Below are 60,736 nucleotides of genomic sequence, written 5' to 3'. Positions count from 1 at the left end.
CAGGATGCTGGACTTGGGGTGAAACCCTCCATGCATGGTGAGGAGCTTTCTCGTCTTGACGTCTGTGGCTTCTATCTCCTCCTTTGGCCAGCTCATGATCCCAGCGGGGTATCTGATGACTGGCAGTGCATACATGTTGATGGCTCTGACCTTGTTCTTACCATTCAGCTGACTTCTCGGGACTTGCCTTACTCTCTGGAGGTATTTGGCTGTGGATGACTTCCTTGCGGCCTCCTCATGGTTGCCATTAGACTGTGGGATTCCAAGGTATTTGTAGCTGTCCTTGATGTCTTCTATCCTGCCCCCTGGTAGGTTGACCCCTTCAGTTCTGATCATCTTGCCTCTTCTTCATACCATCCGGCCACACTTGTCTAATCCGAATGACATCCCTATGTCGTCGCTGAAGATCCTGGTGGGGTGGATCAGTGAGTCAATTTCTTGCTCATTCCTGGCATACAGCTTGATGTCATCCATGTAGAGGAGATGGCTGATTGTTGTCCCGCTTCGGAATCGGTATCCGTAGCCACAGTCAGGGCATATGGGAAAGAGAAGCATCACACAACACCGATGCCCAGTGCCTAGTGGACCTGAGGACTGACCACAGCTGCCTCCCAGAACAAGAACCAGTAACCATCACAATGGCAGACATCCAAGAAAGAGTGTCAAAAATGAAGAGTTGGTCAGCACCGGGCCCCAATATGATCCATACATACTGGCTAAAGAAGCTGACAGCACTCCATGAGCGTCTAGCAGCACAGATGAACCAGCTGCTAAGGGATGGGACGCACCCAGAATGGTTGACTGAAGGCAGGACAGTCCGGATCATGAAAGACCCACAGAAGGAATCACCTCTTTATGCTGTATCTGTTGCTAGTTTGGCATAGTTTAAGTATTTAGTTTGACTTTAGGAGAATGAACAAATGAAGGCTCAGTGGTAGAGCAGGTCATCCAATGATTCAAGGATGGGAGGTTCGATTCCTGCTCCCGTCTAGTCATTTGTCGTTGTGTCCTTGGGGAAGACACTTTACCCTCCATGCCTCCAGCGAGGCACTTGCTGGTGTGTGGATGTGTGTGAATGTTCTAGTGGTGGTCGGAGGGGCCGTAGGCGCAGATTGGCAACCACGCTTCCATCAGTTTTCCTCAGGGCAGCTGTGGCTACACATGTAGTTTACCATCAAGTGTGAATGAATAATGGATCCAATGTAAAGCGTCTTTGAGTGTCCAGAAAAGTGCTATATAAATCTAACCCATTATTATTACTAATTTTGTATAACATTGCATATTTAAGGGCTTACATATAAAAAAAAAACAATTTTATTTAAAAAATTGAGATGTTCAGAAATAAATGAACACCAGACCACCACCCTAAAGACCACAGAAGGGTAGAAACATGTTATAGTGACGTTGGTGTGATGTTAGCAAAACAGTGAAAGGAATGACATTGATAACAAGTGTGTTAGCTTTATAGTTTGTGCATAAAGCACAGCAATAACTCCAACATCATTGGCGCTGAAGGCCCCCAATGAATTATTTTGCTCTATGCCTGTTAAGATAGAGACTGGGGCCAGCTTTGTCTGAAGTCCAAAAAACATGAGGCCAAATAAATAATACTACACTATGTGTGTTGGCTGTGTGAATAAGTATCTGTTTGCTAACATGCTCACTGTATTCAATGTGCTGTGTGAGGACGTAAGGGGCTAGTGTTGTGTTGACATCTTCTTCCATTTCCCTAAAGATACTAACAAATGAATTATTCCAGTTTAATGTTTTCTTGCTCTGTCTCCTTTCTTTAAAAATCAACCTAAAGATTTAATTGTTTTATGTGAAAAAACTATCACCTTCAAACAAACACAAATTGCTAAAAAATAAATTAAATATAAAATTAAATTAAATATTCATTCATCTTCCGAACCACTTTATCTGCCATATCGAGTCACGGGGAGCTGGAGACTATCCCAGCTATCAAAGGGTGTGAGGCAGGGGCAAACTCTGGGTGCGACGCCAGTAAAATAAAATAAAATAAAAATAAATACATAATGGGGGCGGCACGGTGGCGCAGTGGTTGGCGCTGCTGCCTCACAACACGGCGGACCCGGGTTCGAGTCCCGCTCTGTGCGGAGTTCGCATGCTCTCCCCGTGTCTGCGTGGGTTCTCTCCGGGTTCTCCGGCTTCCTCCCACCTCCAAAAGCATGCGCTTCAGGTTGATTGGCCAGTCCCAAAAATTGACCATAGGAGTGAGTGTGTGTGTGAATGATTGTTTGTTTCTGTGTGGCTCCGCGGTACACTGGCGTCGTGCCCGGAGTGTCCCCCGCCTCACGCCCTGAGACTGCCAGGATAGGCACTGGCTACCCCGCGACCTGCGTTAGCGGATTAAGCGGGTTGGAAAATGAATGAATGAATGAATAAATACATAATTACATCAGTATTAGAATTCAGCTCTGATACAAAAACCAGCAGGGACACAAGTTAAAGTCAAGTTTTTTCAGCTTTACATATATACATTTAATTTCTGTTAGAAACATTTTTTGCAGGATTCATTATTGTTTTGATCAACATACCTGTGCGTTAAACTTGCCATTATCGATATGTAATGTTTTAATGTGATCGCTCTGTAAAACCACCTACACCTGAATGAATATAAAAATACATTTCAGTCATTTATTTACAGAAATACATCAGTAGGCCATTTGTAAAATATATCTTAATTGTTTCCTGAGGTTTTCCATTCATCTAAACACCAATTGTGTGACAGGAATAAAAAAAAAAAAATCCTCTTAGAGCCTGCGGTGTAAATCCACCCTGACAGGACTGCTGAGGTAGCTCTGCGTCCACAGCAACGCTCAGAGAGCTGTCTGCCTTGTCGTCCACACGGCAACAAAGCTTACACAGCAGGCCTCGACCAATCAGGATGCTGTAAAGGTGACAGGCCCGGGCCAGGTCTTCCTTTGCTCTCTGTCGCTATGGCTGCTGCAGTTTTTTGTATTTTCCCGACATATAAAACCCAGAGATAGAGTGAGCACGACAAGGCAGAGATGGAGAGAGAGAAACATATTTCTGTCATCCAGTAGAGGCTGCATGGGCTCAGTGTTCTCCATAATGAAAGTCTTTTGATTGAAACATGTAAATCACGGAAGCAGGTTCTATATTGGTTGCATGCATTAAAATAAATCTTATAGTTGAGGACGATGGGTGGTCAGCTGGATCGTTCTATGTAAGAGAAGTGTGGGCCTGTCTTATTATGTGATTTGCACATGCTGACTCTCGTGTTAGTCTGTTTATCTACATTAGCCTAGACAACTGTGACACAATTCCCTGCGTGAAACGATACTTCGACGGTTGTCATATCAAGTCTGCTAATATGTTGACATACACTTAAACTAAGTAAAGATCAGCAGCGCTGTCACCTGAGTGACGATCAACCTGTGAAGAGCTTGCACATTTGTCCTCCTTACATGTATCACAGGCAGGTTTTCAGTTTCCAACTGTTGTTGACATTACAGCTGCAGTAACAACAAGCACTAACGTCACCATATGCTGCAGCCACAGTCACATTTGCATGTTAAATGGGTTCCCGCCATACACTTTCATCAGAAAATCCACTCAAATAGAAACCAAATGAAGCTGAACCGCTGAACCTGCATTTTTTTTTTTTTTTTTTGCTGCCAGGTTGTTAAAATGTCCATAGAATTGAATCAGTGGTAAAGATCAGGCAGTGCAGCAAGGATTTATTATGTACTCACATAAATACTTTTTAGTGCGAACCTTCCAAGTAGATCTTGTATAAGAGCCTAACAATGAATTCATTAATGATAAGAAGCTGTAGGAGGAAACACAGACGCATTAAAAGAAGAAGTTATTGTATGAAGAAGTCAGAGCAGTTAAAGCTTAGGAAACACTGTAAAACCTGCATGTACGCTGTGTTTAAGTGTCTAGTCTCTGTTTACATTTGAAACAAACTGTCCCCCAAGTAAATATTCTCTGTGTGCTGAGTGAGACACGGATTATGTAAAGGGGAATTATCTCTGAAAAGAGATAGAAAGTTATAATGGAGTTATTGTGTGAGTCCCTTGAGGCGACTGTCTGCTCAGTGTGTGTATTATTGTTGGAATCCATCTGGAGGCTCAGGTTTGGTTGCTTCCATACATGCCGAGAACAATACGTCTTCCTCCTGTAGTATGACTGTTCTACCAGCATCACTCTCACATTGAGTTTTGGTACCACATCCTAATCAATGAAACAACACATTGATTACAATCAGACCAATACCAATCAATTCTAATAAAACGTAATGATTTCTGACATTCTCACTTTTCCCTCAACTTATTGCCTTGTTGTGATTTTTTAATTGTATGACTCATGGATGGAGTGCAAATTTGCAAGACCCTGCAATACTGTTCGCATTAAATGGCTTTGTTTCCTTCCAGTTTGTTCATCTTTTCATTAAACAAACCAGGAAATGAGACCGATCGATTTACTGTGACTGTCCCCTGAAACCGCTGTCCTAACCTGCCATCATAAAAGACAAAAATGGAAAATATAAGAAATAAATTAAATGGTTATATTTATCCAGTGATGTGAATTATATAGTTATATATCACCAATTTAGGTTATTTTTACTCAAAATCACTGAAATTTCACATTTAGCGCTGAAATACTGAGAAAAGATCTGCGGTGAGGCACCAGCCAGCCGAGCCTCACCATGGATTGAGCAATGGGTCGACTAGCTGTGCTGTTATGCGTGAGACCGTAATGCTATCTCTCTATATGTCACTATTAAAATGTGCAAACACATTTGCTCTATGAACTAAATTTCCATAATTTAGCTAATGTATATAATGTACAGGTTTTTTTGTTAACTTAATGCGTGTAACGTCTTTCTTGAGTTGAGCGGTCTTGAAACCGCTGGGAAAAGGCACTAAGTGAGGCACGCAGTTCTCGTGCCTCATGGTAGGGGGCGCTGGTGATCCCAGAGAGTCGGCCAAGGATTCCTCTTCCTCGGTCGTAGAAGAAATGACAGTAAACTACAATCTATAGTCAGCGTGTTAAGTACAGTCATTCATATTTTCCGCACGCCTTGCCTTACTATAAAAATGGAGGATTATGGGGGATAAACGGAGGATATCTCAACTCAAAATTTTTTCGATGCTTTTGTTCAGAAGGAACTGCACATGGACTTCATTCATAAGTAAACATGACATATAAAAAATGTGTAGGTAACAACCTATCAAGTTTTTTTAATCACATGTGCTCATTTGTGTGTTACAGTTTGTATGTGGAAATAATTCTGCGATGAGACTTTAAACGTAACCCACTCACTGTTGCTTCTTATATGGTGAATAAGCTACACTGCAGGTTAGTATGTTTGTTCACCAGCCATGAACCTCACTGCACGTCAATGGGTTAGGTGTGTCTTTACACTAATGGTAATAAAGTGTCTTCTCATTTTATTTCTCATCATACACTCAGTACTTACTAGTGTAGTTCCAAATTCTCTAACTGCAACGTGCATGTGCTGTTAAAGGGGCAGTTCATTCAAAAATAAAAACCAGTCAGTCTTTACTCACCTCATGCTGACAGACAGAGAAGGCTGAAACATTTCTGAGGTTCACAGCACAACAAAAGTGAACCCCTTCCTGAACAAATAAAGAAAAAACATGAATAGTTTTAAAATATCATCTTATGAAGGTGCACAAACTTAAACACATGTACTGTAAAATGAGAGTGAGAATGCAGAATGCAGAGAGGTAAAACACACACGACCACATATGATGACACAGAGCTGACCACACGTGCATCCTTCTTTTTGAAAAAAACAAAACAAAAAACAAAACATTTGCACAGAAACATTTGCATATGTTTCTTCACATAGTTTCATAAGTTTCTCTTGAACTCAAACCACATCCCTGCTGAGATATAAATGACCGACTTCAGAAGTGTGGCGGACCAAATTCAGTCTGGAGTTCACACAGTGTGGGTGATGTGTCAGACTCGGTTTGCATAACCGTGCCAGCTCTCCTCGAGTGAACTATAGCAAAGACATTATCAGACAGAAGGTACACAATTCTGACTTCTTGCAAGACGTTATGACCTATGATTTTATTAATAATCATTTACCATCAGTTACTGTATAATAACTCAGGAGCACTTCTTTAAAATGAGGATGCTCACCTTGAAAAACATTGGCCATTTCAGTTTCTTTATTCATATCACATACATTTGCTTTTTGACATTGGTTTATAAAGGTGGAATACAGTCAATTCAGTCAAAATAAAGAAGATGGTTTCTATTATGGATGTTATAAGCATTATAGCTTTGGGTTGCAAAAATGACCCTTCTTTAAATTAGTTTCTCTAAAAATATTTGACCTACATGAGGATGCAATTCATTCTATGGCACATTTGACATTTATAAATTTAGCTGACCAATCATCCTCTCACCCAGCTGAGACAGCGCAACAAAACATGGCAGTACAGCTTGTTCCAAGTTTTTCTCACGACCGTCTGTCCTCGACAGTTGTCCCTGACACTTAGAGAGACAGGTGCACATCTTTCAGTATGCTGTACATTCAGTGTCTGCACAGCTAAAGCATTATGACCTTGACCTGAGTCGAGTGGAATGTGATTGTATTTACAGGCACTCATTAAACTACTGATGTTTACTTGGAAAATATGTTTATATGAGTCTGTTTGAGGAGGCATTCACCCAATGGATGAATAGATGGTTATGTCTGTTCCTGTGTGTGTTATAACTCCATGGATAAATAAGGTTATGTATAACTGAATGTTAGTACATTTGCTATTGGGGAAACTGCTTCGAGCGACTACAACCAGTTCAGCTGAGCTGCTGAGCCTGTGTTTCTGGCCAGAAAAAACAGTTTTTTGTTGTTCTTTTGTTGCCAGTACCACAAGAATCCAGAGAAAAAAGGTTGTGTTTTGGAAAATCAAGTGATACTTGGATTTTTGTGACTTGTTTTAGGTAGGTTTCCACCTCAGATGACTGATAGGTAGTCTAGGATTGGAGAACGCGGTGCATATTCACGCTGGAAACAATCCAATTTGGCATCAACCAGTCTGGTAGACCTGAGGGCAGTTACTGTAATACCACAAAGAGAAAATCTACCACTAGCCAAATAGAGCAACCACTAGATCCTCCATTGTTCCACCAGAGCAAACTTTACAACAAAAAAACTCGTGAACATCTTCAGCTTGGCAGCACACACAGTTAGGAGAGCGACCATGAACCCTCTACCCGGCTGAAAGTTTTAACCTTGGTGTTCAAATTGCTCACTCTTTGACCTCTCCTGAAATTTGCCTTGACCTTGCACAAGTGCACAATGCCCCCGGCTCGGGACGGATCGCATGCCCCACATGCCTGGAGCGTGGGTTTACTTATGGAGGAAGGTGCGCCAGCAGCGCAGCAGCTGCTGTGTAACGCTGCTCGTTACGAGCCTGTGATACTTTCACATAGCGAACTGTCACTGAGTTTGGATGTGAGAAGAGGGACGCTCAGGGGAGCGACACAGATATGGGTGTAGCTGATGTGTGAATGTGTCTTGGGTGTGTGTGTGTTTGTTATACACAAACCATAGCTGAGTGGAAGCATATACTCTAGATGCGTAGGATTCTTGTAAGCCATGAACTGAATGAGGAACATTTTATTTAGTGTGTTGCTGTGCCGCTCCTGAGACAACGCTGACACAGCTTGATTACGCTTGCCAGATTTTTACAGGTTTTCTACCTATAGCGGATTGTTGTACACACATCAGTACAACTTACATGGCACCAGCATGGGAGATGAGATGTGTTTGGTTTGTGTCTGTGGTTGAGGTCAGTGTACTGTAGGTATGACAAATGTGTAAAGACACAACAAAGAAGGGAAAAAGTGAAGTGATAAAGTGAAATCTCTTCGTCTGCGAGTGTCCCCAGCCGTGTACATCATTAGCTTTGCTTACGATGCTTTCTTCTTCTTATATCACCACACCCACTTAAACTGTTGCTCTATTTGTTGTTGTTGAAACTTCCTGTACATTTTTCCCTCTACTATCACATTCCGCCTTAAATGAGGTTACCTGAGTCTTTTTCCCATTCCTTACATATGTAACCTGTATTCTGCTCTTGACTCATACATTCCTGCCTGTCTCATTGTATTTCTGATGTTTTTCTTTCAGCTTGTTTGGATTTCAGCTCTGTTTATGGACTTTTATGGACTTTTGTTTGCTATGAATTTTAGATTATGTATGCATTGAAACTGCTTTCATCTGCCTCATGCCTAATGTGGCCTAAAAAACACTCAGGACTGACACAGGATCAGCAGGTACTGAACATGAATGAACAAATCGACAGTTTTCCTGCTTTCTGGCTCTACCTCTGTCAACTCCAGGAGGACATTGTTTTCCCTCATGGACTGCTCTCCAGACTTGAGTTTTTTTTAATGAAAGAAACATTTTGGTTAATCTACGAACTGCATTGTCATTGCCTTTCCTGTTTGCACTTACATCCTTCTTTGTCTTCAGCATAGTTCAGAGTTCATTACAATCTGAGGTGGATGAGGTTCATATGCATATCTGAACAACTTTTTCACATTCTTTATTTGAATATAGAATGTTCAACCATCATGCCACCAATATGTAGCTGAGATCATGCAGATTCAGCACATTAAAATGTTTTTCTTGTATCTGTTAAAGAAAAGACAACAATGAAATAGACCAGAATCCTCCATTTCTGAACATCCGATTTTTATTGATTAGTCTTAAACTTCAGATAATAAACATGTGACCTCAAATGCAAAGAATATATGTGAAATTTCGATGAATGAATACGTTAATTTCCTAAATATCAGAGCTCATATCAGTGGTTTGGTTTCATTTCATTCTGACGTTTGTTTCTTTCATGTTTTCTTTTTTGTTTTGTCATCATGGAAAATTTCTTTTTGCACCACCTCCCTCCTCCCTTGTGTGTCCTTGTGGCATGGAGTTATCTTGGAGGGGGAGGGATGCTCCACCACCCAACCCTGCTCTAATCCATCGTTCTCTTTCTCCCTCTTTCACATACACTGACAGCATCGAAAGGATTTGTTGTCCTGCCTCCCCTCCGTCGTGCTCCTTCCACCACTGTACTCAGGTTACGGAGACTCTATATTTTCCCTTCAGCTTTGCAATAGAGAAAAAAAAAAATCCCAGCTGAGATGTTGGCCTGGACATGGAGACACAGCTGGTGCCCCCAACCCCAAGTGTTTCCCTCAGCTGACACTGAAATTATAACCTGCCACAGCCTTTTCACTGGAGCTGCTGAATCAAAGTTGAAGTGCTTTTTAAATGTGATTCACGATTTTGTGACAATCTCATTAGCACATCTGTGTGCTGTTTATACATTTAACACTATGGATGTGACAGCCGCTCCCACCTGATTCCCATATTTTTTAACTGTATAGATAGAGGAGATCATTTTATTTAAACAAATCGGTCATATACCTACTGAGTACACGTCGTTTTATATGGTTGTATTGTAAATACTGTGAATACATAGAGCACAAGAACAATCAAATAACGACTAATGGTGGGTTTGGCCGAGATGCTTGTACTTAAGGCAGATATAGGATGATGTGTCCTGTGATGAACTGCTGGCTTCTCCAAGGCTTTTCTCCCCTTCTATGTGGTGGTATTGTCAAGGCTGCAACACTTGAGACATGGACAATGTCTGTGCTGTTGCTTTAGAGAACATGGACCTCCATTAGTTTCAAAGATTCATCTTAGACAACAACAAAAGCTTCCCTTGAGGAGAACTTTCCCCTTGAAGTCCCTGGAGCTGTTTTGCCAAACTACAGTCAATGGCTTTAGAGAAGAAAGTTATGAAGTTTACCTTTATTGTGCAGTGGCACTCAATGGAAATGAGATATATACATGTTTTATTCTATATAAGAGATGGGTTCTGTTTCATGGCCCAACGAGGTAGAAGGGGTTTAGTAGATTGAGAAAACGATTTCAGATGTTTTTATGTTGTACTGGTTTTCTTCTCTATCCAACATATTGCGGTGGTGTGTTGGACCTTTCTGCATGTGAGGGAGTCTTTGAAATTAGAGAGATGCTTGACGTCTGTGCTGACGCTGGAAAGAGTATATGTTATTGATTTATGTTAATAGAGATTGTTATCAGCCCCCATCAATTACAGAATCCACACACGAGCTCCAGATTGGTAGCAGACAGCGTAACAGCTGCAGTGAGGAACGATGACGCTCAGGACGACCTTTGACTGGCAGCCGTGACGACTCGCCAACGCCCTGCCTGGCTTTGAAGCTCTACTTCATGGTTTCCCCCCTTTTTCTACATTTTTCTCCCCTCTCCTTCAAGCGTGCCTAAAAAACTGTTGGTCAACAACTACGTAATTATGGTGTGACCAATGAAAATGCAGGCGTGAAAGAGCTGTTTAAAGGCTTCTGGTCTGCGTTTCCTGTTCTTACTGCAAGTGTTCACCCCTAAAGAGACTGGAAGAAAGACATTCATTTATGTCAGCAGTATGAACTCCAGCTACATGGAGAGCAGCCACAGGTCCACATCATCCAAAACCAGCATGACGACATGTCGACTGCAAGACGACCCAACATGCATTGGCTCTAAACACAACAGGACAGAGCTTTCCAGGGGACTACTTTTTGTGTTTGCTCTCAGACTCAAAGAGAAGTGTGTTTTTTATTTTCTTTGTTTGTTTCCTGACTCTTTCCTTTAGTTTTTAAATATGTAGGAGGCCAACGCTTCTTGCCTCAATCAATATCAACATTCTGAATTCATTGTCTCTACACCAGTTCTGTTGAATCATGATGACCCACAGTTTAAAAAATATCTCACCTGATCCAAATGGATATTTTAAAACAACAACAACAACAATTACTAATGAGCCTTTCCCCATATCAATATTTATTTGACAGTTTTAAAGACTGTGGTGTGCTCTTATGTGAACATGACTGAAAACTTTTAAGTTGCTATCCTGTAATGTCATCTTATTCAGATGTTACATAAGTGTTAATTTATGTAATATATGTGTGTGTGTATGTGTGTGTGTGTGTGTGTGTGTGTGTGTGTGTGTGTGTGTGTGTGTGTGTGTGTGTGTGTGTTTGCATGTGTGTCTGTGTGTGTGTGTGTGTGTGTGTGTCTAACAGCTGTATGTCATTACTCATGTTGGTGCGCGCTCTGCTCACCTCTCGTTCTGCCTGTTGTAACTGACTGTGGAGCCAAATGCTGTGTCCCTGCGGACGTCTGAGCAACTAGAAGAAGCCCCTCATCGCTCAAAGTCCTGACAGTTAAGGCAATTTTCCAATAAGTCCATCTCTCACCAGAAAAGGCCGTGCTTTTCTTTAGATTTAAAATAAAATCCTTCCATTTAGAAGTTGAATAAGTCACATGGTTACGATGTGTGGAACATCTTTCTTACAATAGAAGTGTAGGGTTCATGTTGTGTCACCAGGGAAGTCTTCGACATTTCATTAACAAACTGCTTTATAACTTTAATTACAGTTCCGTCAGCAGAAATGACAGATATTTAGTCTGTCTGTCACAGTCAGTCTTCTCCTCACAGAGACAGATTACGATTGCAGTCAGCCCTGAGCTACAACCCCATGGAATAATCCAGACACTTGTGGTGGTGGTGGTGGCTGATGACCCCATTATATTACAACTTGTTTAAAGGACTAACGCAGTCTAATATGAGATACAGACAAGAGGATATCGAGGAAACAGATATTGAGGAAGAGTCAAAAAATACTTGGGAAATTCAAATGAAATGAATGACTAAAGGGAAAATGGAGCCATATTATGCAGAGGTGATTCATACATGGACATGGAGTACTGCCTGCTAAATTGTGGTCAGCAGGTAGTCACAAATTTGCACGGAGGAAATGGTTAATAATGATGTAGGGAGAAATAGTCAAATCTAGTCATAATGTGCAATTATGGAGGGGTATTATGGTAAATAAAATACAGGGGAATAACCATCATAATGCATGGAGATACTGAAGAATCTGTCATGTGTAAACGGGAAATGGTGATGTTGAAAGAGATGTGATGGTACACGGATATGTGGCTACACAAATAGAAGGAAATGGATAAATAATGCAAGATAAAACCAGTGCTGAAACATGGATTGTGCTCCATCCTGATTTAACAGTTATTCTAGAGAATTATTCAAAAATGAGCAATGAGTAAATGGCCACCAGTGATGCAGTGAGAGTAGCCATAATGAGGCAGTATAATTAGCTAAACAAAGGGAAACAGACATTGTAATACAGGGGAACTTGTTTGAGTTGATGGAGGAATAAGGTTGACTACGGATACAAGCAATAAGCCATGATAGTGTAGGAAACCTGGAAGAAAAGATGCAGGGGGAAGTGTAAAGACAAGTCTTATGTGGCATAGTGGGGAAAAATATAAATATGTAAAAAATATATATGGATTATAATAATCAAAGGAAATACAACAATGATTGGAAGAAGGCAAGATAAAAGTGAAATTGCCAGTGAGGAGAAATGCTTATGACAGCACAACCAACTCATCTACATGATGTACAGGAACGCCAGTGTTTCAGAGATCTTTCAGCAGCCGGTGCTGAGGTAGAATCAGGACATATGTAGGAGGAGTAGGTGGGAAGAGGACATCAGCTCAGCTGCTGGGGAAAAGCTAAAGAAGTTCCTGATGCACTGATTGTACCTCAGGGTAAACTTAGTATAGTGATGGTTTAACCTGATCTTTGACATTGCATAAACGTCAAAGGTTATACAAAGAAACGATGCTGAAGAATGCTGTATATAGTTAACTATGACCTTAAAAGGGCAAAATGGAGAATCAGTGTGGGTGATAATAAAACAGGCACACTTAGAAGTGAAATATTAAAGCAATTAGTGCAAATTCCAATCGGTGAATAACACCTTTAGCACATTTAACTGAATTAAAAAAACAGAATATACGCAGAATACAGTCAAGAATAGTGCCAAAAGACACTAAAAGAATAATTTTCTTATTATGTATATCAGCACACATGATTGGTCTGTTGTCAGGCACAGTAGAGAAGCACTTAGAAAGTCTTTTCACTGGTAATTTCACTGCTGGTGAATTAAATGAAAAACTAGAATAAAAGGATCAAAACATCTTACATCATCTACAATGGCTGGTGCTCTTTCATTTGATTGGGCATCCCTGCAAATTAGAATTGTTGGAAATCGACAGGTGGGGGGGCTGGCTTCTGTCATGCTGGGGTAAAAAGGCAACTGAGGGCAGAAGAAGGGAGAATGCACTGAATCACCCCTCTGAAGAGTGTCCAAAGTGAACGGTTTAGCCAGATGTCAAACTGGGAAAAGAAAACAATGTTCCTCCCGTGTACAGCTTCTCCAATTCACACTAGATACACATCTAATTACACCCCTCTGTGGGGATAAACAGGACAACACTGTAATGTGGGCTGCTGAGGATGAGGCTGGTAGCTGGTGCTGATGTCATTTATGGTAGCGTGTTGGCGAGGAGGACTTCTTTGGGTGGTGGCTGTGGCTGAAGTTCTTACAGGAGCAGCTGCTGCTCCAGCTGGAACGGCAGGAATGTCTGGGCTGGGAGATGCTGGTAGGTTGTGACTAAATGAAAAGGAGAATGAGCTGATGAAAGATGGTGAGAAACTGCTCGTGATAAAGAGATCACACGCATGCCTCCTGACTGAGCGAGGTAGTACCTTGAGGTATGAGTTTAATGCGGTGCGTGACTGAAATTGCAAGTCAAACAACTCGTAACGCAAAAAGTTTTATGTATGAAAAGAAACATAAAAGTCACGAGCACACACATGTTCCGTCTTTACTCCACAAAAGAGAAGGAGATCCGGTCTCAGCTGATGTTATATCTATCTGCCAAATAGTGATGATGTCCCAAAGCGCGGATCGTATCTCGGATTTTCGCTCGTATGTCGAACAAAACTATGGATGGAGGGATGACTCATATCTCAAAAAACTTGTATGTCATGTAGCTTGTATCTCAAGGTACTACTGTGTCTAGTTAGTAGATGAAACCGAAATTTTTCAAATAATTTAAGCGCACGTACACACACACCCACACACACACATACTGTATATACTTACATATATATATATTTATGTGGATCCTAATAAAAAGCTTTGTAACACTGCAGATTTGCAACAGAATGAGATTTATTCAGGAAGACAGTCTTTCAGTCCTTTAGTCTTGGTCCTTTCACCATTAATAAAAGCTAGTTCAAAGCAGAAATCCAGATGCTGTTTCCAGTGGACGGGGGCCAAACCACCATGTCTCCCCTGAAACAAACCAGCGCCTGCGATGTGCTGTATGAATGTCCATATCAAGCCCAGTGGTTGAAGCATGTAGATTTGATCTGGGCTCCACTACAACTTGAGGAGGTCAGAACAAGTAACGCACAATTTGAGTCAGGGGGCTGTTCCCAAAAGTCACATCCAATATCAAACAAAAAGCTTTAGACTAAAGACCTCACACTTCACAAGTGTTCTCACAAATATTCCATGTCTTCATAGTTGTAAATGAATACATACTTTATCTTGTAATGATGTTTGATAGTTTTATCTCTCCAGGCTTAAAAATATGTGTACATTTTTTTCAAATCCGGATTTGGTAGAAATGATCTCAACTGAGTGCGTATTAGTCTTTGTTTACGAGTCTAAATTCTCAAGGCTGAAAAGTTGGGGTACTTATTAAATTTAATGAATTAATTTAATTAAGTTCTATTAGTATGGGTACATTTTTATCAAGGTAAAATAATATTTTACAGTCCTTATGTAAGTAAACAGCAGTCGTACAGCATTGTGTATTTCTCGCACACAACAAGCCACGTTTACCCATTCACAACTCGATTCATACTTTATTGCTGTGCCACTTGGTGCACTCGTCAAGAACAACGTGACGTTCAGTAACTTGCTGAAGAACAGGTCAACATCCCGGGTGCAAGAGACAGATCAAACCAACAACATTATCACTAGTGGATTGCACCTCCGACTCTTGAGACACTCTTTAAATGTCCCAACACAGTCGGCTCTATCTAAGGAAGTCCAAAGCACGACCATTCAGTCCCAGTTTCCTTCCGCGCCCCCAGCCAGCAGCAGCCAAGCGGCCTTTTCCTCAGGCAGAGAAAGGACCCGTCAGCTGTTGCTCACGTGCCACAACTTGATGAATTAGCCTGAGGCAGAGGGTTGCATGTGGAGCAGCGCAAACAATAACCACTCAGGGTGACAATGAGAGCTGCTCCGTCGTCATTTTCCCTCCTGTCTGCTCACTCCCTCTGTCCTTATGACGCTGTGGGACACGGCTGTGAAATGTGACTATGGAACATTGTGTTTCAACTTAATTATATTATGAGATATTATTAAAAACTATAGGAGAGGTCCTGAATGCTACACCTGTCACATTCTGACTTTACGAGGTCATTGTGGGTTGTTGTGTATTACCCCCACATTTTTTACTAAAAATACACTCTCACGTATTTCTGGTTCAGGCGGTCAGATCTGTTGATGACTGAAAAACAAGTCTATTACCCTCGTTCATGTCACACATGTCTTACACTATGAAACCGGCTCACTTCGGGCCACATGGGAAACACTCTTCAAAATCTGGTCATTAAATATTTTAAAATGGTATACATTTATTGGTGTGGTTATTATCTGAAATAACAAAAGCTCTGAATGTTGCATGAAAAAAAGACAAGGTATTATATGTCTTTAATATATCCAGAAAAAGAAAAAAAACAACGGAATAACCAGGATCATGTAGCACTTGTGTCTGTTTATGAATCTCTGCCAGGTCCGGGTCACAGTTTGTGAGGCCAGTTGAAAAGGGGGAGTAAAAAGTGATGTGAGGACCATTGTTTGATGGTCTCCAGAGGTGGTGTAGGTTTCTCTTTTGTGCTGATCCTGCTGATTGATATGGAAAATCAACATTGCAGTTCTCAGGGGTGTTGACATGCCTCCTGCACTCATGATAAATGATGTGATAAACAGTGATGCCATATGTAAAAAGGTTTTGTGCATAATTTGAATTTTAAATTTGACTTGACTTTTACTGGATATTCCTTTCTACAGCTACAGTAGCTGAAGGCTGGCATCGGCTGTGTTCACAAACCAGGACATATTTGTGCTAGGGTAAGACTAGGGGTGTGTGCAGAGTTGTGGCAACTACAGAGGAATAAAGCTGATGAGCCATACAATGAAGTTATGGGAAAGAGTAGTTGAAGCTAGACTAAGGGCAGAAGTGAACATTTGTGAGCAGCAGTATGGTTTCATGCCAAAAAAGAGTACTACAGATGCAGTATTTGCTTTGAGGATGTTGATAGAGGAGTACAGAGAAGGCCAGAGGGAACTGCATTGTGTTTTTGCAGATCTGGAGAAAGCTGATGACAGGGTGCCCAGAGAGGAACTGTGGTATTGTATGAGGAAGTCTGGAGTGGCAGAGAAGTATGTTAGAGCGGTGCAGGACATGTATGAGGACTGTAAGACAGTGGTGAGGTGTGCTGTAGGTGTGACAGAGGAGTTCAAGGTGGAGGTGGGACTGCATCAGGGATCAGCCTGTCCATCACTATGGTGATGGCTGATCACAGACGAGAAGAAGAAGTCAGAGAAAAGCTGACCCCTTCCAAACTTTCCCCTCCACCGATAATAAAAACCATTGACAGCAATGCTAAGACTGGCAGCCAAGATCAAAATGTAGCTGTTTGGAATATTTTAGTGACGAATTTGGTGAATTTTCCTTCATTCAAGTTACTCATCTGGATGTTGATGAAAACTGAAGTCAAACATTTATTTTTATGAAGATCAGCCTATCCTAATGGTTTAGAAGTATTTACTTTTAGGTGCATAAAGGGACAATTGAGCTCGTCTAGTCTGGTTTTTTCCATTTAATTATTGCATATTATCCTTGTCCAGTGCTTTTGTTAAATAAAGATTAAAAGATAACCTAGAGATGCCTTCTCTGAATGGATTGTGTGATTGTCAGATTGGTGTACTGCAAATCTTCCAAGGACACACTTTCAGCCACAGCAGAATATTGACCAACACCAAACATGAATCCCACTAAAACATGACAACCCTCAGCCATAAAAATTACATTCACAAAAATAATCATGCTCCCAATGTATTACAATTTTCAACCTTTTATTTATTTTATTTTATGATAAAGTATATTTGTGTTTAGGCAATGAGGAATTAAACACGTTTATTGCTATGCTTGCTTATTTGCCTTTCAGCTCATCATCAAAATGAACATAAAGCAAGGTCTTATGTTTAAGTATTGAAGTTCCTTTGTTACCTAAACCTAAATGACGGATGTGAAAGCTGGTCTGAGAGGTTATGATTACACACTGCACCAAAATGTACATCCATTAAATAAAATGTGACCACAGAGCCAGATTGAAGAGAGCCGGTTTGATTCCTTTCTGTGTGGCGTTTGTATGTTCTCCCAGTGTCTGCTAGGGAGTGTGTAAGATTAGCCGACACATGATTTTTACAAGCATTTTGTGTGTGTGTATATGACTACACTGGTTCTTCCTAGTAGAGAAATACCATTGTCAATGCAGCTGGCCTTCAAAGCCTGCTAGCGATCATCTGAGTCTAACACACAAGAACTCAAGTCTCGTTTTCAGTAAACAAATCCACGGAATGATCCCAAAAGTGAATTAAAGCTGAAGAGACCTCTTTCTCAGCTCTCAAATCACAGAAAGGGTTCCTAATCTGACTGCAAATGCATACAGCCAGGAAAAGGTTGGCAAACTCCCCCTCTTATGAGCTATCCTTCATTTAAAGAGGCAGGTTGTTCATCATCTATAGATCTAAGCCTATCATTGAGTGCCTCAAATTGAGGTTTCGAGCTAGCACTTACACTCCCCCTCAAGTGTCCCCATAAACCACATTGTTTCCAGCTTTCCCCTGGTCCCTGGAGAGGTGCGATGCCAAAAGTTCCCCTCACAGGCCTGTCCTCCTGGGCTTGTTTGGGGACATCTGCTGCCATGTTCAAATATTGTTTTTGGCTGAGCTAGCGCTGGCTCTGCTCTGAGAGAATAGCGCTGGGAACTATTTTTACTTCAGTGGGATTGATTGTGTTAACATACAAAACAATACCCCTATCCCATGGTCTTCCAGCTGCAGAGCGGGGAAGCGACCGCTTTTGAGCGTGAAGGCACAAATCATACAGCCAAGCTCGCTGCTTGAGTTTATTAACTGTGACAATAAAAGTATATGTGGACATTTAACCTTGGCTTTCAGGCTGAGGCAAAGTAAAAGAGTTACGATGGTTTCATCGTCATTTAAATATTATACCCATATATTCTAAGATGTTATATCGCGTTAAACTGACCCTCTGGTAGTGCAACCTTTAATCATTCATTGCAATGATCAACTAACCTCTTATGAACACTGATAAATCACAATAACTTGTCTTGAGAGTGTCCTGGTGTCTCTTCCGTGGCTCCATGGCACTTTTCTCCATATTCCCATGAGGCCTGAACTCCCATTTCCTATCAGCTGACTGCACTAAAGGAAAAAGAGAGAGTCTAATTCATTTTCTTCTAAATTTACAAAGGACTACTTGCAAACACAGTTAATTTAGGAATATTTTCAGGTCAGTGAGGAAGTTATACTCAATGACCTGAATTGAAATGAAAACATTTGAAGAAAAGAAGGTCTGTGGTGTGAAGGAAAACATAATGGCTGCCCATATTGTTTACCACTCACGTCGTATTATTACTACCTATTATTATTATTACCTCTTCTGTTTCTGTCAGAAGCACAATAAACAATAAGTCAATACATATTTTAAAAAAATACAGCTAAAAACAGAAGATATTCACTAGGGCGTAAAAAATAGTTCTGGGACCTCTATCAGAATGCGTGTCTGTGTGATGTTTCCTTCATCCGTCTGTGATGTGTAGCATGTCGGCTAACCCACTGATTAGATTAGGGGAAAAACATTCAGCTATCACATTTCTGAACTAACATTAGCAGATAATGTGTCAATTTGTTTGGATTGATCCATATTTTGTTTCAGAAATGACAACACTGGTACAAAGATCACTCGTTAAACGAAGTGACATATTTACAGTCACATTAGAAAGTAAACATCGCTTCGTTTTTTGTTTTTTTTAACTGGTCTAACCTATTGCCAGTGTCAATACTGGTATATGTGTATATATTGTGTGATCATGACAGGGCTAATGCATAAGAAAACAAAGAACCATTCAGCTTTAGTTCACCTAAATCAGTTGTTTTTGGAGTGTGAAGGAAGTCACGCACCTGTAGGGAACCCATGCAGACACACGCAGGGAGAATAACCCCACCCAGAGAGTCCCCAGGGCTGGATTCACACCCGGGTTTCTACCACCGCGAGGCCACAGGCGGGGAAAAGATGAAGACTGGTAACGCTTTTCAAGAGTTCATGTCCAAAGCAGATGATGTGTGTGTCTCAGAGTCTTGTCATATCAGTAGAAAATGTCAGGACAACGCTGGCATTTCCTTTAAAGCTTGACATCTGATGAAATAATCCGCTTTTTTTTCCCACATTCGGCGAATGTGGGTATTGATTTAATAATTAAAAGATAATAATCATTTAATACCATGCAGTGCCCACAGTGACAACTAAATATTAGTATAAAAATGGATATACAGTATATGAGTAGTTTTAGATATAAATGTTACAGGGTAATAAAAGGTCAACAACTGAGAATGAGTCATAAAGAAATAACACATTTAAAGTTGGCAATAAAGTTGAATTATTCAGTAAAATTTCAAAACACTAATGAGGAAAAAATATGTCAATAAGTCAACTATGGATGTCTGTCTACAATAACAACCTATCCCATACGCTTTGCTTCCCACAAAGATTATCGTCTATACATATCATATCAGCAAGCACAACAAATTCCATGCGGGGTTTGCTCTACCTGCATACAATTCACCTCCGTAAGCACACACACGTCTTTCTGTTTTTTACAAAGACGATTCATCACATCTCGATTCAAAGCACGGCTGCAAGCTGGATATTGTTACCATGATATTCATTCCTAATTAGTTACATATTTCACGTGTACTTGTCACGCAAGACACCATGTCACCAAGTCATTACATGACTGTGTAAACTGAAACTGTCACTAACTCAGTTTTCTGAAACTATTCATGGTTGTTTGCTGAGTCAACAAACACAATCATTAGAGTTTGACCCTTATCTGACAGGGAGACTGTCATAAACAGAGAATAATGGAAAGAACCCACCAGAGGTTCAATATAGATGCCACAAAAAACCAACTGAGTGCTGGTGAAAGGCGAAAATTCTATATCATACCATAATAAACGTGTTAGGACAAAAAGAATAAAAGAATAAATAGTGACTGTAGTTTTCTTTGTCATTACTCAGAGAAATCTGCTAAGTAATTTCTGGTGATGGCCATTATATCCTTTATTCAATCATAAAATAATCCTTTAAAATAACCCTTTAATCCTTGCATAAATCAAGCAGTTTTTAAATGAGTCTGGGTCTTCAGGGTCTGTAAAGTGCACTGTGGACAAGTTCACCAGAGAGAGAAGGGTAAATTCTACCACTTGAAAACTCATAAATATGTCAGCAACAGCGGCAACATACAAGGTGACCTGATGCCACATTTCCATTTCCTCATACCGGCTCTTAACCCAACCTGACTCAGTTCAGCCCTTGTTGGTATCGGGAACTCTTCTGTCGGACCTTTTAAATGACGGGGTGGTTCGTCCTCAGGGTAGGGAGATACCGGCGGAGGCTGCCATGCCATTGTTTATAACATTACACTCACCTCTTGTCATCCTGCCATCAGCCACATAGTCTCTGAAGTAGCTCGGCTGTTTGGATGTGGTGGCTATTAACTTGTGCTGGGCAGGCTAATCTGTGATAATCACATGACATTTAAGGACCATTTTCTCATTCAGAATAGCAGAGGTGGTAGCAGCATCTAATTTTTACACTACACAATGGAAAACGTAACACTCAGCAAAAGGATATATTATTATCGCACTACTTTGACCTGTCTGCTAGTAACAGGGCAAGTGATAGCATGGTACCAACTATTAAATATTCATAATTGAAAACAGTCCTTATTTGTGTTCCTTCAATGCCAAACTTTAGTAGTATAGGTTTAGAATACAATGGTTCTCCTCACCAGTGCTGTAGTATGGACTGAACTAACTCAACAATGAGATGAACTGCAGTTGCTTGTGTTGTAAAGTTGATTGTTAAATGTTAGTTTATCACAGACCTGATCTGGTCTAGTCAGATATCAGATTAAAATGTGTTTTCCTGTCAGATCTCCTCCAAATATGGAATATCTAGTGTCTGGTTTTGAAAACGAATAGACCCTCTGAAGGTGTGGTGCAGCATGAAATACAGATGATTTTATTACATGTTGTATATTGTTTTTACTCCAGGGCTGAGACAACAAGAGAGACTGGGGCTGTTCTTCAGTCTCCAGAGGCTGTTTGGCCAACTGCAGTCCTTGGCCTCTCATCTGTCTTTCATTAGACAACAGTCACCACCACATAAATACCCACTTATTATCTCAGTAGTTTATCCTCCAGGCACGAGACGACGGAGACAATAGTGGACGCCCAGTCCACCGAGGCCCCCTGGAGACATGTCTCCACTCAAGGGCTGCATTTAGATTTTATGACCCGAGGAGATGGACTGGCAGCTCCCCACCCTTATCCCCCCCCCCCCGTACTTGGTGGTGTGGTGTGTGCACTATGGCTGTGGTTGTAAAGTGAAGACACCGTGGCTCCGTCTGTGCACAGCCAGGTGACTGAGGGCCCCTACCACTAATGTTCAAAAGATGTTTTCTGAGATACTGTAGCTCATGACTAATTTTTTTGTTTATTTAAATCTGTCTTGACACTTATTTAGGGCGGAACGGTGGCTCAGTGGGCAGCGCTGTTGACTCACAGCAACAAGCTTCCAGGTTCAAGTCCTTCCCGTGTGGAGTTCGTATGTTCTCCCCGTGTTCTCTTCAAGTTCTCCAGCTTCTTCCCACCTCTAAAAACATGTGACAGTCTGTAGATGTGAGTGGTAGCTGGCATCTCATCTGGGGTGTACCCTGCCTTTCGGCATTGCCAGAGATCCTCCAGCAGAGTCATGACCCACAAGGCAGATAAGCAGCTTTGAATGAGAAGATTATGATCAAAGAAAATGAATGGATGATACTTATTTTTGGCAGATCTGATTTTGGGAGATTCTGTTTCCATCTTTAAAACAGCAGAGCAGGAGGGTCAGAGGAACCCAAGTGCTCTGTTATGAAGCGTCTGTTATTCTGTCGTCTCTGTACAAGAAGGACTTCACTGACCTTCAGACACAAAGCACACTGAACATTATTTCTCTTTATTGAACTTTTTTTTTTTTTTTTTCCAGGACTTTTGATTCCACATAATCTGTTTCAACTCAAGACAACAGAGAACACTAAAGAGTAAAGTGGAGTTTGGAAAAAAGGTTTTAGAATTAGAAGTCATGAGGGGACAAACAGATGAAGGGCAGCTGTTATGTAAGCGATCCCACAGAAACATCTTCAAACTGGATTTCCTTGGACGATCGGCAACACGTCTAGCATGATGTACTGTAGTTACAATAGCTAATATAAAGACCCTGCATGTCTGTCTACAATACTCTCATTCATTTGAGGGGCAAGGATTCTACCCATAATGGAGGAATCCTGATTTAACCCCTAGATGTGCTGTTTCGAGTCAAGCCAGGTCATCTTGGTGAGGCACTGTTGTTGTACTCGATGATGTCACTTATATAAGTCCATGTCATCACAAATCAGCAATTTTTATTGAAAATTGACCGTTTCAAATATATAAATTGGACACACTTCCCTGAAATTGACTTTGCATATCTCTAAGTTTCATGGTTAAAAATATCTCTGGATATGCTAAAGTTAAAAATAGATTTTTTTTTTTCAAGCTACTGATGAACACATCATTTCTAAAGCCAGGAGAAGGTTTCCATGGTAAGGAAGTAAAGTGGTGTTTCTTAATGAGGCAAAACGATGATCTGCTGGTGTATTTGGGTTTTATTGTAATGACAGTTACAGGACTTTGTTTTGACATGTTTTGCATACTATGTTGTGATTGTCCAGGTATGAGTGAAGTTGTCTTTGGTAGTTCATTCATTGGTTCCTAAACTTCTGTTGATCAAGCTTATTCACCTTTCAGCCAAACTGACATTTGCTGTTGTTTTTTTCCCTTCATCTTGAGAAACAGTCACTGCAAATAATAATTAATATGCATTGAAAAAAAGTGACATTTTCCAAATGCAAAGACTCCATTTTCAGGAAAAACAAATAGTAATTAAATTCAGTTGTAACTCTTCTTGTTTCACCAACTTGCTTAAACTTGACTTAGCTAATTTTAGTGGTAGCGCCCTGCTTGTTTGATGGAGTCTGCAGTAAATTTGACTACCACAAGCCACAGAGCAGCAATTGTGGTGTATGGGTTTTAGATCTGTTTTGTAGTCGCTGCAAATCTTACACATCCGTTTTATAAAATAATTACGCATTTTTATGTCTGTGATTTTTGAAATGGTGAAACAGATACCAAAAACATTTGTTTGTTTTTTAACTAACTCCAGGCCTTCTTATTGATTTCTAATACTGCACGATCGAGGATCATTATATTTATTAAATAGCGGTCTTACCTGACTGTTAGTTTTAAATTCAATTGTTTCCACACATTTTAATTCACATGCAATCCTGCAAAGTTTTTTTTTTTTTAACACATGAATTTGTCACCTTCCTATCACAGGTATGTGTTCGGATATGAGTCAGTTATTACAACGTGGCCCACAGGATGAAGGAAGTCATGCTATTCCCCTGAGCCGCTCCTCAGCTGCAGCTGTACCGGTGTGTTCTGACGCGCTGAAGTGCTACACCTGACATGTTTGCCCTTTCAGAGTAGCAGGACCTATTCTCTGTGGACAGGAAGCTCATTTCCTCAGAGGATGGAGACACACCTATTGAATTGTATAATGCCATGTGACTATTTAAGCCCAAAATGTAGCCTATTTTTTAGTTCTACTTCTGTCATCAATGTAGTTTTGTAGGTGTTGACAAAGATTGCTGATGGATTGTTTCTTAAATGGGTGTTGCTGACACTCACAATGAACTGTTTGATTGTAAGACACAGGTGGCTTTTACAAGGTGATAATTAAAATGTCATCACTCAGTGATATTTCTCATGGGATTGGTCTGTGGATTCATAAACATAGAAAATTGAGAGCTGATTTTTTTAAAAATTTTATTATGTTCAGGCTGACTCCGTTCATATCAGCAACACAAAACAGATGAGAGAAGATGGAACAACTGAACGGAGAAATGGGGCCCATAAAGTGTTAGTACATGAAGCCAGGCTATATAGGAAGCTGATAAAACAACTGCAGTAATTTAACACAGATGCACGAGACAAGGTTGCATGAGACTTGATGTGACATATAGAGATAACATATTATTTGCAGAGAAGACACAAACTAAGTTTTCCCTGTTTGTTTGTTGTATTGCTCAGCCTGGTCAGACACAAAAGGGTTAATTTGTGGTTCTTGCAGGCAGAGAGACTGAAGTAAACAAAAAGAGCTGGATTGGAGCTCGTCTCCACTGGAGGCTGAGGCGTGACCCGTGAGATAGGCACCAGGCTATCATGAGGGCGTCTCCCTGAGCGACTGGCCAGGAGAACAGGGAGGGCTTTGTCAGGGCTGTGTGCAAAAAAGTGCTGAGCTAAGCAGTCCCCCTCCCTCCACCACCACCCATCTCCCCTCTCACCCTCATGTTTTTTTCTTTCCCCGAGAAGAAACACACACACGCACACACACACACACACACACACACACACACACACACACACACACACACACACACACACACACACACACACACACACTTGTCTGTATTTGCCAACAGTCCCAGGGGCCAAGGCTTTCGCTTCAGCTGCTGGGAGGTTAAATGAAGGGAACACAAAACCGGCTTCCCAGTCAAAACTGGGTATGTTGTGCAGAATGCACCCTGGGATATATGTTTAAACTTATTTATGAACAGCTGACAAGAGTTTATAAGTCTTCTTTTACAGTTTAATGTCATTCTGCCTGATGACGTACGCTACTCCTCTCTAAATCATTATGGCGAAAACAAAAACAAATGATCCCTGGTTTATTTACAGCTCAGGCAGACAGAAAATGTTTCTTATAAATCAGTCTGTCCAAGTATTTTGGTGTCATTGGCTTCAGACATACCTGTAAGGCTTTGTTCCTTTAAATAACTAAATATATCTTCTGTGCAGCCCGTTTGATAGTTGTTTGACTTCAAATATACATGAATTTACTTTCCGTCTGAGTGATAAAAATGGAAAACCTAGTGCTTTTGAATCATTTATATGTATAATGACATCATCCTACCCTGCAGTGCAACAAACTTCATTTAAATGAGGTTCAGGTCCAATCTGAACTCTTTATGTTCCTAATGCTAAGTGTTTCTGCATGTCCTGACTCCACACACACATCTGCAGCCACACTCCTTCAACCCTCCTCGCTGCCCCTGTCGACACAAAGCAGCTGCCTGAGGGGAAACACCTCAGAAACTTACTGACAGACAACCAAATGGTAGTTTATGTTAGGATGCAATTCTACCCCACAGGGTTTGAAAAAAGAAGGGAAGAAAGAATTGAAGAAAATAAAGTAGAAGTCGCCTCCAGATCTTAGGAACTATTTCTATTACTCATGCTAAATGAACTTTTTGGAGGCTTTCAGAGGGGTGAACTTCCAGAGGTCCAGCTATAGACAAGTTTTTCATTCAGTGACTGTGGCTTTCCAGAACTGTTGCTGATTGCGGCACCAGACGTTTGTAAAATGACGCACGAGGCAGATTAAAAAATTGCAATGTGACTTTGAGCGTCATTGCTCTGTGGAAGGTAATCCCCTAATTTTTTTATGTGGCACCACCACTTGGTTCTTAATTATCCATTAAATCACTCTCCTATTGCAGAGGATGTCAGTCTTTCATGGTTCCCTGAGGATAAATCTAAATACTTGATAGGTCCCTAGAGTTAAAATTTTGTATCTGTTAGCTTCATCAAGTCAAATTCTTAATCAATAATGTATTTCATTTGCATTTCAATAACACTTAACTCAAAGCTTAGCTGTGCAGCCCTCTGCAGATCTCATTACTGGATGTCTATTAACAATTCAAGTTAAAATGAAGGCTACACACTTGTTTGGCATCTTTTAGAAAGTGACATGTCTTTGAAAAAAAACAGTCATAAGATTTCAAATTTATCACTATAATTAGTTCATATATTCACTTGTATATCCACGCAAATTCAGAGCGGGATTGATGGCAGGAAGTTTCCAGTCAGTTTTTGAGTGACTGCTGTTGTGCCAAGAACTTTTTAATCTTTCCTCCTCTTTTTGCCCAAATGCCTGTTAGCATCCTGTGACTGAAAGAGCTGTGAGGAGCAGCATCGATCTGTGACAGCATCCTGGGATAATACTTCAACTCTTCTGTCATATTTTTTTTTTCTCTCTTCATGTCTTTTCATCGACAGGAGGTTCAGACACAGTGCCCATTCTTCACGACTCTATCTGTAAAGAGCTTTTTATGTTTTCCTAAAAAGCCACTCTAGTCAGTGAACACTCTTACGCTCGATGTGCTGTGAGGGAAGGACAGAGAATCTGTGTAGGTCTTTCATACTAGGCTTAGTGCTCATTTTCCACCCTCTTACCTCAGACCTTTGAGGGGTAAGGGCATGAAATTAAGGCACACTGTCCTTGTAGAGCTCATTTCAAGAAGAATAAATGCTACTCTTCTGTCCAGCCATCTATGACAGCTTCTCTAGTTTTTCATTATTCCGTGTTTCATGCATGCGGTCCACCTTTTCACTTTTAGTTTAGTTTTACCTCAGCGTTAAATATCCGTAGCAGCACCGTATTTCAGCAGCCTAGCAATGTAGCCGCAAGAGGACACAAGCCAGTGTCTTATTGTGCCGGTCGCAAGCCCGGATAAATACAGAGGATTGCGTCAGAAAGGGCATCCGAGTAACTTTTGCCAAATCAAACATTGCAAATCAAACCTGTGACTTCCATAGCGGATCGGTCGAGGTCCAGGTTAACAACAACCGCCATCGGTGCTGTTGACCTACAGGGTGCCGGTGGCTATTGGAGTACTCTTGGTTGAAAAAGGAGAGACGGAAAGTGTGTTCGTAGGAAGAGAGAGAAGAGGAACACCAAGAGTGTAGGACTGAGAGTAGGGACGTTGAATGTTGGAACTATGACAGGAAAAGGTAGAGAGTTGGTTGACATGATGCAGAGGAGGAAGGTAGACCTACTGTGTGTCCAGGAGACCAGGTGTAAAGGTAGCAAGGCTAGAAGTTTAGCAGCAGGGTTCAAGCTGTTTCTTCCTCAACTCCCTCATTGAGGAAGAAACTCCGGGCAGGACCCAGACTCTTTGGGGCGGCCATCCGCCGTGACCGGTTGAGTGGAAAAGAAGTAAAAGGAAGATAAGGACAGGATACGAGAAAGAGACAGAGAGAGTGGCAGATAGGCCAGGTGGAGTCCGTGTCTTTATGGTTATAGTTAGACGACTTGATGCGTTCACGGACTCCTGGGTTGTCGCCTTCAATACATGTTCCCCATCAAGTAGATGGTAAATTCAAGGCACTATTACAGCAATTTTCTGACTATTTGACTTGAAAACACAGCTATACACGTGCTAGATAATGATCAAAAACCTGCACAAAATGTTTGTGATGAAAGATCTCAGTGTTCTTTGTAAACATTCCACATTTCTGTGATCATTTTCCTATAACAACATGTATTAAAATTAGATAGGCATTTTTATTCCTCTGAGTTTGTGTGTGCTGGAAACATATTTAAAATATCACCAATATTTATTCATGTGGTTTTGGATGTTGGTGAAATTAAAATAGTGTGTACTCTGAAGAAGTTGTTGACAAAAAGCCCAAACCATTGCACTTGTCAATAAATTTTTAATGAGAAAAAAACAAACAAAAACAACAATGTACCCATTTAACAACAGAAGAGGAAACTGTAAGATTTCGAGAGCCAAGCTCTTATGTACAGCATATTGCACTAGAAAAAGAACAAAGATCCCCGGTTCTCTTTTTCCCTCCATTGCTCCATGTCGTTACTGTTTGAAAGGTGTGCAGAAGACACAGAGAAGTCCCAAGAGATAACACAGCCAATGCTTCAACACACACTGCTACATCTGGCCTGGGTCTCACTTCCAACGACACATGAATGTGAAATCTTTGAGACCACTCTGAACGTAAAGAAAGCAACGTGAGGACAGAACAAACCCTCTGCACACACAGCGCAGGAGTCCCAAATAAGTTCCACTGTTCAGTTCATGTATTAAAGAGATATCATAGTTTTTACTCCGTTAAATTACATTCAAACCCTTAAGATACAGATTTTTTTCAGGAATGTTTGACATGCATTTTTACTCCATTTACATATATTGAAAAGCCCTTGAACTGCGAGCGACACAGCAGACTTGTCAATATCTAAAATTGAAAATGCCACAACATTGGGGGGAAAAAAGGTCATCATAGGTAGGCAAAAAAGTATTTTTGTAGTTCTTTCTTCATCTTCTTACAAAAAGATATGGAAAAATTTTCCAAAAATGTTAACAAAGATAGCAACAATAGCTGTGTCAAATTCATGTCTAATGTATAAAAACATCAAATCACAGCACTTGACAGTATAGATGTACTCTTCCTTGGATATTCAAAAAAAAAAAAAAAAAACCCGGATCAAATAAATTTGATATTAAAGACACTGAAGGTTGAACAAATAAAAATGTTTCATTGGAGTCTGGGTTACAAAAGCAGTTGGTGTCGACAGGCTCAGACCAACAACAGGCTGACTGAGACGTTGTTCAACCCATCTCACATACGAGTAATACTGGGCACCATGGTGGCTCATTCCTTCTTCAAGTGTAAACCCACAGCCCTACTAGATTGTACATTATAAAGCACAACAACTCAGACGAGCTGGGCCAATCCAGCATTTTACAGATCTTAAGAAATCTAGAGGGGAAGTTCAGCACAGGAGTAGAAAAAGAGAGGTGCAGAATACAGTTTACAAGTAAGAAAAGTTTTTTTTACAGTGCACATTGACTGCAAACAGTCGTTTCTGATATTGAATGTTGTGCGTGGTGAAATTTGCCGTTTGTGCTGAGAGATGTCAAAGGTTGAGCCTGTGCCTCGTGAACCGATGGAAGGAAATAAATTTCTGCTTCTTCCTCTTTTTTTTTTTGTTGTTGTTGTCTTTTTATCAAGGCACAAGGAACACATTTTACTGTTTGTGCCAACTTTATTATATCAGAGCACGACGATCACATAGAGTCCAAGCGAAACGTGAGCAGTGACCAGTGACTTTGGGTAAGTATGCCAAGTGTGGATGATGATGTGGTAGGTCTGTTTCTCACAAGGCACATTTTGTACATTTGATTGTCGGGTTGTTGTCAGTTGTCCGTGTGATTTGTAAAGACTCACACCATTTGTGTGAGAACGCACGAGGCACATGGCTGTAATCCAACCTCCCCACACACAGGCATCAAACACACCACTGAATGCAAGTCAACAATGAAAAGAAAAGAACTGTACACAGAGATAGCATCTATACAGTAGCACTGAGCAAATATACACAAAAATAAATTAGAATAAATTATCCAAAAGAACCCAAACAAAGTGAAAACTTGTTCTCGGTAAAGACAGGGAGTAGTTGAGCGTGACGTTCGATGATGGTGGAGAACGCCAGACTCTCAGTCGGCTCTGAATTGGCTCAGCTTTCGGTGTTTGCAGGAAACACACTTTTGGTTTGCTTCTTATGTAGTTACAAGAAAATAAACTTCACCTGCAACACACATTTGTGTTGTTGTTGTTGACTGACAGTGGCTTGAGAAACCCTTAAAAATCAAACAGTTTGTTCCCCGTCATCTAGTCCACCAGAGGCAGGCCGCTATAGCTCATAGTAAGTATTGGGTACATAAAATGCTTATGAACTACTCCCTGACAAAACATAAAGGAGAAGGAAATACCCTATCAGTGTCTTCAAAAGCCCACATTGTGAATCTACAACAGGCTGAAAAAATACATTGAATTTAAACTCAATTTTCATCTATTTAAAGACATTTTCCTTGATAAATCTGACATTAAGAAACAGTGGCTGTGTCATTGCAGAATGCTAATTTAGCAGTTGTTTCACAAGGATGTATAAACTTTCTCTTATACCAAAATGTGTGAAGATGTTTTTCTTTTTTAAATCTGTACATAAGTCGTTCTTACAAAGTTCTTAGTGAAACTCACCAGTGGTAAGAAAGCACTTAAAACAAAAGATTGAGTTGATGCGTGTGTATATCAACACGCCAGGATTGATTCAGTGCTTCAGACAGTTCGATTTAGACCTGGAGTGAAATAAAATAAAAATGCATCTCTGTAACTTTAACCCAAATAGTTTTGCAACAAATGTATCTGTATTTCAAGGAGAACACAGTCCTATTCTTAGAAATGTTCTTTCATGGTTGTCAGTTTGATTGCAAATGCAACAGATCCCTAAGACTTTACGTCCTTCGTTCCACATGACTACTGCTGACCCCTAAAAGACGCTGATAAACGTCAGCTCTCTCCCAAAGGTGACCCACAATGCAGCAAAGGAGAGTTGCGATTGTCAATCCAGCCAGTGAAAGAAATCCTGAAAAAACTTGAAGAAATTGATGACGTCCATCCAAATTTTTTTTTTTTTTTTTTCAGGTTTCTGATTGTTTTCTAGTTCCCTGCTGATCATCATCCCACAAAGGGGATTTTAGTTCTGACTTTGTGCTTGTTTGGCTTCAAAATTACTGCAGATTTTGGAAAAAGTAAGCAAGCAGTCCTACATACACATGATCACAAATTAAAAGTGCAATCACAAAGTTACTTAAATTAAGTTCAATACACCCAAATTCAAGTATGCATGTGTTAATCCTTTAAATCGACAGGCTCTGAACCTACACAGTGGGTCATTGGGCCACTAGTGAGTTGCCCTGGAGATGGGGATGCTGATGGATGACACAAGTTGATATGATGTCTCTATGTCTACATTGGAAGCCGGTAAAACACTTATTTGACAGACCAACAGTGCAACACCAGCGCGTAACAACGCCCCAACACCATATCAACTGTTTCTAACTTAGCCAGTGTGGAACAGTACAGGTCAAGTACAGGACTGTCTGTGTTTCTGAGAATAAATTTGAAATGTGCCTCAAGTCGTCAAGGTTGCAAGTCAGTAACTTCAGCACAGAAATGTCCGTGTCCACAGTTTGTCACCATAAAAGTGGCCTAATCTTAAAACGATCTCTTTCTTAAGATTTCTTCAATGCGAGCGAGAGTTGTACTGTGGCAGGAGAGAATAAGGCATTCCCTGGACTGACAGAGGTCCTTCAAGACTTGAATTACCAAATAAAAAGAGCAGTTTACTGTACAAAATAGTTAATCTTACAAATATTTCGAAAATATCTCTTCAAAACAGAATGGCTCCTTCTTGGAAAGACGAAAAAAAAAACAAAAAAAACAAAAATAATAATTGTTATCAGTCTCCGTCCAGCGGTGACCAGTGTTTTCTTCATTTTCATCTTCATATTCAATTAGAAAACAAAAAAATCCAAACCCGTGTTTCATCTTACAGTGCCATCTCTTAAAGTCCGGTCCCTTGTCCCCCCCGGTGGGAGAAAAGGAAAACAAAGGCTGAGGAGGGATCAGAAGGAGGCCCCTTCATCTCTGCTCTCCTCTCAGGCGAGGGACGGGAGCCTCTCTGGGAAACAAAAAGCCAAACAAGGCCATCGTCAGGCGCATCCAGACGGGCAGGTTTTGTCTCTGATGCATCATGAACTGCAAGAAGACAGGAAGAAAAACCACTTTAGTCTATTCTTGTCGAGGAAAGAATGTTAGATAACATCTACATGCGTCAGAGCTTCATCACTGCAGCAATGGAAATTAATTTACACTCTTTAATTTGTTGTGACAAGGTTTGAAGGTAAATCTTTGGACTAAGATAAACCCTGAGCTTCAAACCGTCTCACAGACAGACTGAGATGTTTTCACAACACGGCCGTTTGTCTAGCAAACACACGCGTCACACGCACATCCTGTGTGACGCTTCTGCTGAGTATCGATGGAGGGGTTGCGCTGACCTTTCCTCGACTCGTTCCTCGATAGAGGTTATGATCACAAAACTCAACTGTGCTGTTTTATTTTTTGTTTTTGTTTGTTTGTTTGGTTTTTTTTTAAAGGAGAAAAGAATCAGAACGCTCAGGACGACTGCGGAACGAGACGGTGTAACTCAGGGACGCGCCAAGCATCCTCCTCTTCCTCCCACCCCAGTCTAAGACACTCTTATTAAATATGCATTGTTGACTTCTAAAACAGAAACTAAACTTTAATGCTGTCAGACAAAATGCTTCCCGTATGATCAGAGCGCTCGGCTGGCAGAGAAGACAGCGGAATAATTATCACCAAACAAAAGCCCGGGAAACAGAAGCTGCTCCCTCCTATGGAGCCTTCATCTCCCAGCCCCGTCATGTTCTATTGGGGCCGTGCAGCCGGCGTGGGCCGGACAGATTGAGGGGGTCGTCCTGCACCCCCCACCCCCCCGCTCGTCTCCGATACTGCACAGCCACCCCTGGATGTCTGAACAGCCCCACTCACACGTTGCAGCCTGTTGCATAAGCATTCCTCTTTACAAACCCACTCCCTGGGCGCTCCACATCAAGCTGTCCAACAGCCCAGCAATCAGAGTTCGCCACAGGCGATTCGGAGCGCGAGTAAGCCGGCTGAACTGAAATGAACTGGCACCACTAAATGCAAACCTAACCGTTCTTAATTGCCGTAATTCTAGATTGCCAAACTTATTTAAACAGCAGCCTGGTTGGTTTGAAAATGACGCTCGTCTTTCTGCTGCCATCTACGTGGGCTGTGGAGACTGGGCTTCGGGGGGGTTTTTTTCCCGTTGAATTTACAGTATTTTCTGCACTATAAGGCGCACCTTCAATGAATGGCCCATTTTGAAACTGTTTTCATAGATAAGTGCACTGGATTATAAGGCGCGCTGTCGGTTTTTGAGATAATCAAAAGCTTCTAGGTGCGCCTTATAGCGCGGAAAAATACTGTAACCGAAACGACGATTTGAATTTGTGCCGTTTCACTTTATGTTAGGTTGAGGGTATCCGTGTTTTATTTCCTGCACTGGGAGTCAAAACTGATGGATAATGCTCAAAACACATTAAAAAACACCCCCCCATACATTAGTTCACAACCACATCCTGTACTTGAGGGGTTAAGTCTAACAATAGAAACTTGAGACGAAACCGAGAAAAAGTGGATCATAAACAATTACTCGTGATTACTCTCCTTTTAGAATAATTCCTACAGTATCGTATCCTGCAGGATTAAAACAAACTTGAGAGCAGACAGCAGACACAAAAAATAAATATTCCCCTCTTATCTCTCTGTCAGAGTCACACACTCAATCCAGAACACACAAAAACACTCACACACTGAGGCAAGTCAGCAGGACAACTGAGGTATTGTGGGTAGTCGTGAGTCAGACTCTATTTTTAGACCAGTGTATAAACAGCCAGCCAAGTCTACCCAGACACAGACATGCGTCTCACTCTTGTTTGTGACAGTCGCATCGATCTCACCTGCTCTCCAAATATTTGTTCAAATTTCTCACTTCAGTTTTTTTTTTTTTTCTTTCTTTCTTTTCTCTCACTCTTCGTCCTTTCTCTTGAAAATCTCATTGTCTTTTTCTTTCTTCCCAGATAAGAATCCATTTCCTGGTATTATTCATACTTATTAACCGTGTTCAGGGTCAGGTGATGACGTGAACTCTCAGTCTGACCAGCTTTACAAACATTAAGGCAAACAACTCCCTGACCTCTTAGCAAACACGGCGAAACCGAGAGGAGAGTCTGTCATCTCTCTCTGTTGAAACATCTGTAAGCCTACGACACATGAGTAAGTGGAGCTTTTCAGCTACACACGGTGTGTGTATGTGTGTGTGTGTGTGTGTGTGTGTGTGTGTGTGTGCTTAACCATTCCTGCAGCAGCAAGCCTCCGTGCTCAATTATCTTTATCACCTCTAAAAGCCTGGCGAGCCTCAAACGGGTTCTTACTTCTCAGGGTACGCTCGCTATCTTGAAGGAAGTAGAAGTCTGTCTGCTCTCAAGTTAAGGAAGGCTGGGGGGGGGGAGGGGGTTCATTTACACTACCAAAGCATCATGGGATACTTTAGTGGCTGTGGGTTCCACTTGTTTTTCTTCTCTTCTGGTTTTGTGAAGCAGGAAACACACACCTACTACTCCAACAAGTGTAATGACATGGTGTCAGCGCCGCTGACAGCGCTGGCAGCCTGGGCTATAATCCTCTGTGTGTACAGTGGTGGGGTTGGAGCACGTGACCTCGAACTCAGCGTGACAACCATAATCAATAAATCGGTATCAGCAGAGTAAGGGGTGTTTCGTCATCGTCACAAGTGAGTTTACTAACGCATGTGATCTACAGACGTGCTGCCGGGGCGTGAAGTGGCTGAATGGTTCAGGATCTCTCCTCCGTTATGGTAAAGGAAGCAGTGGAATTACTGCACAGGATATATTTATCCGCTGTGGGTTACAGTCGGTCCGGCCGCTAACGTACTTCACCCTTTTCTTACCCATGGAATGAGAAACAAATTGGCCCCCGGTGTGACGTGTGTGAATAGTGAACATGTAAAACAATTGAAACACACCAACAAAGACCTCATAGGCCGGTCTCTGTAGTTTGATCCATTGTCTCTGCTGGTGTTCCCACTATGGGATGTGAACAGAGGCCCTTCACCAGTTTGTTTTAATGGGAGTCAGCAATAGAAGGATCCACTTCCCTGCTGGGGGTGAGGCTTACCAGTTCAATGTGATCCTGCTGGAACTTGTCTCCGATCTCCCGAAGTTTACGACCAATTTGTGCCTCGGCGCTCACCCCCGCCTGCTCTTCCGGCCCCGCCGCCGCCATCCCGTCACCTTCCTCTCCTCTGCCCTCTTCTTCCTCCTCCTCTTCTTCAATCTGCCTCTCTCCCTGGTCTTCCATTGGCTCAAAATGAGCGGGGAAATGTGAACGTAATCCAGCGTTGCCTAAAACGAAAACAATCCAGCCTCTTAAAGCTTGTTGGACTTTTTTTTTTTTTTTTCTTAAATAGAATGGCTTCAGGTCATGTCTGGTATCATTTGTTCAGTAACAGTAACTAGAGAGTGAATAAACTCGACTGCACTTAACACTGCCGCTACATTGCTTTGTGAAACACAAACAGGTTTTATCAGATCTTCTCTAATGGATAAATAAGTAGGTAGACACCTGAAGTACGACTGATGAATCCACAAAGAGAGAGCTGAAGACTCAGCAAATTATTAGATCAACAACGGCCTCAGTGAACTCCAGGCTTCCTCCAGGCGTGTCACTGAGTTTACTCGTTGTCTCCGGCACGTGCTTTGCATTTATTCCACTCGGAGGGAAAATATTTTTTTATGCTATCATGTGTGTAGAATGCTCTTCTATTCTCCCTGACGGACGCTGACAATATCTCTCAGAAACCGTGTGTGTTTGGGGAACGAGACGTGGCGATGGGCCGAGTGCGTGACACCCATTACTGGTGAGAGTACAATGAGGGACAAGGTGGCAGCAGTCAGTGGTGTTTATGTACTGACACGCTTTAAACACAGAACAATGTACGTCTCACATGCTGATCCTGAGTCAACAAACAAACAACATTCTTCTTCCATATCCATTCAATTCAATTATAGTGATGCCACACTGATTCGATTAAAAAAAGGCAAAACAATACTGGATTTAGTAAAGGCATGTGCCTTTATGTGTGTATGAACTCAGGATAGTTTTTTTTTAATGCTTCTAGTAATGCTCCATTAAAATGCATTAAAAAATGGCTGGAATATGAAGGGTATTAAGATTTATTTTAAGAGCACATTAGGAGCAATGATATATACATATATATATAACAAAGACAAATAAAGGTTATGATTAGTAGTCTTGGTTATTGGTTCATAATAAACTAGTTTTTGGACTTAATATCTGTGTTTCCAGTCTGTTGTTTGTTAACGATTCTGAACAGGTTTGATTCTGTGGAAAATCCCTCCAAATGTAAATCTCCTACCATCATCTGATCTGACAATAACCAAATCAGAGTGACAGATTTAATCACATCGGTCATTCAGGATGGTTCTCAGTTAGTAATCTATCCAATAATAGAATGTCTTATCGTGGAGGTTCGCTCTAGATTCTCCACATTCTAAACCGTCCGCTTAAATTCTAGGACTGTGAGACCACATCACGTTCAGCGGGATTAAATTACCGCGCCCCTCCTTACCGTGAAAGGGTATGCGAGGCTGTCGGAGCAGGCTGCATGACAGCGTGTTGATGCCGATGCTGCTGTTGCCGTGACGCTGCGACGAGGGCACGGCGGCAGCGACAGCAGCCAGGGCCTGTCCAGCCGTGATCTGTGTGGCTCGGTCTTCGTATTTGATGTCCCTAAAGGGCGTTCCCCAGAGCTGCGAGATGGGCCGTGACATGTCCTCCTCCTCATCATCCATCCGACGCCTCAGCGGTAAACTCCCTGGACAGACGAGAGGGGGGACACCAGAGGCAAACTTTAGGAAATGATGGTGCCGAGGTCAACTCACAACAAGGTGTTTATGGTCTGTGTTTTCAAGGTAATTTGGGTGTGATTTTAAGAAGGACAAACAAAAACAAACAAAACGCAAAGCAGTAAAAAAAAATTTGTCCTCCGGCAGGTAGAAAATGATGTAATCCTGTCTATTAAAATACAATAATTACTCATTATAATACCCAGCGAGAGGTTCAATTTGTCTGATGCAGTAATACTGAAAACAAACAGTCAGAGGAGGATTGTCTCCCATCTAATTTTCTATGTAATCAAATGCAATAAACATCCAAAAGGCCCGCTGCAGCTAAAGAGATTACCTCTTTTAGCACGGTGATGAGTAACAACGGGAGCAAAATATATGGAAACACCCCGTGTAGGGCAACCCAGTGGGTGGCTAAAGATTTAACTCCATATGAGTCACCCTCCCACAGCAGATTTTACCAAGCTGTTCCATAATATGCCAAAGTGTAATTGAGTAGAAAAAGATCCAGTGTAGAGTCTTTTTCCCCCCCTCCCCTCAGAACGACTTTAATCTGGAACAGTGAAGCGCAGCGCAGGAACAATCTGGGGGATTAACTTCCTCCTGCACAATTCAGCAGCTCAACATTAAGACCTGTGCTCATTGTTCTGCCCGCACTCTCAACCGCACAATCGCTGAATTGCGAGATGTATACACCATCAACACGCTCAGCAGCAGGTGGAGTGCGAGCGGAGCCTCAGTGAAACCAAAGTTCTGCCGTTCGCTGCGTGCGGCGGCCGTTCCGTGAGGGCGATAACAAGTTTCACTCCATCTTCAGTTGTGCCTACCAAACAAAACACCAAACAAACACACACACCCTCTTCCTCCTTGGCCACACGCCACCATCCAAACTACTGTTTCATCTTTTTTTTTTCTTCTTCTTTCATCACAGGTACCTATCTTATCCCTTTCTTGTGTAAGTGGAGACAAATGGGCTGGGTTGACTGGCAAAAGCACAAGTTGAAACTGGATATACTGGTATTGTGTTTACTGACTGGGGCGGCTCTAGTCGTATATCTCTTTGTGAAAGTGTCCCTTTGCATGATGTCATATCACATAGTGTCAAAGTACAAAACGTAAAACAGCAGTGGAAAAACACTATGATTAGCCAGGCCACATTATAATTAGTGTAAGATTTATTAGTCTGAATATTTATTTATGGCGAACAAAAACATGACTCTCATGCCTCTGTTTTTTTTCTTTCAGTCTCAGTAATATTAGCCTGTTTTGCCAGTGCACACTAATTACTTGTGCATTACAGTCATTCAAAATAGCCCCAGCCGGTGCTAACCTCTCCTCCAATCAAATGAAGCAGCACAGTAATAAATGCTGTGCAAGCATTAAAGGCTTGTCTGTGACTCCAACACTGGTTTCATTGAGATCAGATGTGTGCAGTCTGAGAGTCAGTGCGAGTCCTAGCTCATAATACTCAGCAGAGGACTGCCAAGACAACTGGAGTGTCAGACGCACAAAAACAAGCACAACACACACACACACCCCCACACACACACACACACTGCCAGGGGCCGGGGGGAGGCCTGGCTGCCAGCTCTGCTCTGGTCAAAGCTCAAAGCTGCACAGAGTGGCTCCCTCTGCTGCACCATCTGCGCACCGGGCTTTCCTCCACTTACGCACGGCTCTGGGTGGGGCGCACAGCGAGGTGCGCTCTGCAGCCACTTCTGCATGTGAACACATGATGAGATTCAGAGGGAAAGAAAAAGGTCCAAAACATGAATAAATAAATAAAAAGGACCCCTTCTATGATACCGGAAGAATAGTCCTGTACTTGGTTTTAATGTGATGGTTTGTTTAGGAAAAGTTACCAAACTCAGTTTTCATTACCATCGTTCAGATTCCTCACATGGGAGCTCCGGAGCGTCACCGGGCGTGAGTCGCGGCTCAGCGCGGGAACACTCACGGAACCATTACCCGCTGACAGCCGGACCCCCATCGAGAAAAGACGAGTCGAAAGAGTTCCGGCACATGGAGCTCACAGATATATATATATATATAAACGCGATACTCACTTTTACTTGATTTTAAAAAGTAGGCAGAACTAAGTTGAGGCAGCGGGAACAAAGTTCACGTTGACTCCTCCGGGTCGGACCCATTTGAGTGTGACTCCCGTTAGAATCCTGTTGTTGTCGGACAACTCTTCATCACCAGCCGATTCAACCACTCGACGCTCAAATTCAACACCACAATAAATTTTTTAAAAATGGAACATGGCCCATTTTAACTACTGTAAGAGCAACGTAATTTAACAGTTAACTTGTGAGCTGTAATATTATAAAATGACGAGGAAAAAAAAACAAAACAAAACAAACTACAAACCCCAGAGATGCGCGCAGCGGACACCGGGACGCTGCGAGTCCAGCCGACGGACAACACCGGTTATTGTTCACTTGGTCCGGTGAAACAACAGCAGAAAGTCTCGGCGGTATGAATCAGAAACACGTCTCCAAAAGCCCGCTTAACATCCAGCAGCCACCCGGCGTGTCCTCTCACTCCATCCCCTGTCCGGACATGCCCGCACTTCTGTTGACAAACTCACCACCGCGACGCTAATAGCAAAAAAAATAATAATAAAAAAAAAATGGCGCGACTTAAAAAAACAAAAAAGGCGAAGCGCTCTCCACTCACCGCCAGAAAACACGCTTTCCGTTGCGATCGGAGGTATCTTGACAACTTGCTGTTACCCTTGTTTCCTACCGTCTCGTACTCCTCTTTGCATTACAATCACCAGCAGACGTTTGCTGGGTTGTGGGTTGTTGGTTTTTTTGTTTTTTTTTCCTTCCTTGTGTCAAAACGATCCGCCTCGACCGGAGCGACCCGCCCCTCGGTAATAACCCGAAAAGGAACAGAGTCAGCGAGTGTTGAGCAAATAGCGCACACTGCAAGCACATGTACTGTAATGTAGATAGTGCTCCAAACGATCGCTTTTACACTTCTGCACTGTTTTCATCGTCCAAACACAGCACTCCACTAAAATACTGCTTTAACATTTAATTCAGTTGTACATGCAGCAGAACATGAGCAGAATTATCTTGTGTGTCTCCTTGCAGAATTATGAGACATAAGCAGTTAATTTCAATGTTAATGAACTGTTGTGAAAATGCTTGATCAAATTGGCATTTTGAACATCTTAAAAAAAACAAACTGTTGGGTATTTTCATCTGCAAAAATGCATCATATCAGCTGACTGTAAGTCCTGTAATTCCTGACCGTCTACTATGCATGCAAAATAAATCAGTGATGTATAATGAATTCGGACAACATTGATGCAGAAGTATCAGAAAGCCTCAAATGTGTCCTTAAAACGTGTGTGTAATGTAGGAAATTCGTCAACTTCACACAACACGTTTATGGTGAAGCAAAATGAGCCGTCACCTTTTGTCATGTGGATGTATTTTAAATATTCGAGTTAAAACCACGAACTGGTGCGGGTTTAATCGGTGTCCTCCTGAGACACGGACTTCATGCTGTCGTGTTGTTTTTGAGGAGCGCTGGTGTGTCTGGCCCTTTAAGACAGCAGTCCTACTTGCGAAAATAAGCTGGTGACACGCCGTGGACCAATCAGAGGGTTTGTTTTGATCCCGCCTTCTGCTCCGTATATCTTGACACGTGGAGGGGAAAAAAAACACAAACCCAGATACAACATGTGACTGTTTTTACCTCTCATCTCAGCTGATTGGGAGTGGCTGCTGGGTCGAGTCTGAGCCCACCCAATTACTGATGATTAAAAATGCTCAGCAGGATGATTTGTGATGATGGCTTGAGTGCTGTCAAGGAAAAAACCGATTACTTTAGCCGATTTGGCTGGCACACATGCTTGTTAATGTTTCATTGTATAACATTACAATATGTCTGCATATGATTCTTGCAAACATTACTCATGAGGTGTAGCAAAAAACAGGAGTGGCTGACCTATTCAAGTAGTCATATATCCCACACTCTAGTTCTGTTATATGAGTATTTATCTAGGTTACACTTTTACACCTCACTAATTTCAGAGACAGGCATTCACTACAATGTTCTTACAGCTTATGTTGTACCTGCAAATTAAGAGTTCGCATATCTGCACAAGAGCTATAACTCACATAAATGCTGAGCTTGTTCACCTTCTCAACCTCATATTTAAGATTCTGTAATATTATTACTGTTATATAATAGTAATAAAAACGTAACACCAGAAAGCGATCGTCTACAACATAAAAGTTTTTACTTCTGACAATTTTCCAGATAATATGGTGTGATTTTTATTTTATTACTATGTTTTATGTTTTCAACTTTGGTTGACTGAACGTAAAACACATTTCTATGAAACGCGGTTTGAGGATGAGTGTTTGACCAGAATAGATCCCATTAAGTTCTGTTATGGATCTGGACAAAGAAACTTATTCATTTTCTATATAATGGCAACATTCAACATTTTCTTCAGTTTCACAGGGAATAATTCATGAGTGTTTGGGGTTTTTTTTTTAAATATGTGCTGATCCCGCATGATATCCATGAATGTATGCAATTTGGTGCACATTATGTTAACAGCTGGCTATGACAAACTGCAGTGACCTTGAATTATGGCTGTAAGTTTGCTTTTGGATAAGGCTTCATTGGATTAAACGGAACGTATAACATAACATTTCATAGCTCAAATGCCCTTGAATGCATCCTAGCGGTTTGACAGCATTTTATTGATAGCAACAGGGAGCCAATTTCACTTCATCCCCTCAGGGCACCCACTGGGCATCCAACGCGCTGCCCCTCATCTGATGAATGCACAGCAACAGCGGAGTGGACATCAGTCATGGGTGGTGACACTTACTGCAGGGTGGCAGCGTGCTTTGACATTACTCAAAAGAGGAAGAAAAAGAAGTATAGTGAAACCAAGCCTTGTGCGCAGAGAGGTTAGTGAGTTTAAAACTGGCAGGCAAGAGAAGCGAGACTTTGTGATCCCTGTGTGTGAGTCAGATTTTCCCAGGAGATATATTGTGGTTGAAAACAGATGCTGTTTCTTTTTCATAGACCATTGGACATCTCCTGCAGGATTTTATACTTTCACACTGTCCCGCTTCATTATTGTACGGCATTAACTTGTGAAGCTTGATTTTCTCAGCTTGTCACGATCCTATGATACAGTCTGTTTTCACAACAGCAAAACAACCCCTGTTCAGCTATGTTAAAGACCCCCCCCCCCTCGGTGCCTCCCAACCCCCATCAACACCAACGCCCTCCAACTCCAATCCTGCAGCGAGAGCGACCCCACCCAGAATTTGAAAGAATACATCAGATGGTCGTAGTTTGTGTGTGACTCACTCTCTTAATTCTCCTTCTTTTTTGTGTCCATTAGTCACTCATTGGACATTCAATCAGATCGGATACATGTGAGACACTAAAATGTGAGTTAAATCCTGTTTGCATTTGCAGTAAAAGAAAATTTCTACCAAATCACAGCTCAAATAGTCCATTCAAGTGCATTTCTGAACAAAATTAACTTATCTTTCTAGCTCATCTAGCTCATCTGCAATTTTCTTACAGCTGCTGTTCTGCCTGCAGATTATTGATATTTTTTCTGATGATCTGGTGCGACTTTTATTTTATTATTATGTTTTCACCATGGGCCATTTGTTTGTAAGTTGGTTTGTTGGTTTGTAACACATTTTTGACACAAATGAAGTTATTTTCAAGCTCATGTGGGATTTGTATTCTATAGTTGAACCAACCACTTTGCATACTGCACTGCACTAAAAAGTTTATTTAATAAACACTATTATGTTTTGCATGTAATGTTGGGAGCAAACAGTTTTACTTTAACATCTTCTATCAGCTCATATTTAGTTCTGTATAATCTCAAGGGCACGGGTTTGTTATGTTAGCAAAAAAAACCTCATAATCAAAGCATCCTTTGACAAGTAAAATGATGAATTATTAAAGGGAAAAAGTGTAATTAAACCATTTAGAGGATCTACTTTGGAATAGTTTGATGTGGTATTCATAAGTTAACGTTACCTTTCAGAGGCAGGACCTTTTAAAAATTAATTAGTACAATGTGTGATGCATTTGAAAAACAAAGACATGAAATAAATCGACTTGCCCATAAGCAATTTTTCCCTCCTGAGTTCCCTCTATCAATAACTAATTAATGTTGCAAACAAGAGCTCCAAGAATAGTCTATTTCAATCAAAGTCAGTTATCCCATTGCCAGTGGACTCTGGGGGATACAGTAGATTTTCATTAGTTAATCTGTGTTTTGGTGAAGTGTTTTTAAAAACTGCTTCTGAAAGCTGTTAACCACATTTGTCTTGCAAATAGGATTTGTTCCCTGTTTTTGGAAGCGAACATAACATGATGCGCTGTCAATGCAAAAGATTCAGAAACACAAACGTCATGCATTGTGCAATCTCATCCTCCGTTTTAAGTCATTTGCTGTCTTTTACTTTCAAGTACACAGCTTCAACCTCTTTGAAGAGGCAAAACAGCCTTTGTGTTCACACTGAACTCAGAACTTGTCATCTAGACTGAAACTTCCAGTACCTCTAATGTGTCAGTTGTAGTGGCAGACAGTGTGTCCCAGCTCATTTTTATTCGTACAATTTTCCCCAGTGAGGCAGTCAAAGATTATCCACAGTGAGTTATTTCTGAGTATCTGCTGCCAGCAGAGGTGACAAGGCTCTGGATGTTGAAATTTTCAAAGTTCACTGCATAATCATACAATTTGCTTTGTGTCTTTTTTCCTAATGGTGCTTGACGTCCAGACGCTTTGTCTTCAGTCTTCAATCCGTTCCACACCCAAACAAGTCTGCTGGTGTTTGTGCTTGTTCTGCATGTACTTTGCCGCCATGATTTTATGGTTTTTGCTGCCCTTGCCATTTCATTATCTACCTAAATCCCTGTTTTAGGAACATGCTTTTCACAGAAATTGATTGTGAAATTTCATGACAGACACGCCAACATTTCAAGGGTTATTTGGAAATCTCTGTCCGCCTCATCCCCCTCCTCTTCCTCCTATTCTGCCAACGTCTCTTGATTTTAACCACAGGTACAGCAGGGGCTCAGCCAATGAGCGCAGCTCTCCCGGAGTTCATCCAGAGGTAACACATTTGAAGCCCAGAACTGCCCCAGGGGGAAAGTCTTCCTTATGATTATACGTATTTTGACACCACTCTAATGCCAAAGATTAAAAAGTAACCCAATGCAAGAGTGACATTGGGCATGTTTTGGAAGAAGCGTTGTCTGGAAATCATTCCTATAGTTCTTCTTTACCTGCTTCCAGCAGCGATGACATGTTGATGTAAATGAACACCTAATGATTACTGAGCAGTCGTGGCAGCAGCTCGGCGGTAAACAACCGGTTGTCAGGAAGACCGTCAGCCTTAAGACACCTGTGCAGCATCTAAAATCCAATTTGCATCTGTCCCTGCACATGTCTAAACAATTTATTTAGGAGTTGTCGGTTAGAATTTATAAAAACTTGAAGAATTGACTGGCTCATAACTCCAAGAAGTAAATATAAGACAACAAAGACTGCACAGATATTATTGCTCTGAAATTTCTTTGAACATTTTTTTTGGGCTTTCAGTTAAAATGCTCCCCTGAACAGACATGATATTGTTCAACCAGCGACAAAAACAAGGCACTACATTGTTCAAAACTTATCAAGGATCCTCACTGCAGATACACCTATTACTGGTGCATTTTTAAGTTCATTAAACTTTTTTCTTTTTAGTATTTTGGAGTACATTTGTTGCTGTTTTACTCTGATCATATCTATTTGCTCATAGGGGAATTGCTGTGCTCGTGTGATTTTGCTACATCAAAGTCTGTAAGGGCAAAAGTCAGAAGACATTCTACCAGATGGTGCCAAGCTGCCAGATTAGCTCAACCGCAAATCCAGCTCACTCAGACTGTCTGTAGCTGATTGAACAGGAAAGCCATGTATGTATAGTATAGTATAGTATAGTATAGTATAGTATAGTATAGTATAGTATAGTATAGTATATAAGTATAGTATCCACTGGTTATGTACAATGGAAGGTTTATGTCAAAAGTTATGCATTTATAAATGAGTTTTTCATCACTTTTTAGAACCCATCCTTTTAACATTTGAAGTAAGATCATGTTGGACGATTTGATACCAAATGATGTTGTCACATTTTTAGGTCAGTATTATTCATATAAATAAAGTGTGAAAGCAAGAAAAGCATTGTAACTACAATGACATTCAATCCTTACAGAAAATCAAACTTGTAGCCCTCCGGTGAAAATAAAAAGGATCGTCCACCTTAGAAAACATATTTAAACAAATGAATCCAGATTTGTATTTGGATCTACACCACATTACACATTATATATGATCAACTAGTCAACTTAGTGAATAAAATAATTCAAGAAAAAAAGAAAGCCTTGTGATTTCGAAGAAACATACAAAACAAATCCCTGTCCTGCACATTGGCCAGATCTAAATCAAAATGACATGAAATTTGGTCGAAAGGCTTACTCGGCTTAAGTCTGACCACCAAGTTTTATAAAAATTCATTCTGTAGTTTTTGTGTAATTCTGCTGAGAAACCAACCAACCAACCAACAAGGAAACATGGACTAAAACTTTATCTCCTTGGTGAAGTAATAAATTGGTCATATTTTAGCAAGGGCTATTAAATAGAATTTAATTTAGCCTTTTTAGTCAAAAATATAATTTTATGATTTTTGAGATATAGCAACCATTTTTATGGTTACTTCTCCATTGCCAGTGTTTTTGAAGGAGACTTAAACAGATGCTCAGTGGTCGGCTGTCCACTCACTCCATACTCTCCAGTTTAATTCCTGCACCTCACTGAGCACTCAAGTGGCAATAATGGGATTTTAGGAAGTCTATGTCACATGCCATGAATTGCTGCCCTCTGTTAACAGAGGGTTCAAGAAGGTGGAGCAGATTATATTTTGGTGAAAGATATACTTGAGATACTTTCGGGTGTTTGTGGAGACTAGGCTATTCTTTGAAAGAAGCGCGGTTAATCTTGTTGCATTGTAATCTTGACCTGTTTTGAGCTCTGAGTTCAGGTGCTGCTGTACAAAATGCCCCTCAGACTGTGAATCTGCTCTTCTTCATCTCTGCTTTTATATAAATCCTCTTCAGAGATGTCACACAATTTTCTAAATACTTCATTGGCTGCTTAAGTGTTGGTAGGTAGGCACTGTGCGGTGGATTAAAAAAAGAAAGCAATGATAAATCATTGAAGGAAGGAGACATGGATGGAAATAGAGTTGGAGTTGCTCTTGTTTCTACGGTAACTGTCGATGGGGAGGTACCAGGGATGAAAGTGGAGGGAAAACAAACCTCCCCACTCCGATGGCAACAGCACAGCAATTGGTTCTCGTTTCCTGTGAGGACAGGAAGAAAAAAAAAAAAAACATAACAAGGTCCCCTAGTAGCCCAGGAGACAAAGTTCGATGTTGCATCAGAAAGCAAGAGGCAGGGCATAATGAACACGTGCTCGTAAACATGCACATCTACTCGCACATGCACATACACATATTAACTCTCTATCTCTCTAACACACACACGTAATCACATGCTCCACTTCACCCTGAAGCCACCCCTCCTGCTCTCCCTCTCTCACTCTCCCGCCAAAACATCTCATCTACAGCACGTGAAACCTGCCTAGAAACCGAGGAGAAACTTCCGCCTTGCTGTGATTGGCTGAGCTCCCTAGCAACCGCGTATGCCCAACCAGCCAGTCAGGCGCTTTGTGAGAGGCACACTGACCCAATGAAACAGATTATTCAGAGGCACAGGCAGGCACAGTGACCTGGTAACAGTCAGGAGAAGAAGTCAGGGAGATGCTAGAGGGAGAGAAGAGAAGCTGTCGATGATTGGGTAGCAGATTTCCTCTCGGTTCTGATTGGCTTGATGCTTTCTTCTTCACAGTCATTCATACATTTCTTTGCCTGCCTCAGCACTAGCTGCTCTGTTTCCTCCAACCCCCAGCAAGTCAGCTCAACTTCCAGAGTGGCCATCCAGCCCTCAAGGAAATCCACTGCCCAAGGTCAAGGCAGAGAGCGAGCCGCTGGAACGGGATTGGACGAGCAGGAGCAGAACAAGATCCTAGTAACAAGTCTACCTCATCAAGCGGGATTAAAGCCAGTAATCGGCAACTTGTGAAACAACACAAGTGCTCTTATTCCCGCTGCAGCTGATAACCTTGTTGTTGTGTTGCATGTAATGGATACATGGCCAATCAGAGGCATAATTTGCCTTTATTTAATAATGCAGGGGCTCTTCTTCTTCGGGCAAGTTGCAAGACCCAAATTAGCAAATGGTTCGTTTGTTTTGAAAAACTTTGCTTTTTAAAGCAGGCTGGGCAAGCTTCATAGAGTCTTTTTAAGCATTCCAAACTGCTTTCTCCAGCAGTGTGGGGAATTAATGTCAATACCCTGCAGGATCAGGAGTTCACATTGCATTGTTAATGAGATGGGGGAGAAGAGGACTCAATAATTTGAATCGAGCATGCCATGCATACTGCCTAATTTAACACAACTGCAGGCGAAATATTCACTCAGGCAGGAACATTATACCACTATGATTAGTAAAAACAACATTACCATTCAACACAGCTTATAGCACCCTAACAAATTAGCTTAGCTGGGGTAAACGATTAATCTATATTAGCAAAATAATTTCAACAATAATCTCTGATCTGTTTTCTTTATTGTTATATGATGTTTTATTTTAATTTGGGATTTGGAGTCAACCTTTATTTTCAAGGGCTTTATAAATGAAACAGAAGAATCTCTGTGCTTTATAAAATGTATTTGAAATGTTGTTTTTCATGCACTAACATTATGTAACGTCCCATGTGATGCACAGGACTGGTGTTTCTGAGGACGTCTAAGGTCAGAGGGTGACGTGAACTCAAGTACACTGATATCTGTTACCTAGATTACAATGATAACTTCAATTTATCAATTGATAACATTAAATTGTTAGTCTAAAAATCCATAATGATCCAAAATAGACAAATGAACCAAGGTAAAAATTCCCATTTGTTGTCTAAACACACTATTTGGATGCATCTGTGTTAAGTAGTCCTATTGTCTATTATTGTACATGCTAATACTGACAGTTGTAGAGGGTTACCTTTAGACAGAATATGTTTTAGCCTGATTTCAGACTTTATTCTAAGCTACCAGGCTTCTGGCACTAGGTTTAGATGGACAGACATGAATGAGGAACATGACTTATTGGTTTTCTCATCTAACACTTCCTGTATTACTCATCAAGGAGTGTCAACAATCCCCCGGTCTTTTGCCTTGTCTTTTAAGCCCAGACTGTCTACATTTTATATACATATGCATTTTCATAGGCATTTGAATTATTCTGTATGCATAATGTGTTGTATGTGATAGAGACTGACTTTGTTCCCCAAATGAAGAGATATTAGTCCCTTGGGGCCCTGGTAGCCTGAGGAATTATGGTTTAAAGATCATGTTCCATTTAGCAGTCATCACAGGAGGATTTCTCATAGGTACCTGTGCTTTAGTAAAACCTTAGATGTAAGTTTCAAACATATCCTTAATGTCAAGATGAATATTAACTCAAGTGATAGTAAAGCACAACTGGTGTGTGCAGTTAAAATTAAAGAACCGTGTCTCATGTTAAAATAAAATATAACTTTTTATCTTCAAAGTTGAATTGTGAACGTCTGCACACCACTTTGCACGTTTTTGCAGACTTTGCTGTAACAGAGGGAGACCTTTATCTAACTTGTTAGAAGACCGCAATCCTTGTTTCTCGATTTTCAAGGCCTTATTAATGTCAAAGGGGATGACATCAAGACAAACAATCCTTGAGGGGCTTTTCAAATAGCCTGGAGCATCTAATGACTCACCTACTGTATTTAAAAAAGGGAACAGAAACCCTTTCTTTCAATGCACGGCACCAACTTTCACCAGTCAGTTCTCAGAAGCCGTTATGTGTCACGATTTTGAAGTTTTATGGTTTGTATTACGTCACCCCTTCAAGTAGGCTTCAAGGATTTACATATTCTTTGCTTTCTAGGGGGGATAGTGGGGGTATATCCACGGTACACTGGGCCCTACCGTGAAATGACCTATTCAACATTTTTGTTTGGGCTGTAGAGGATCACCTCTGCTGTCTGTTTGAAGCTAATTGGATACAGCAGAGCGCCAAACCAGGCTTCAAAGCCAACGGGAATAATTCCAGGAAATAGAGCTTAAAGGTATTGTTTCCATAAAAACAGTGTGCATTGAACATCTTACGCTCATCACCCATCCCCCGGAAAGGTCTGGCAGAGAGACAGGAAAAAAATGAAAGGTGCTGGGCATGTTAAATGATATTCAAATCCTCTTCCTCTGAACACGGACACAAACACTTCCTCTTAGTTCTGATTCCACAGGATATACCATTGTCATACAAATAAATACTTTATCCGGAAATACCAAATAGCAGATTAACATCAGCGGTATTCATTCACACCATAATGTAAATTAGCCCTGTAAACGTTGCTTAGTCTCCTTCTTATCATCTCAACAGACTACTTTACGTTATTCTGTAGAAACATGCTGCTTGTCGAAAGGGAATTTTAAAATACAAATGTGGAGATGAACAGTAATTTTACATCATTTATTCCTTCAGCTCCAAACAGCAGAAACCTTTCCAAAAATCCATCTATCAGCCAAATCAATCATCCCGTCTTGGATTAGCCATGTGCACAAATTTTAAATTGCACAGATTAGAGATATAGGAATCAAACCCATTGGAGCAGCTGCTTAATTCTTTGAAATCCCTCAGACTTTTGCAGCTTCCTGGGCAGCTCTGGTGTATCTCAGGGGGTCAGCGGCTCTAAAGAATCTCCACTGTGCGGCTGCAGATTGCCTGCAGCCTGACAGCCACCCTCTGATCTGCTTGTGCCTCTGAAGATCTGAGGACAGACTTCGCCCATATCGTCAGTGGCGAGCACTCCTCACATTAAAGCAGTGACACTCGAACGAGCCATACAGTCGCACAGCTTGAGCCCAAACATCCACCATTTTCCTGTAAATAAAGACACGAGGATATCTAGGAGAAAAAAGGCGGTTATACTGAAGTCATGTTTTGACTTTAACGTTGTCCTAATTAGACAGCCATTATCGAGTGAAGTCGGAGCCCATTAACTCACTCAAAACTCTAGAACACCTGCCACGCTTCACACATCAGACGTTGAAAATCCTAAACATACATCTGTACCCCTTCAGCAGCAGCTTTAAAGAAATGTGTCAATTGGTGTTAAAAAATGATCCAGTTACCACAGAGGAATATTATGCTTGTGAAATTGTATTTTCTGGTCTATGTATGAGAGGAGGAGGCTGCATGACCGAGCTACAAATTGATTTGACTCTCTTTTACTTTGGCTTCCTTCCGTCTTTCCCAGGAGCTTTAGTTTTTTGGGTGACTGAGCCTTACGCAGCTCTTTGTCACTGCTGCTTACAACACATGGGCACAAGATGTCTGTGGGCTGTGTGCCAGGATGGTAACGTCATCAGAATACCCCATGTGCTGTTTGGACAGATGTGGCTCTGTTTCAGGGCGTATAGTTTGACAAAACACACCTGTGGTCAGGACCACCTGCTTCTACAGACCGACACATACCTGCAGGTTCCAGTCAGTGGATTTAATGGGTTGTCCTGGATTCACCGCATGCTGGAGGAACAGCTACACCCAACTGGAAACATCGCTTTAATGTGGAGGGCTGAAAAAAATCCCCGTTATAAACAAGACCATGAGTCTACAGACATGCTTGTGTGTTTTTGTGATGCTGTTCATAGATGCTAAAGTGCTCTGAGCTAAATGCTCATTCCTGCATGCTAACATGCTCAAAATGGCAATCAAGGATCAAGTTAGATTATTTGACCTTGTATAACACTGGGTTGCACAGGAAAATGAACATTTGTAGTCATTTTGTAGTTTATGTGAGCTCGCTGGAACCTCACACTATTAATATTGAGAATAACGACTGTGGCCATCAGCATTTTACGTCAGGCTCAGTATGGGTTCCCGTAAAAAGTGTTTTTTTTGTGCGTCATTTGACTTTTATTCCTTTCTGATTGTGTTTTGCACTGGGTTGTTGCTCCAGCCCTGTGGCTCTTCTGTTGTCACAACAATGTCACAACAAGCTCTTCATCTGCTTAGAGGGAAAGCTAATGGTATTTTGATGAATTAAGGTGGAAATAGGGGCACTGTTTTAAAAACTAAACCTAGACTAGAAGAAAAAAAAAACAACACCTCTCTTTTGGTGTTTGTTTTCTCAAAGGCGAGCATACGACGTGTGATTTGCATATGAGGCAGCAGGCAAAAGAAATGCTCCTGCATTTCAGCTAGTTTTTAAAAGATGACAAAAGTTGTCACAATTCATTCTGGAATGAGTGAATAAATGAATGCGCCAAATTTCTCTGTAATTCATCAAATAGTTGTTGAGATATTCCAGTCGAACTAAACTGATCCATATAGTACTTATCTAGATAAGAGTATGTCATGTCACGTAACCTTAGACTTATATATCTGATGCACACACAGTGAAATAAGAGCTAAACATCAACCTCAAGTCGCCATTGCTTTCCAGGCTTAAGCATTACATGGGGAAGACTTAATGAGATGTGTTCAAGACCTGTCGTAAAATTTTCAAGAAATAGCATAAAATATGTATGGCGAAGTTTCCACAGCAGATATATCTAATTGTAAGAGATTTCTACTCTCCCTCTTTAATAATAGAAAATGCCAGGTAGGCACATAACTAGCAGGAGTGGCTGGAGACATCGTCTCCTGCTCAGATCATTTTTGTGCAGATGAAACGACCGTCATCCAGGAGCGCTAAGACGGCATTGTGACAGCCATCTCTTCAATTCAGGGACGAATATGTCCCTGAATTGAAGAGAAGATACTTGAGAGAAGATGCATAGATTCCGGCATAGTGGCTGTGAGCTGCAGCTGGCTGTTCCTCTATAGCCACAGTTACAGTCAGCTCCAGTCTTTATCCCCACCCCCCTCCCCCCCAGTCACCATCCCCAGGGGAAGCAGGAACTGATGTGCCATTAAAGAGGCTTTGAACAGAGACGACTGTCAGCATGACTGCCTGCGCTTTTTAGTAAGTGAGGGAACGGAAATACAGATCTGGGTGCGATGAGGACAGAGCGAACAGCCTTTGGAAATATTTCTCTCTGCTTCTTGTGTACTACCAATGTGTGATAGGTAGCGGCGTGTCTGAAGGAAAAATGTAAAATACTGATGGTGAATTCTTTTCAGGCAACAAAAGATGAGAAGAACAATGTTAGTCACCTACAGAAAAAAATGTACGGATGCCAGTTATTATTCTACAATTTTTTTCCCCACTGAACAGAGACAGTAAAGAATAAACTGAGTAGCTGTACAGACTTCACAGGGTGATCACTGAAGAATGTTTTAAAGCACAAGAGTTAATCTCACTCTTTTGTATCACATGCTTCAAGGAGAGTTTGTCCCATATTCCTCCTTTTCCTTGAACCCAGTGACATCTGAATGACCTAATTATCTCAGACACACACACACACACACACACACACACACATGCACACATCGTAGAGGAGACAGTGTGTATCCAAGCCCACAATGATGTCATACGTTCAGTAGCCGCTGCAGTGACTCGACAGAGGAGATGACCTCATATCCTCTGAATTCAAAAGAGTTTTGGGGACTTTCTCTGTTGTCTCAACATTATTGGGCATTAAATTCACATTACAGGATGGTGTTTACTTTGTTTCACATCCGACAAACAAAACACAGTAAGAATGATTTGGATTCTTCTGCACAGCACGCTCCTGTAAGACACATTACTGTATATAAAGAAAACGTATTTATCAACATGTCAGAGCTGTATTCTGCAGAGAAGAACATCAGTAGACTGGATGTCTTGAATGCCTTTTAAGCGTATCACAGATAAATTACAGCAAAGAGGCATCTTGTCTCATAAGCGATGGTTTTTATAATCATTATTCATATCAGTGTGGTTCATGCCACACATCACAGCAATCACTGAAGAAAAAAAAACTGGTTGCTTGGTTTCAGTAGCATTCACGCTGCAACCTTCACGGTTCATTTTGCATAATGTTGAATGATTTTGCTCATTGTTTGTCTGCGGCGTCTCTGAATAAACATGTGCCCCACCCCTCCCTGCGTGCACCACCGCCGCGTCTGGTACTACAACTGGTGAGGGATCAAAAGCTGCCTTGTAAACATCTCGTGAAAAAGGGTTATGTTATGGATGACACCCTCAGTTAATTACAGCGTCGTTCATACAAAGCCGGCCTCGCTCAGTATCGCCACAGAGGGATGTACAGTCATCGATGCAGACGTCCGCTCTCCCCAAGCTGCATTTGTTTTATTAGTAAAAAACATTAAGCTGTTAAATAGAAAATTAAATCAACATGTGTTTGTCACTGGAGAGAAGAATGCTTCACAAAACCTGAAAGATTGAAACTGATGTAGACTCTTTTGTCCGTAATGACTTGAGCTTAAGTCTCAAGTGGGATTCATGAGCTGCAGGATTGGGAGTTTACAGGTCACATGAGTTACATGACCTCTGACCTTGTTAGTGTGACTGTCCCCAATGGAAGAGTGTGACAAAAGAAACCACAGACACCGGGTAGCCGGTGCGCACATGAAATACTTAAACCGGATTAGGATTTTCTAACAGACACATCACATTTCTTACCCACAGACATGACCAGAAAACTTCCATTGTCTTTATTATTTTATAGCAAATCATCATCATCATCATCCAGCAGTGTAAATAACCTGTTTCTCTCTTCAAACAGTCATCAGAAATTGTCGTAAGAAAGTGAGAAGATGTGTATTATTACACATTCCACTGTGAAAAGTATTAACTTGAAAATTGTCGCTGTGTTTTTTTTTAAATTTTTTACTGCATTATTTGAACAGTTTGCCATCTTTCACCAACAAGCTTTTCTAGCAGTGTTCATTAGCAACCCACCCAAAATAGTTGTTCTTTCATTACCTCTGCCAGCAACGGTTGGAGGAGGAGGTGTTCATCTATATTTGTTTGTTTGTTTCTGTTTGTTTGTCTACAAGATATCTCAGAAAGTCATTCATGGATTGTGATTTATCAGTTTGAAAAATACTCTGTGTGTGTGTGTGTGTGTGTGTGTGTGTGTGTGTGTGTGTGTGTGTGTGTGTGTGTATATACTGGATATGTATATATATATATATATATATATATATATATATATATATATATATATATATATATATATATATAATATTATATACTGTATAATATATGTATATACTGTATTACACAGCATATTTTCAGTATATTTCAAAATGGAAAAATATAATAAATAAATAAATAAAAAAATCTTCATACATATTGTAAATGTGTATATTTATATATTTTTTCATATACAGTATATATACACATTTCATTCTTCTTTTAAACGAAGGACATCACAGCCTGATAATGGTTGTACTAAATGTTCAATTAATGGTGATAATGGTGTTGATGGCGCTTTCCCCTTTCTAGTTCAAATGTCCTCTAATTTCTTATAATTTGACAACATTAGCTTTTTGGTTTGTTTTGGGTTAATATTTTCTTTGGTGTTCTTGTAGAGCAGCTACATTCCCAAAAGTGATCGTCATCTGTCCATACTGGACATTAATACCTGCCACAACATCCACAAGCTGACGTCTTTTTCCTTTTAAATCCCTTTGGGTTATGAGACTGATATTCTTTCATAGACTTCTCTTTGAAGTCCTCACTTGGATTTAGCAGAGGAAGTCAATGTTTGCTCCAGAGAAAGCACACGGAGAGGAATGTGGGTGGACAGAAATAGCTGCAAAAACATTCACCTTTCTTTTAGGTGGGTGGATCTGACTTTGGGGCAACAGCAGAGGCAACTGATGACACCAGGATAACACACACATTTTTGTACATGGGCTGCGCTCCCGTGGTGCTGGAGGCATTAACGCATCAAGATTAAATGATGTCATCCCCTAAGGAGCTCTTCAGTGGTCTCCCTCTGGGACCCTTGTGACCCCTCAGGGGCCACCTGCAGTTCATAAACATTATCCATGTGCACGCATTAGGGGAGTTCACACAAGGCCGCAGCCCAGATGGCCGACAATGGACGTCAGAGGTGTGGAGGGGCTAAACCAATGCATCACAACATTCTTCATGCATGTTGTCAGGCTGAACCGGGGAAATCCACCGCAGCATTGTCAGGTGCTTTGTAGCTGCAGATCAATTCGGTCACCGTCATTGAGACCTTTAAGGATGATGATGAATTGAAAATTTGATGACGATACAACCTTGTTAGTTTTGTGTTTTACTGAGTTAAACTGATGGATAGGATTCAGTTCTAAAAACACTATTTACTCATTACCCATCAGAGCTGACAGAGACATTTAAACACATGATTTAATAAAATGGATTGTGGTTTGAGCTAAATTTATATCAATGTTTATATATTATTATTAATGTATCGATGTTTATTCTTGAATTTTGTGTTTGGTTTATTGGGTTTAATCACATTATATAGTAGGGAAATACTTTTAATTTGCAAATATTTGATTTGCACAACACTGAAATGTAAAAAGTAATGTAAAGTGTGCAGGCCTGTTTGAACTGATAGCAGTGACAGACTGGGGTTACTGCTGGAAGCCAGTACATAAAATTACCAAGGCTGGATGTGCACAGCTGGCACTGTGTGAGTGGAAATGACGTAATGTTAATTCAGCAAGAGAGCTTCGTAACCGTAGCAGTGATGTAGAGACTCAGGCAGACACATGGTGAGTCAGTAATATCAGTTACATAACAAGATCCAAACAAATTATTACAAGTTAGCTAGCATTATCCATGAGCTAATCCATCCATCCATCCATCCATCCATCCATCCATCCATCCATCCATCCATCCATCCATCCATCCATTATCCACCTTGCGGGTCAAGGGTGTTGCTGTTTACGGGTGAGAGGCGGGCTACATCCCACATGTGTCACCAGTGCATTGCTGGGCACCTGTTTGCTTTCCGTTTTTTTTTTTTTTTTTAGGGGGGTTTTTGTAAATGTTTTGCTTTTAAAGTATTAAAACAAGTTTTTTAAAATATTTTTTAAATGACAACTATGTCGACACCCTTTTATGCCTCTTCCCACCTGTCTAGTTACAGTCATTATCAAAATAACACTAGGAACGAGGTGTAAGAAGTTGCTTCTTCTCTTTAATGCTGTTGCTTGTTAAGACCTAAGTTTTTTTTTGGGGGGGGGGGTGTTTGTTTGTATCTGTTTTCACTTAGTTATTCACACTTGACAGGTATAAAACCAAAATGCTTCCTCTGGAGGTAGTTTTTGGACATAATGAACATCTACATGGAGAACCAAAAGCCATTTTCTTCATCCGAACAGAACATGGCTGCCTGAGATTGTGAGGATGAACTCAGCTGAGGTTACTTTATTCACATCATTGATGTCTATTAATTGCTTATAAACGATTGGTTGTTATTATATTTTGAGAAATTTGTTGATGACATTTTCACGAGGTCATAGGTCACCATGTCTGCAGGTAATAGTTTTAATACTTCTTTACAGAAAAAGTCACAGCTCTCTCACATAGTTAATAGTTCAACAAGATGAATGAGAGGACTAATAAAAAGAGGAGAAACACCATTCGTTCAGACCTTCCTTGCCCTAAGTCTGCTATGAATGTATTTTTAATGATGTAGACTTTATCTCTTAATGTAATTTCAGGCCAGTCATAAATAACCTTGACAACGTTTGTCTTACTAGAAGGTGGTAATTTCTTTTTTTTTTCTTTTTTTTTTTGCAGCTCAAGAGCTCTTTTGCTGCGCTGCAATTTATCAGTAACTCTTTTTTTCCACTAATGTCATTCCAGGGCAGGTTTGGAACCAGATCTTTGCATTTCCAAAAAGAAAGAACAAGCTCTCAGCTTGGAAATCTGTTTTCAGACCAGCTAAAATCTTGACGTTTTACAAACACATACTAGTCACGTCCAGATCAGGTAGCAGAAGTAGGGTTACTGTAACCAACCACATCATTGTAAACGCTGTATTTAAACACACATGCAGCGTAGCATTGATGATCAACTGAATAACAATGGATGAACTTAAAAGCTGCAGCTTCTTATTGCTACGTTCCAAGAATGAACTACAAAACAAATTAAGTGAAGTCTCATAGACAAAGCCGGTAAGTGTGTAATGACATAATGACTTGGTTACAGCACCGAGTGTTCTCAGAGTTTCCTGTGGCTATAGTATCAGCCTGAAACCAGCACCAGGTTCATTTTGGGTAAAGAGAAACTCAATATAAGAACCCTGAGAATAGGATTAAGCACCTAGTGCAGGCCAGGTGCCAGAGAATATCTTTACATCTTAATTAGTGCTCCTGCTATCACTCAGTCTGGGGAAAATCGCGTTCCAAACAGCCCTGGGGTGACAGAAGCAGTCCCGCTCCTGTACAGATACAAACGCGTGTCTAATGAGTCCATCAGACTGACAGCACAACATCCTGGGGGATCCTGCCATCATGATTACCGGGGTATCACAGATGAATGTTTCTGGGTTGAGAATACCATCTGTCACTTCATACAAGCATTTGTTACCAAACAAGACAAGCAAGGTGCTATTCATGAGTAAGAGCACCTGTTTGTTATTTAGGTACTTTCTCCTCACGTGACAAATTACGTCAAGGTCAAAAGGCTCACAAAAGCCGCCGAGCTATGAATGATTTACCAGCCATACGTCGGCATCGTGTGAAGTATATGAAGATTTGAATAATTGATGCTACATCAGGTTACTCACCAGCACATTTTTTCACACATCAGGTGAGATAATTCAACCAAAACTGATGTATATCAGCTGAAATGTACATTTCTGGGTTGACAGGTCCCTATGGAGACTCAGTGTAGTGAAATCACTCATATTAAATATGAAAAGTCCACCGGTACGCCACACATCAGAAACCACTCAGAGCACTTCACATGGAATGTTTTTAATTCCATCAACAGTTGTTTCTTTTCACGCGAAGTACAGTAAATATTTTCTCCATCTCTATTTTTTTCCCCCCCAACGGATCCTCAACCTGAAGACGTGGTTGCTTTTCACCCGTCGACATGACTGCCAAGCACGTAAACATCACATCACATGTCATCATCCGGTAATTAGCTTTTATCTCGCACTGTTAGCAGGTGCTGCTCTCTCTACAGCGGTGAAAAATCAGAAAACCAGGTCAAATGAGCATTAAAAAAAAAAGTGCATATATGAGTGGGGGTGTGTGTTTGATTTTCCTGAGTACACTTGAGCTTTTTGACACTTCAAATAATTTTTACATTTTAAAAATATACATAAAAATGCGGCATAAAGAAAACTAATCCTTCTCCTCTGTTATCATTTAGCATCATTCAAGCCCGACATCACCATGTCGTTATTACGCAACATTATATTTCTAAAAACCATCATTTGCGCTACATTTCTTAAAGCTCCTCGGGATTGCTGATATTTCCACAGAAATGAAATGAAATTAAAAATATTGTTGCTTGTATTGTTATTCTGCACGCCTTCACGGACAGTTGTTCTTTTTTTTAAATTTTTTTTAAATGTTTTTTTAAATTTTTTTATTTCAGTTGTAACACGTGCTCTGGTGTCTGGTCGACTTCCTCTAGGTGTGAAAGGGAAGCCTTCTGTTGCCCCCGTGATTCAAGTGTGTGACACACGGAAAAGCAATCATATGATAAGACAGATGCTTATGGTTTCTGAAAGCTCTTTTTGCCCAGATACAGCCTCTGTGCATGTTCATGTGTGTGTGTGTGTGTGTGTGTGTGTGTGTGCATGTGTATGTGTGTGTGCGTGTGGGTGGGGGGTGGGACCTTGTTTACAGCTCACACATGCTGCTTTGAGTCCTCTCGACAGGGGAAGAAAGACAGCCTACGAGAAGTTGGCGGAGTGAAAGTGCAGCTCAGTAGCGGTGAGTTTGAGGGATAAAAATACTGCCTGTGAGCAGCCTGGAGCTCAGCAGTGAGACTAGAGGTACAACAGCCTCTGGGCTTTGAAGCATCACTATCAGCAATCAGCCTCGCTGCACTGCAGCAGGATGAACCTAATCTCCATAATATGCAAATGCACCTTAAATCTCAGGGTTAAACTTTAGTGGAAGGCGTAGCTGCCTTACATAGGAGTCAGGTGTTTGTTTGTTTTTATGGTGGTTTGCCTTGTTTCTGAATCCCCCTTTGAAAGAAAGAAAAAAAGCCAACACCACAGGATGCATGTTTTTAAAGCACGTCTGAGGGGTGAATGATGGACAGAAAATGCTTAAACCTCTTTTTTTTTTTTTTTTAAACTGCTTGTAAAACAGAATACGATGCAATTTCTGGAGAGACGTGGGGCTCGACTGAAGTCAGGGAAACCTTGAATGAGGAGATGAAGCTTCGGCGAGGGATTGGGATGCCAACCAGCCCCCTGCAGCCTGGCAGCGCCGCCTGATTGGTCTCAGTGGGCAACGGGGGATGGAGGGCAGAAATCCCATCTACACACACATGCATGCATACAGGCAACACTGGCACAAGGGGGGTGTGGGGATGGGGGGGGGGTTGGGGATGGGGTGCGCATGAAGACGCTTACAATGATGTCAACAAATGCTTTTACAACAAGTGAACATCTTTTTAATAAAAAAAAAACACAACAAAAACCAGCATAAAGAAGAACCATATCACACACACATACACACATACACACACATACACACCCACATATTATAACACATAACACCCACATGTAAACACCCACACACATTAGGAGTCTCACACATCACAGCTATGAGCACAGCATGGTGGGGGGGTGGGATGGATTCACATTGCCTGCATGTTGTGAGCCTATTGAAAAGCTCATTCTTCTGCGCCGTGATTGAAAGAGCCTGACCAGCCACCTGCACTGAGGAAGAGGAGGAGGAGGAGGAGGAGGATAAGGGGGGGGGGGGGCAGGAGGAGAGAAAGGGACGGCAGGAGGGGGAAGCAGTAGAAGAATGACATCACCTTCCCTGAAATGTCACCATTATCTCAAGCCTCAGCTTAGCCGTCTACAGAGGTGACATCATCCTCTGTTTGCCCCTCCCCCCTCTGTTCTCCAATGTGGTGAGGGAGGTTGTTTGTGTGCGTGTGTGTGTGTGTGTGTGTGTGCGTGTGTGTGTGTGCGTGTGTGAAAGACAACAGTTTGAAGGGAAGCGTGAGTGGATGTTTGTCTGCACTCCCTCTTTCGTGCTCGAAACTGTCAAGGACTGTTTTCTGCTGACAAAAAAAAAAAAGGTGCTTCATTGTAAGGGACACTTCGCTTTGTGTATATCATGTAAAATCTGAATAAACAATAGATGTGAGGGATTTAGGAAGTCCGATAATGAAGTAGTTCAATCGAATGCTTAAAGAGACAGAACATCCAGATGAAAAACACATTTCCTCTTTCACGTCTGGTTTGTTTCTTTATCTGTGAGACGCTGAGAAGGTTAAGCTGAGCAAAACTCAAACCTGATATTACAGATTATCAAGGTGCAAAGGTACGGTTTTACGCAGATTAGCAAATATGAACACAACAAGACATGCTATAAGAGCCTTAGTAAGTACATAATCCGTTAATTAATAGTATCTTGTAGTTCCTCATTGATAAGTGTTGCAATCAAGAAGTTTATCGCTTATTCTTCACTCTTTACAGAAAGATATTTAACCAGCTGCAACAAATACAGTATTTTTGATTGATGGGACAAAGATTTAATAATACAAGTTATCCGTCTCGCAAACCTTAGTTCAGTGATAACGGTGCACAGACACACACAGTCTGCCTAACAACCCATCGGGTCGGAGTAGATCGCTCTGGGAGATTGACCTCTGTCGTGTCATTCCACTATCCGATGCCCCCCACAGCTGACGC

The 60,736-nt window shown here is 41.1% G+C and overlaps 1 protein-coding gene across 2 annotated transcripts; it reads right to left on the bottom strand.

Annotated features, from left to right (window-relative positions):
• Positions 1 to 28,006: 28,006 nt before the first annotated feature.
• Positions 28,007 to 39,553, bottom strand: LOC137613739 (bcl-2-modifying factor-like). Of its 2 annotated transcripts, XM_068343158.1 has the most exons (5): positions 39,411 to 39,536; positions 39,102 to 39,331; positions 36,452 to 36,697; positions 34,978 to 35,204; positions 28,007 to 31,929 (listed from the first exon to the last, which is right to left on the bottom strand). In XM_068343158.1, exons 3-5 carry the CDS (start codon positions 36,672 to 36,674, stop codon positions 31,813 to 31,815), a joined length of 567 nt encoding a protein of 188 aa, XP_068199259.1. In that variant the 5' UTR covers positions 36,675 to 36,697; positions 39,102 to 39,331; positions 39,411 to 39,536; the 3' UTR covers positions 28,007 to 31,812. The 2 variants fall into 2 exon arrangements, with proteins under 2 accessions (XP_068199259.1, XP_068199257.1); XM_068343156.1 differs by lacking the exon at positions 39,102 to 39,331 and having other exon boundaries at positions 39,411 to 39,553.
• Positions 39,554 to 60,736: the final 21,183 nt, after the last annotated feature.

Source organism: Antennarius striatus, chromosome 19 (genome assembly GCF_040054535.1).
Source record: "Antennarius striatus isolate MH-2024 chromosome 19, ASM4005453v1, whole genome shotgun sequence".
Lineage (NCBI taxonomy): Eukaryota > Metazoa > Chordata > Actinopteri > Lophiiformes > Antennariidae > Antennarius > Antennarius striatus.
Note: the sequence above shows the minus strand (reverse complement) of the source record. Positions and strands in the feature narration are given on the sequence as shown.

What these genes read in the sequence shown, in the direction of transcription:
- LOC137613739 (XM_068343156.1), bottom strand. Translation starts at nt 36,674, where the DNA reads ATGGATGATGAGGAGGAGGACATGTCACGGCCCATCTCGCAGCTCTGG. An exon ending in GCCTCGCATACCCTTTCACG is followed by an intron (nt 35,205 to 36,451) that starts GTAAGGAGGGGC and finishes TTTTCGTTTTAG; the next exon opens with GCAACGCTGGATTACGTTCA. An exon ending in AGCAGGATCACATTGAACTG is followed by an intron (nt 31,930 to 34,977) that starts GTAAGCCTCACC and finishes GTCTTCTTGCAG; the next exon opens with TTCATGATGCATCAGAGACA.